The sequence below is a fragment of the Sodiomyces alcalophilus genome (genome assembly GCF_042370955.1).
Source record: "Sodiomyces alcalophilus JCM 7366 unplaced genomic scaffold ACRALscaffold_4, whole genome shotgun sequence".
Taxonomy (NCBI): Eukaryota; Fungi; Ascomycota; class Sordariomycetes; order Glomerellales; family Plectosphaerellaceae; genus Sodiomyces; species Sodiomyces alcalophilus.
In genome coordinates this window covers 2,963,113-3,035,201 of record NW_027263535.1, presented here as the reverse complement: position 1 = coordinate 3,035,201, position 72,089 = coordinate 2,963,113, and the positions used below count along the sequence as shown (strand labels likewise).

General features: G+C 39.0%; 1 protein-coding gene, 3 non-coding genes and 1 pseudogene across 5 annotated transcripts; 3 read left to right on the top strand and 2 right to left on the bottom strand.

The window, feature by feature from the left end:
* Nucleotides 1-16,351: 16,351 nt before the first annotated feature.
* ACRALDRAFT_2123072 (uncharacterized protein) lies at nucleotides 16,352-19,091 on the bottom strand. Its single transcript, XM_071023856.1, has 5 exons — nucleotides 18,833-19,091; nucleotides 18,546-18,756; nucleotides 17,791-18,476; nucleotides 16,744-17,729; nucleotides 16,352-16,675 (listed from the first exon to the last, which is right to left on the bottom strand). Exons 1-5 carry the CDS (start codon nucleotides 18,853-18,855, stop codon nucleotides 16,641-16,643), a joined length of 1,941 nt encoding a protein of 646 aa, XP_070875130.1. The 5' UTR covers nucleotides 18,856-19,091; the 3' UTR covers nucleotides 16,352-16,640.
* Nucleotides 19,092-40,306: 21,215 nt separating this feature from the next.
* ACRALDRAFT_t171 lies at nucleotides 40,307-40,381 on the top strand. Its single transcript has one exon. It is a non-coding gene; the product is annotated as a tRNA-OTHER (tRNA).
* A 7,265-nt stretch (nucleotides 40,382-47,646) lies between these two features.
* ACRALDRAFT_t172 lies at nucleotides 47,647-47,721 on the top strand. The gene has a single exon. It is a non-coding gene; the product is annotated as a tRNA-OTHER (tRNA).
* A 2,777-nt stretch (nucleotides 47,722-50,498) lies between these two features.
* Nucleotides 50,499-50,570, top strand: ACRALDRAFT_t173 (annotated as a pseudogene). The gene has a single exon. The product of its transcript is annotated as a tRNA-OTHER (tRNA).
* Nucleotides 50,571-56,462: 5,892 nt separating this feature from the next.
* ACRALDRAFT_t150 lies at nucleotides 56,463-56,537 on the bottom strand. Its single transcript has one exon. It is a non-coding gene; the product is annotated as a tRNA-Val (tRNA).
* Between the last annotated feature and the right edge of the window lie 15,552 nt (nucleotides 56,538-72,089).

The following is a 72,089-nucleotide window of genomic DNA, read 5'->3' as shown; positions in this document are numbered from 1 at the left end:
TAGGATTATAGCCCTTCTAAACTGCCTAGGTAGAGTACTAGAAAGGGTATAGCTGCTAGACTCGCCTTCCTTATAAATTCACGTAATAACCTTCTATACCCTAGTTAAATACGGGGTAGAAAATAATACTTAGCGATTAATATAGCCCTTCTTTTACTAAATTATATCTAAAAATAACGGAAAAATCAGAAAGACTTAGTTATTTCTACCCTGATTTTGGATATTAAAGGCGCCTTTGATCATATCCTAAGGCTATAGCTCCTCCGTACCCTATAATAGCTTTAACTGCCCCTGAACCTAGTTAGCTAGGTCGCCTCCTTCACAGAAAATAGGCGTATCTAGCTAGTATTCGAGGGGCAGGTCTAGTAGCCTACCCCCCTAAATATAGGGGTCCTATGGGGCTCCCCCGTATCCCCTATACTCTTCCTAATATACATTAGAGGGGTTATAGTGGATAAAGGGATCCAGGGCCTATAGCTCTTCTATATGGATGATTTTTAGCTATTAGTAGCTTCTAAATTAGCTAATAAGAACTATAGGGCCTTAGAGTTAGCAGCTACCGCCCTTTTTAGCGCCGCTAAAAATAACCACGTCCTCTTTAACCCCTAAAAAAACAGGGCTTATCTATTTCTATAATAAACGCTTTATAGTTAACGACTCGACTACTATAGCAGGGCACGAAATCAGGCCTACCAAAGGGGCTATTAGGTGGCTTAGGGTCTAGTTCGACCCTAAGTTATCCTTTAAACCCCGCGTCGAAAAACGGTTAAACTTAGCCACTAGTGCCTTAAATCGACTATATAGGCTTACTAGCTCCTATAAGGGCCTGTCTTTTAGGGCCCTACAGCAGTTATATATAGCCTGTGTATCCACTATACCTGACTTTGGCTTATAGCTTTAGTAGGACCCCGGGTCCTAAAAAACCCACTTAGTAGACCGACTAGAACGCCTATAATACGGCGCTCTAGTTAGGGCCCTAGGTGCCTTTAGGGGTGCCCCCTCCGCCCTCTAGAACTAGAAGCCGCTATTCTGCCGGCCCGGGTTCGGTTAAATAGATCTAATAGGCTCTATGTCTTTAGGGTCTTAAAATTCCTACCGAACTACTTAGTAAAAAAGGAGCTTCTAGATAGTATCCGGGACGAATTAAGTAATAACGATAACGACCTCGCCCTCTTCTAGACCCTATAGCTCTGCATATAGCTTTATAAGCTAGGGGGGAATTACCGGCCTTAGTAGGGTCCTCCTAGGATATAGAGGCCCTGTCTGCTAAGTAGGAGGCCCCTTAGGCCTTAGCGCCTTTAGCGAACCTACGCCCCTATTTTCCCGGCCCTATAGCGCCGTAGCCCTCTATAAAAGACCCTACCGACCCTAAAACAGCCTACCTCGAAGCTCTAACGGAAATCCAGTCCCTCGGCAGCTAGGTATCTATTTTCTATACCGACGGCTCCTAAGGCCACCCTACAAGCCACCCTATAGGCCACCTTATAGCCCCCCCGGGCCCTATAACGCCTAAATAGGCGGAAGCCGCTATTATATAGTAGTTACCCGCTAATAGGCCCTATAGAGCCCTAGGAATTAACCTAGGCCCCTCTGCCGAAGTCGCTAACGCTAAACTATACGCTATAGTTTAGGCCTTGGAGACTGCCTATAATAGTCTTCTAGGCCCCTAGAGTGCTATATTTCTAGCGATTTATAGGCGGCTATTTAGAAGCTTTAGGGCCCCTCGTAGTAGGCTATAACTACTAAAAGCCATATCTCCCGCCTTAAATAATAAGGCACCTCGGTCTTTATCTAGTAGGTCCCGGCTTATATAGGGATAAAAGGCAACAAACTAGTAGATAAGGCAGCTAAACGGGCTCTAGACTCGGGGAAAGCCACTAAATCTATTAAGCTAGTTACCCTTAGTCACCTAAAACGCCGGGCAAACGCAGCTACGATAGCTAACTAGAAATCCCTTTAGGCTGCTAAAGAAGAGGCCGAAAAAAGGGGTAAACCAGTCCGCCTAGGCTGCCTATATAGAAGCCTAGTTCAGAATAACCTACGCTTCTCTCGAAAGCCCCTGTATTTACAGGGCCCACGGTGGCTTTAATCAGCCTATATCCAGTTACAAACTGGATTCGGCTACCTAAGACCCCACCAAAAACGGGCCTAAAACTGCTCTATAGACCGCTATTCCTGCCCGGGCTCTCCGGTACAGGATACAGCGCACTTGATTTTACAATGCCCTATCTATAGGGCAGAAAGAGACGCCCTGCGGGAAGCTCTAGCAGGGCTACTGCTAACTCTACCACTGTTATTTAGTACTAAAAAGGGGTTGTAGGGCTTACAGACCTTCCTTTTAGCTACTAAGATAGCTACGGCAGAGTGGTTTAAGAGGCAAATTACTACTGATTCTGCGGTCTGATTTTTCCTGGTTTAGTTTTCCTGACTTTAGTATAAGAACAGGGTATTAGACAGATTAATACGGAGGATTTCCTTTATTATTTACTGCTGTTACTACTATGTAGTACTATACTTAGCTGTCTTTTAGGACTATAGCGCCTAGCGCTATAGCCTGCCGCGCCATAGCTCTAGGACTGTATGCGCGTAATGAATAAATAAATAAAAAAATCTATAAAGATATCGTGATAGATCCGTAACGTATATATAGGGTCGCCGAGTGGCTAGCGCCCGAGTTGTTCCGTAATATCCAAGTCTTCCTCGGTTTTACTAATTTTTATAAGAGGTTTATTAAGGACTACTCTAGGGTAATAATGCTATTAACTACGCTATTAAAAAGTAGTTAAGCGGGTAAGAAAAAGGGACTTTTAAAGTTCCCGGATAGCGCTAAGAGGGCGTTAAAGTTACTAAAGGTCGCCTTTAGCTTAGCGACTATTCTATAGTATTAGAATCTAGTGCTAGATATAAGGGTTAAGACGGACGCCTCGAATAAGGCTATTTCCGGAATTTTAAGTGAGAAATATAAGACGGGATAGCGATTAGTTGCTTATGTCTCGCGGAAGCTTTCCGAGATAGAGTAACGATAAGACACGGGGTAATAGGAGCTACTAGTAATAGTAAAGAGCCTTAAGTACTAGCGCTATTACCTTAAAGGCACGGGGTAGGTGCTTATAATACTAACTAACTATTAAGCGCTTAAGGGTATACTAAACGCATTAGCGCGTGACCTTTATAGAAGGCTCGCTAAATAGGTATACCGATTATTATTATTAGACTTTAAGGTTTAATACTATCTAGGTAAGACTAACCCGGTAAACGGCCTATTAACATAGCCAGATTATATAATAGATAAAATACTATATAATAATATTACTTCCTACCTTATTATAAAGACTACGATTAGTTAGCGACCTCCTAATAAGCGTTTATTAATAGATTATAAGTATCCACTTTACCCTAATAAGTAACGCGGTAAAGATTATATACGTTTAAGCCGCTCGGGTAATACTACCCGAATATAGGCCTAGGAAGCGTAAGTGGGTATAGACTCTATAGGAGGGGGCCCTGCCTAGCTTAAAAGATAAGGACGGAAAAGGGCTATGACTTCTATATCCTATCGATAATACCCGGCGTATTATTATCGCTGCTACTACCCGCTCCCGAATATAAGACACGGGGCGTAGGGCGACTACCTAGCAAAGGGTCGCTAATAAGATATCGCCGATGCCCGAGGCTAAGGCTAGGGTTACTATAATACCAGCTTAGTATATCTTATTTTCCGTGGCTAAAAAGCCAGCTAGGAATAAAACAATAAGTCGGCGTATTATTACCGATGAACTAAAAGATCTAGTTAAAGGGCTATAAACCACTAACCCGGATTATATATCCTTAATTAAGAATAATCGCTAAAGAACCGGAAAAAGAGCGGGGTACTCTCTTAGAGAAAAGAATATACTACTATCTAAGAGACGGTTAATACTACCTATATAGGGCTCTTTAAGGGCGGAGGTCGTATAATAGCATTATAATAACCTTGGAGCGGGGTATATAGGAGAAAATAAAACGCTTAAGCTTATTTTAAGGAAGCTCTACTAGGTAGACTTAGCGGTGGATATTAATAATTATATCGCCGTATATTCGGCGTGTTAAGGGGTATAAGTGCCGTTATATAAGTCGTACGGTTAGGTATAAACGCTACCGTTACCCACGTATCCGTTCTAAAAGATTGGTATAGATTGTATTACGGGTCTACTGCCTATAAAAGGGGCCGACGGGCAAATATATAACGCTATTTTAGTGGTTATGCACTAGTATATAAAGTATACCCTGTTTATTCCTATAAGAAAGGGCCTAATAGCACTCTAGCTAGCAGCGCTACTATATAAGGAAATTAAGTGCTGCTTTGGTAGCCTCGATGGTATAGTAATAGACTAGGATAAGCTATTTACTAGTTAGTTTTAAATAGAGTTTTACTATAAGCGGGCGAACGCTTAGCGACTATCCACTATATACTACCCGTAAACAGATAAATAAACGGAATAAACGTATTAGTTCCTAACTAAGTACCTATAAATAATCGCTAGCGATACGATAATATAATAGCCTATTTAGTTATTAAAAGCAGGGTTAGCCTATAATAATAGCGAGTATTCCTTACTTAGTATTTCGCTATATAAAGTATTATATAGGTATTATCTATATATAATAAAGTATATTCGCCCTAAGGACGATACCCGGGTATAAGGTATTCGGGAACGTATTAAGAAGCTAATAGAGGTTTAGCGGAAGGTCCACGAATACTAGGCGTATACCACGGAGCACTAGGCTCGGCACTATAATAAGCGCTACTAACCGTAGTAGGATACGGTAGCGACGTTATTAGACTATCTACGAAGAACTTCCGATTCTAGTAAGGCTTAAAGCTAGCACCGTAATATATTCGGGTATAGATAACTAAGATAATCGGCGAGTAGGCGTATAGGGTTCACCTTCTTATATAGTATATAAGGATACACTATATATTCCCGGTATCCTTATTAGAACTGTAGAAAGACCGAGTAGCCGTAAAGCTATTAGCGAAGGATCTCCCGCTTCTAGAGGAGGAGTAAAATAAATAGGAGGTAGAAGATATTGTTAATTATAAGGAAGAATAAAGGAAAGCGTTCTACCTTATAAAAGAGGCGGGTTAGCCGGTAGAATATAATATCTAGGAACTAAAGAACCACCTAGAAAACACTCTAGGGATCCGGAAAAGGTACTAAAAGTATAAAACATATATATATAAAAAGTGGGACAACTATAAGATAGTATAAGACGCCGAAGGGTTATCGGATATAAAAAATAAGAACTTAATTTGTAAGGTATAATAACTTTTTATCCTTATTAGTGACTAAATAAACGGGGTTAAGCCGCGATTAGCCCTAAAGATCCTAAACTATTAGTATAAAGTTTAATGCTATTATCGGCGATTAATACTAGCGAATACTCGGCGGATAAAAAACGAAATTAATCCTTAAAGCTATAGAAGTTAGTCTCTACGCCTAAGGTAGCACCGGATAAATAACGGCGATAGTTAGGACGGAAGGGTCCGGGGACCGTTTTATCCTTATTATTATTATTAGCGGCGGATAAGGCGGCGGATATATATTAATAGGGGGTATAGGGAGGCTCCGGCGTAGGTTCGGCGGCAGGGAGCTAGCTAACAGAAGGACCGGCACGAGGAGTATAACTATAATACGGAGACGACTATAGAGGGCCCGGCGAGGCTTATTAATAGCCACTAATAAAGCGGTAAGACTAAGTAGGGCTAGGAAGGCCTTAATACCTTTCTAATTATCCTTATCAGGATAGGGGCGATAGTGTATAGCACGCAGATTAGCGAGGTAAGGCCGAAGGGACGTAACGTCCCGTAAATTATCTTTACAGGGAGGGCGAATCTAGTCTAAGAGAACCGTAGCGTTATCGTTAATAACACGGCTAAGGCAGTATATAAACTCTAACGTTATAACCGAATACAGGGAGGTAACCTTATCTAGAAGAAGCTACTAATTCTACTAATAATTAGTATACGGCCGCCGAATACTTAGCGAAAGCAAAAACTTATAGCCTTAGCGGGAAGCTTATAGTCGCTACGTAGGATAACCGCTGGGAACCATTTATAAGTATTAAAGATATATATATAAGTATATTAACGCTAGATCAGCGTTAGATTATTATTTTTATCGAGTATACGCTTACTATAGTTCTAGAGTAGCTAAGCCACGTCTATTAAAAACTCCAGAATCTAATAATTCTTTTAGTATAAAAAATAAAAACTCCGAAAGAGCGCCGAATATACAGCGGTATATTATTACTAGTCACGAGCGTAAGTGATATAACGACTAGCGCCTACACGGCTAATAGACTTATCGAGGCACTTAACCTTGATATAGCTGCCTGAACGAGTAATATAACGCTAGTAAGGCGCCTTATCGGCGATAGCGCCGAACTATCTCTAAGCATCGTTAAAAGGCCTCTGACTTATAGCGATAACCACCTATAAAGAAATATCGGATATAACGATAAGACGGCGAATAGACGGCGGGAGCTAATAGTGGTTAATAGAATAGTAAAAAGGAAATTATCGCTATATAATCGGCGATATAATAATAAAAGATAGTTATAAAAGCAAAGTCGAAATACTAGAAGGGGAATTATATAACAGAACTATATACTCGTCGCCGAACGGTTACCTAAGGCTAGGCGTAATATCCGCGAAAGGTTAGATAACTATACGTAATAATAAGTATCGCGGAGTTTCTATAGCAATATTCGGATAAATTACGAGGTATATAGTCGGCGATAGAATGCTAAAGTAAATAAAGGAGCGGCTACTCTTTTTTCCTATAGGTTTTTAACGAGGGCTCGTATAAAACTAAATAAAAACAATTAATCGCGGTAAACGCGCAATTAAAGGCATCACGATAATACGAGTCTACGGGACTAGACTTATTAGGGGGGGCAGTATAATAAGATAATCGCAGACCCATGAGCATATAGTCGGACGGCCGCGTACGGACCACCGGTTCAAACCTATCTGATACGAGCGTTAAGGGATATAGTTTAATCGCTTCAGGTAACGTCTTAGTTTAAAGTCAGCGCTTAGTTAACGAATATACTACGATTACTCTACGATACTAAGCTATCAAGCCTTTTCTATAATATCTTTTCCTTAACTAAAGTCCATGGACTTTACTTTCGTTATATTAGTATATATTTATAAATCCTTATATTATATAACTTACTTTTTTATAAAGTCCTTTTAGTTTCTTTATTATATACGATAGTTAAATGGTATTTTCGATAGTATTTAACGTAGTTCGAGCTTTAAGATCCCTTTATAGTAGTTATAAAGGGTTTTCTATACCTATATTAGTTAGTATTTATATATACGATATATAGGTATAATACTTATGCTTATATCGTACACTTTAAACGTATTAAGCATTCTTTAGTTAAGTCTATAGGCAGAAGATCCCTAGTATATATATCGTTTTTAAAGATATATATCTTCTAATTAGAGTTACTTTCTAAGATATAGTCCTCTTTATTATATAAAGAATTCTTATATAAGGTAGGAGTATTCGATATAGTAGATATAGTCGATACTTAACTACTTTCTGCCTCGGATTCGTAAGGCGTTAGCTCGATAAAGGAATCTGTTAATATTATACTTATAATAAGTAATAATAATATAAATATACTAGGTATCGTAAATACGATATCTTGGTTATTACTTAAGTAAATAACGTGGCGTGATAACCGTCGCGTTGGCTATTAACGTAACAGTCGCCACCCAATCTTTCAGGGTCTTTTGCCAGCCCCGGATCCAGGAAGAAATCCCAGAAGTCAGTTCTTTACACACACGTTTTTACACGTTTTATGAAACAAGCAGTAATCCTACGGATCTACGAATTCAATAGCTATTTGCTTGATTTTCCTCTCTTCCGCGCGTACAGTCTACTACTCGTAGCCTAATTTATTAAAAGGTTATAAGCCCGGGTTAGTAAAGAAGGAAATCTACTCTTTTCTACCCTATTATTCTACTCGAAATACCAAAAAGACTCCCGCCTTTTTAGGCCACGCAGAATACCAAAAAGACTCCTACCTGCCTTTTCAGGCCATCCCTTTATCCTCTCCCGGTCGCAGATCCTTATCTCCGACTATACGAAATCACTTTATCTCCTAAAGACAGCCAATCGATTCGAACCGTTCGTTCCGATACCACGGTTCAAGCTCTTTATTCTTCCTAATACGGTCGCCAAGAGTCGTGCCAAGAGGCCAGCTCTTTGTTCCTATTCCGGAAGAACCACACGATCGGAATAAGACTCTTTGTCACGATCGGATATACTGTTCCTTTGTTTTATAAAGGGCTTTTTAAAAAAGGAAGAAAAATAACGAATACATGGATTAAACACAAGAGCTATTGTGTATCCACGAACAACAGCTATAACAATTGAGCCACTTGACCTACCGTGCTGCCTGTAATAACAGGATATCGTAACGTGGTATATAAGCTTTTAGCAAAAAGTCCGCCCGTGGAAATCCTGTTATTCGCTTTATACCAGTATCGCTTTTCTACCGCGAGATCTGTGAATAGCTTCACTATATGGACCCACTTTTAGACCCACTTTTTAAAGCTAGGCCAATCAGAATTAGACCTTTGGCTTAGTATTCTTTGTTCCTGTCCTTTATCGATAACGCAATAAAGAAAAAGGAATAAAGGAAAACGAATAAAAATAATAAAAACAAATCGTTGAATAACTTAGTTAATTCTGACTTAAATAAATAATTAAAAATATCGTTCTGCTACTTAAAAATAGCTGAACAAAAGACTATTAAAGATGTCTCTGTCTAGAAGCCATAGGGCAGTTCTGGAATTAATAACAAAGATAATAAGAATAATACAAACCTTAATATTAATTAGTTAGTAGAAAAGATTCATAAAATATAAGCAGAAAACAGTATTAAGCTTAATCTGAATTTCTGTGTTAATAGCGGGGCTACGGCGTATATGCTAACTAATAAAAGACTCTTTTCTATTTATAATATAAAAGAAAGAACCGTTCGTTGGGGTTAGGCAAAGGAAATAAAAATATAAGGTGAAGGAGACTATATGATAAAATTCCGGGATACTAGAAAGCTTCTGCTTTTAAAAGAGTGTCTTTATATACCGGAAATAGGAACGAATATTATTAGTCTCTCTCGTCTTAATAGTGAAGCTCGCGGTCTTACTAGAAACAAGAAGCTCTTGTTATTTAATAATAAAGAGCCCCTCTTTCTTTATATAACGGCTCTGCTTTATAACGGGCTATACTAGGCTATAGCACGGGCACTATCTTATAGGGGGGTTAAGTCTTAGAAAATAAATATAATAAGTACTAGAAAAAACACAAAGAAACTGTTGCAAAGAGGTATTTTACCTAAAGAACAGTCTTAAGACTCAACTAGAATAAAGAGGTTTCAGAGGTTCAAAGAACAGGTTTCAAAGAAACTAAATAAACAAAGAAAAGGGTTGGTTGAACCTTAACTAAGTAATAATATAATAAAGAAACCTCAAGAAGAGCTTTATAAACAAAGAGACCGTAATAACCGTCGAAGGACTACCTCTATAACTAAAAACACAACGCTGTGGCATAACAGGATAGGTCATATTAACCCTGTTGCCTTAAAAAGTCTCTATACTAATACTCTTCAAAAGGAATATAATATAACTAACGAAGAGTTAACTGAAATATAGAGCTATGATGCCTGTAAGAGAAGCAAGTCTATTACACTTACGAATAAAGATTCAGTGAATAAATACAAAGACTTTTCCTATTTAGAAAAGGTTTATATAGATCTTTACGGACCGATCGAACCTCTTTCTGATTATAAAAAGCGTTGGATTTTGTTCATACTAGACCGTTCTACCCGGTTCCTATGGGCATAACTGCTCTTAGACAAGTCTGAAACGACGGTAGTTATAGCTATAAAAGAGTGGAAAGCTCAGGTAGAAAATAACAGTAATAATAATAATAATAATAATAATAAATATCACTTCTTTATTAAAGAAGTAGATACTAACGGTGGAAAAGAATTCAATAACGCCTCTTTTTAACGCCTCTTTGCAGGTGTAAAGCATAATATAAAGCCACCGTACACTTATAAAGCTTAAGGCTCTGTTAAACGAGTTATAAGAACTATAATAGAAAAGGTTCAAGCTCTTCTTTTCCACTCAGGGCTACCTAGATACCGTTAGGGTGAAGCTGTGCTTTCAGCTGTTTATATATATAACAGATCACCTAATTCAGCTCTTCAATACAAGAGTCCCTTTGAGCTTTTATAAGGTTAGAAACCTAATATTAATAATATACGGGTTTAGGGTTCTATTATTTATTATAAAAATAACGACCCGAATATAAAGAAACTAGATATAAGGGCACTTCGAGGTGCTTTAATAGGTTTTAACGACTATAACTATAAGGTTTACAACCCAGTAACTAGAAAGACTGGTTGGTTTCGAGACGTTTATGTCTTAGAGAATCAGTTTCTTTACTCTTCTTTAGATAACTATAATAATAACTATACGCCTGAAAATAATAATAACCTCCCTCCTTATATTAATACTTAGGCATATAATCAGGTTTCTAACCGCGGGCCTTATTAACCCGTTAGGTATAATAAAGGAATCACTTTTAGTGAAAATACCGGTTAATTTTCGCAAAATATTCCTTCGCGCGTTTCGAAACGTTCTGTTGAGTCTATTCAACCTGAAGAAGAGAATAATAATAATAGACGTAAGAGTCTTCGTCTGCGGGCAGCGGGCTGTGAAGTTCCAGCTGTTAATAATAAGAATAATAATAATAATATCAACCATAGCCCGGCTAATAATAATAATAGTAGCCAAAGTACCAGGCTAGAAGTCCAAATACCTTCAAACCCTTCAAAACCGGACTATAAGGATTTAATATCCACTGATAATAGTGCACTATACCTTATAAAAGATACTATACTTAGAAACCTATAGTTTTAAGAAAATTCCCTATTTCTTTTAACTATAAATTCGATTAACGAACCAGCTACTTATAAACAGGCTATGAACTGCCTAGATAAAGATAAATGGATAGACGCGATAGTAGCAGAAATATTAGAACTCGAAAAGAGGAAGACCTGGGACTTAATAAATATAAGAAATACGCCTAATAATTATAATAAAATAAAAGAAGACTACCACGTACTGGGAGGTCGTTAGGTCTTCAGAATCAAATATAATAGCTCTGGCGAAGCTATTTAATATAAGGCTCGGTGGGTTATTCAGGGGTTTAATCAGGTTCTAGGTCTTAATTATCTAGAAACCTTTTTAACTACCTGCCGGCTAGAAAGCTATAAACTAGCTTTAATACTAGGCGTATTACGCGGCTGGAAATTTAGGCAGTTCGACGTTAAAAACGCGTTCGTTTATGCTAATATAGATACCCTGATATACGCTATATAACCCATAGGCTTCGAGAGAGAAGATAGCTTAGAAAATAATAAAAATAAAAATAAAAATTATATAACACTCTGCAAGCTTAATAAAGCTTTGTACGGGTTAAAATAAAGTCCTAGACTCTGGTATAATTACCTGGTTAAGATATTAACTAAACTAGGTTGCCGAGTCTCTGAATATAATAACGGACTTTTTACCTTTTATAAATATAATAAAATTAAAAGAATAGAAGAACGAGCTATTCTTTTATGCCACGTTAACGATATAGTGGCTCTAAGCCCTTCTAAGAACACTTTAGACCATTTCTTTAAGGAGATATCTAAAGATATTATACTTAAAGACTTAGGTGAAATAAATACCTTTCTAGGCGATATAGTAAATATAAATAAAGATAATAAGACTCTTTCTATAAGTCAGTTGCCTTATACTAATAAGATACTTAAAAGGTATAATAAACGAAGTCTGAAAAGGGTTGACACCCCTTATATACATAAGAAGGTCCTAGTACTAAATCCTGAATAAGCGTTAACTAATAATATAAATAAATTCTAACAGGAAATCGGGGCTTTATTATATCTAGCCTTGTATTTAAGACCAGATATAACTTACGTAGTTAACTAGTGTTCTTGCTATATAAGTAATCCCTTATAAGACCACTTTACTGCGTTAAATCGAATCTAGGCTTATATAAATATATATTTTAATATCGGTCTTTTATATAACTATAATAAAGAAGACCTTAGTATTTACGGTTATTCTGATACTAGCTTTTTAGATATAATCGAGGATAGAACCTTAACTTGAGGATATATTTACTGCGTGGGAGTAAATAACCCCGTTAGTTAGACCTTAACTAAATAAAAAGTCGTTGCTTTATTAATAACAGAGGCCGAATATATAGCTCTTATAGAAGCTTCTAAAGAAGGAATCTATCTTTATAATCTATATAAAGATATACTATAGAATCTAGGTCTAGATTCTAATATAAGAGGCAATAATAATAATAATAATAATAAAAATAATAATAATAATAATAATACTATCGAGATTCCTATTATCTTAATAGATAGTGAGAGTGTAAAGAAGCTCGCTGAAAACCCTGAATTCTATAAACGGGTAAAGCATATCGACAGGCAGTATCACTACTACAGGCAATAGCTATAAAATAATAAAATAAAGATCGTATATATAAATACGAAATTTAATATAGCTGATATAATAACTAAAGGTTTAGTAAAAGAGACTTATAATACTCTTTATGGTTATATAAACCTAGGTTATAAGGACGATACGTTGCCTAAGTATAATTTGCCGCCTTATAATAATATTAAAGAATTAAAATACTAGGTTTTAATACTTAGTATTCTTAGTTCTTTATAAGGGGAATAACTAGGTTTTTTACCTTCGGGTTTACCTAGATATTAAAGGTTTTTCTGAACTTTCCTTTAAATAATATACTATAATAATAACAAGGGTTTTTGAATTTTCCCTTGAATTAAAAAGAAGAGGTTTTTTCAAATTTTTCCTCTATATATTCTAGTCTTAGATAGACTAGGATTACTGCGCTATAATATAATTATAACTATAATCTGACTAAGCTACACTTATTATATAAGAGTCAGCTTACGGGGGGGTGTTGATATTATACTTATAATAAGTAATAATAATATAAATATACTAGGTATCGTAAATACGATATCTTGGTTATTACTTAAGCAAATAACGTGGCGTGATAACCGTCGCGTGGGCTGTTGACGTAATAGTCGCCACCCAATCTTTCAGGGTCTTTTGCCAGCCCCGGATCCAGGAAGAAATCCCAGAAGTCAGTTCTTTATATACACGTTTTTACACGTTTTGTGAAATAAGCAGTAATCCTACGGATCTACGAATTCAACAGCTGTTTGCTTGATTTTCCTCTCTTCCGCGCGTATAGCCTACTACTCGTAGCCTAATTTATTAAAAGAATCTATTATATATAAGATATAAACTTATAATAAAGTCGTTAGATACTTATAAGAGTTATATAATAAGTAAGCTTCTTAAAGAGTTAGTATATAATATATATATAAAATAAGGAAAAGTAAGTATAGATTTAATAGGGCCCTTATATTTATACTTTTCTATTTAGAGTCTATAGAATCTAATAGAATATAATAGAAATAGATTTAAAGAAATAATTTATAATTATAGAATATAAAAGAATAGTATAAAAGCTAGATCTATAAATACTTATTAATATAGAATACTCTAGAGTTCTATAGAATTTTATAGAATTCTATAGAATTTTATAGAATTTCATAGAATTTCATAGAATTTCATAGAATTTCATAGAATTTCATAGAATTTCATAGAATTTCATAGAATTTCATAGAATTTTATAGAATTTCATAGAATTTTATAGAATTTTATAGACTTTTATAGAATTTCATAGACTTTTATAGAATTTTATAGACTTTTATAGAATTTCATAGAATTTTATAGAATTTTATAGAATTTCATAGAATTTCATAGAATTTCATAGCATTTTATAAAATTCTATAGAATATTCTAGTATTTAATAAGATATTATAATACTCTATTATTATTTATTTATTTTTATTGGTTTTTACTCTGCTATCCTTATCCTACCTTAAGTAGCTAGGAGCTAGAATTCTAACTATATAGTCCTTCTTTAATACCTATAAGGGGGAAAACCATAGTATAAGACTTAGGGAACGAGTATAAGACTTAAATAAAAGCCCTTATACTCTCCTTTTTTAAGGATTAATGCCTTATACGGGTACTATAACGGCCCCGGTACTAACTTATCTACTAATACGAAACTTATAGCTTTAGTACTAGGAAGCCTATAACGTGGCCCGTAACGGCTTTAAAGCCGACTATATACTCGATTTTAATAGCGCGCGCGTAGTTATCTTTATTTATTTTATACGCCTTCTATATACCCTAGGGCTAACCCCTATAGGCCTGCTTATAAGCGACTTATATAGTATATATACGCTTCCTAGGGTTAAAGCTCCTAAGCTTCCCTTACTCTTTCTATAGCTATAAGTAAAGCTAACACGGGCTATATACCTATATAAAACGCTTACGTAATAGTATAAGAGGCTGCCTCCGTATTATAGAAAAGACGCCGCGTATTTTACTTACACGCTTAGGGATAGCGCGATACCGTCTTCTTGTTTTTTTTTATAGTGGGACGACTAACTCCCTCGTGGCACCTATTAACGACTAGCGAAGCCGGGCGGAAGGTGGGTCTAACGGGCCCCCTATTTAACCCTTATTGTATATGCTAAGGCAGATAAGGGCCCCCTAGAATAGGATCCGAGTAGCGTAAAAAAGGAAAAGGGGTTCCTCTTTTGCGTGCGCCTCTAGCCGGATTCGAACCGACCCGGTTATTAACCGTGTACTAGGTATACTACTACTATACTATAAAGGCACTCTATTATATAGTTTAGTATTTTATAGAATATTCTAGAATATTCTAGAATTATAAACTAATATTTTCTTAATTTAACCTCTTTTAGCAAATAATTATATATATTTTCTAATAAATTATATCTTCTTAATATATCTAAATATAGTAGATTTTAAGACTTATTTAGAGTACTTTAGGCTAATTTATTAAATCTATAACTATCTTATTTATAGTATTTATACTTATATTTTATTCTTATTAATAATATTACCTTTAGTATTTTAGTATACTAAATACTAACTAAGACTAAACTAATACTAATCTAGGTAAAGACTAATACTAAAGCTTACTAAGCATAGCAGTATAAATACTAAACTAATACTAAGATACTATTAGTATACTAAACTAATACTAATTACTAAGAGACTAATTCTTAACCCTGCTTATATATTACGCGGCTTCCTACCCTAGAACCGGTTATATACTTAATAAGTCGTTACTCCTTTGTTTTTATTATTTTTAGGGGCCTTCCACTTTAAGGCTTAATTTTAATACTAGACGCGTTGATTGCGTAACGGATCTACCGTATCAAAGCACCTATAATAGCTTATATATCGGTTTTTATATAGTAAGTCTCGTAAAACAGAGTCTGTATTTAAAGTATATCGTTACGCGTTAGGTGCTTTATTCCTCGGGGCATAGTTATATATCTAGGGATTATCTATTTATTATATAAGAAATAATATTTTATATATAAGACCCACTTATTAGCGAGACCATTATAAGAGCGATAAGCTATTAAAGTACTATACTATACTTCGATATAGTATTTCGCGCTTATAATTATATAGCGTTCCTTCCTGCCTGCCCTTGAATCCGTTTAATCGCCTACGTAATTTAAATTATCTAATTCTATTTATTCTATTAGTTCCTAGGTAGCCCGAATACTATAGTTATATACACGATTATCGGCCGCCCTCTAGCCAGTTAGTCTATAACAGGGTCCGCGGCACGAAGTATTCGGGCTACCTACCTTAGGAAGTAATAGAACTAATAGAACTAATAGAACTAATAGAACTAATAGAACTAATAGAACTAATAGAACTAATAGAACTAATAGAACTAATAGAACTAATAGAACTAATAGAACTAATAGAATTAAAGACGAACCTAACTATTATAACTAGAATCTATAGGGATATACAAACTTAGTATAGTACTTAAGAGCCTTATTGCTTTTATTATAGCCCTACCTGTTAGTGGGTCTTATGTATAAAATATTATTTTGTATATAATAAATAGATTATCTCTATATTTATAAATATAAGGAATAGGTTAGTAATATATAAAGAGGTAGGTTAATATAAATAACTAACTTATTTTTTAACTCTTTTTCCTGTATTATTAATATTATAGAAGGGAAAAATCGGGTTATTAATATTATAAAGGGGAAAAATCAGGTTAATATCATAATATAGTTAAATAAAAAGGAAGTATAAAGGTAACGAGTCGTAAAAAGATATACTAAAAAGTGTCTGTTCCTAAATAGGAAATAGGTGGGTCCTAGAGTACTCTCGGACATAATAAAACTTATGCCCTTAACCTTTGTATGGCCCTATAAAATCCCACGCAGAAGTCACGTGTAAGGTCTCTCTATGGAAATGTGAGGTCTCCCTAGAGAGTCCCTATATTAACTACTACCAGCTAAGCTCATCAACGCAATGCAGCAAACAACAAAGTCGCCTCCGTACCGCCACTATCACTAAATGACTTTTAATTCATTCTCTCGGCCGTTGCCATAAGAGACCCTGGTTTGTAATTAGTCAAATTGGCGCCCACAATCTAGACACACCGAGAGAACAAGCAGCAGCCTTACCAATGAAAGTAGTCACCAGTCGGCTCCTAACCTGACATATATCCTCTGGAACAAGCCAGATCGTAGCACCCATCTTTCGCGCGATGCTAATGCTGAGTTTTGCGTTGAGGTAAGCTTCGTCGTCTGTCCTCCCCGGCGTCACTAACTCATAGTCGACATAGCTGCTCTTCATGCCGTTCAAGACATCCAGAAGGAACACTCCCGAACCGATTGCTGGATCCTTCAGAGACCTGATGGTCGAACTTTTGCCACCCTTTCGGGAAGTGTCGTTAGCCCAACGAACCATCTCAGCATCGGTGATTTCTCTCTTTCCGAGACGCTGCGCAAGTGCTGAAAGAGTCAGGGTGATGTTCTTGCGCATAAGTTGCCAAACCAGTCCCAATGTCAATGTTCGCTGGCCGTCAGTGATGTCGGCTCCCTGTATGCCTACCAGTGAAAAGCCATTTTGTTTGCCGAGCTCAATGACATAATTGGTGTTCTCGACGGCTTTGAATCTGAGCATCTCTCCCCCATGAGCTCGTGGCTTGTTGACGTGGCGCCAGTTGACAGACCCTTTGATCACTTTGTCATAGGCCTGCAGAAGAATCGTTCCGTCACGCAGATCATCGAAGAACGATTGGACAGCAGGTTGCACATCCAAGCTGTTTAACCAGAGTGTGAAAACGCGAGCCTCGCGTTCACCTTCAGCATCGAAATCTTCGACCTCGAGCTTCTCTTCGTCGGTAATGGGGTCGAGACAAGGATGGGTGTTAAACAGATTTGCAACGAATGCCAGATTGAGTTTCGGGTTCCCGGCCACCAAAGAAGAGGGCGTCAGAAACTTGCGGCATCCCATCTTGTCTGCGTTCACGAGAACCTCCTCAGCCCGTTGCAAAACGACTTGGGTTTGCAAAGGGGCCCTGGTATTGCCGTATTCTGCGCCAATCTGAGCCAGAAGAACGGTATAGTTCTCGCCATCCTTGATGTCGCCAGAGAAGTTGGTTACCCTTTCAAGCGTCAGTGATTCCCTATCCGGGACCTCTTAAGACACCAAAGATTAGGACCTACCTTCGCGGCCAATTTGCCGTAGTCAAATGGTAGTTGAACCATCTTAACAAGATTTGCTCTGGCGGAAGCCGTAGGAATTGTTCGAGGGTCTCATCTTCCTCAAGCAAACGATACAACTCAGGATGAAGCTTGATATCGATTTTTCCTAACAGACCCCTGCGAATGATTTGCCAGATCAATCCAAGAATCAAATGCTCCCTCCCCTCAATGATATCGCCACTTCCAATATTGACGACAGAACAGCCAATACCTTTTGAGGACTCAATCACAATGTTGTTGTTCTCAGTCATGTGGAAAGCATTGAGGTTCTTGATCTTTTTGCCCGGAATGTTCAGAACACGTTCGTCAATGGTGTCGGGAACACTGTCGTTGATGAGTTTGGCTAGGACGAGCCCATCCTTGCACTCATCGAACATTTCAAAGGTATCTGTAGGAAATGGAAGACGGCTGCCTATATCAGGGTCCCCCGCCAAGACAGCATTGATGTGACGGGTAAATTCGGTTCTCTCGTCTTCATTAATGGTGTGAGTGACGTTGGCGTTTGAGCCCTGGACATGAATCTTGCCGGCGGTCGATGTGGCGCGAGCACGGCCCCCAGTGGCCTGCGCAACAACACCTCCGCCGGTTCCCATACTGGATGAAAATTGCGGCTGTGCGGGTGGCGAGTGACGAAGCCTAGCAATAAGCTGTTTCGAAAGGTTAGCAGGCCTCGAGTCTTCCACAAAATAGGCCAGCTGGAACCCGGCCAAACATACAGCAACATAGTCCTCAACCTCAACCCGACGAGACGAGTCAAGTTCGACCTCTTTCAGTGCCTGTCGCACGACATCGTATGGCTGTCGCTCGCTTGCTTGAGTAGCCTTTATGGCTGTAGCTTCATCGACGTAACCGTTATCATCGATGTCGAGTTTGCGGAAGGCATCAGCAAGACCGAATATCTCGTCCTGTGCGAATTGAGGATACTTCCTACGGGATTCGCAGGACACAGATCAGTTCCTTATACTCCGGCGAGTGATTTCAAGATAATCGGTAGCCTGCATACCTCTGAAGCTTGAGTACGTTCATTGTCTGTCGACTGGCTCGTAGCGAGGAAGCGCGGGTTCCTTTTGGGCCCCGAAACAGGCGGCTATGCTGGGTGGCACGAGGAAGTACTGAGGTGAATGCAACTCAAACCTTACAGAGTTGGCTGAGGCGTCCCCATATGGCGAAGAAGATATTTCCTGGGGAGTGTCGTGCTCTGGCATTCATGGGGGAGATAGAGGGGTAGAAAAAGCATGATTAAGACGAGGCGAGCTCTGACGTGGGCGGGGCACGCGGGTAGGTTTTGTTATAAAGCCAGCGGGTCGAGCCTATAGTAACTACGTCTACTCAACGCCAATTAGGAAGGTGACACGGCCGCGTGAATAAGTAACATCTTATTTTAAGTTATTTTAATCCTCTATGTCTAGGTTAAGGGCCAGGAAGGCCGGGGCTTTATAGCTTCTAACTAGCAGATTTATCTATTACTTTAGGATAGACTTATTCGGAGTATATATAGCAACCTCTTAATCGGACTATAGTCTAATTAATAACGGGTCGAAATAGATACTATTATTATTTTTTACGTTATTCTTTTCCCCTAGATATAATTCTATCTATATATAAAGTAAGCCACTATAATAACTATAATAAAAAAGTATAATAAAAGAGTTATCGCCTCTGCTATTATAGAGTATCTTTATAGCTCTTAATCTATATATCCGACTATAAATCTAAGTAGGGTTTCTCTAGCGAGACCTTATATTTCTATAAAGAGATCTTATATATAACTTCTTTATGGGATTTTATAGGGTTATAATACAGCCGTGAAGCTTCCTAAGTATCCCATATAATTTAGGGAAACACTACAGAGCCCGGATATTTTGATATCGAGCCCGTAAAAGTGGAGTTATAACTCTATATATTCTCTTACTTATATAAAACCCAATTTTCTATAATAAAGCGAGGTCTTAGCGGGCCCAGGTATATATAGTTATATCGTATTAATTCATTATCTTAATTAAGTAAATTACTACCAGTGTATTCGTAGATAGGTTATATAGCTAGTATATCTATTTTATCCAGGTCTCGATTATCTCGAGCAGCTTCCCTCGCCTCTACCTTAAGCCGCCTTAATCGCTTATTAATCGGACCCTTAAAACGAGCAGATATAGCTATATCTGGATACTCTAGTAGGGCCCTAATAGGCTCCTCTACTTCTTATTCCTTAATATATTCGTAAACCCGATAACTTCTAAGCGGAGCCGCGGTTCTAGGCTTATATATATCCACTATAGGCAGGGCGGGCGCTACTATAGATAGGGGAGCAGTAATTAGTTCGTTCCGTTCTTTATTCTAGGTAATCTCGAAGCCTAAAGGAAGTCTCGGTGTACTATTCCGCCTATGGCCCCTGGCGTGACTCGAACTTGATGTCTATATAGCGCCTCTGGGGCGGCCTTTTCCACGAATAAGCATAGGATCTAAGGGCACCTAGGGAGACGGGGTAGGAGGAGTACCTTCGCTTATAATACCAGCCTTATAGCGATCCAGCCTATTAAGGTTATCACGATCCTACGCGTTAAGTTAGTCTTGATCCTGTCGCTAATAGGTATTAAAAGACCGTAACTTAAGATGCTTATTATCGCGTATATAGCGGGTAAGTACGTGGTAATAAGGTAGACCGTGGGTCCGTAGAATAGGGTATAGTGGGTAATCGCCTATAGCCGGCTACTAACACTAAGGCTATTAACGTTAGGACTATTAATAACCCTAATACTCTTTAGGTAGAAGAGGGATTTTGCTAGTCTATAGAATCTAGAGTGCCTATAGGATAAGTTAATAACGAATAAGGCTAAAGAGAAAGCCTTATATAGTAAACGCCACTCTAGTACTTCGCCTATTCCTCTTAAGTATAATCTCCTCCTTTTAATTTCTTTAGTATAGCTTTAGTTTACGAGATATTATCGCTAAATCGCTAGTTAAAGAGTATAGGAAGGTCTTAAGACTCGCGTAGGAGGACTCTATAATAGATATAGTTAAATTACTAAAGTAGGGGACCTTATTTAGCTAGTAAAGAATAAACCTCTCTTTCTATAGCGTGATCCAGGTATTTATAGCGTATCTAATAGCGTTTACTAGGTATACGCTATCCTCCTAAAACTCCTTAAGTTACTAATTAAACACGTCCTCTATAGCGCTATTAATTAAGGTATTCTAGGCCTTAAGGAAGGCACGGAACTAAGGGTATCGCTTAACGCGACTATCGGCTATTCGCGTTACTATTAGAAAAAAGCTCTTTATTTTAGCGGGGATATTAGTGTTAATATGCTAGCGGTATAAAATAAAGTCGATTAACCTTAATTTTAGATTACTGTTAAGCGCTCTGATTAAGGTAAGTTCACGATCTATAATAATATAGCGTGGTAGAGGGCAGGGCGTGCCTAGGAACTAGAATAGGCAGTTTAATGCCTAGCTATATTAACCTATTTTCTCCCTATTTAGGAAGGCGTAGGTAACTTAGAACGCCTTATAGAAGGGCGTGATACTATAGATACTAAGTAATAGTATATTAAAGCGGTTAGTTTTATAGGTGTAGTAAAAAAAAAAAAGGGAGGTGGTTAGGCGCTTAACGTAGTAGCCGGATAAAAGATTACGGCGTAATAAAGAGACACTTAATACGGCCTAGGTTATCTTAAAGGTCTTAATAGAAGTAATTGGCTTTATTATTAAGTTACTACTAAATTACTAGGCGTTAGCTAAGTTTTATATACGTGGGGGAGTAAAGAGTATCTTATAAAGCCACTATAATAGGGATCGGCTAGTAAGCTCGGTCTTATAATATTTAGTAAGTAAGTTTATAATATCCGTATATATAACCTAGGGAGCCACTTATTCCGGATCTTTAGGGTTTTGGAGCCTTATTATAATCTATTAAGGCCGAATACCAGTATTCTATATATTAACGACCTTATCCTTGAATATAGATAGCTAGGAGATTCTAAAGGCTAGAAAAGAGGAAGCCTTAGCCTATTCGTGGTTATAGGAAAAGGCTATATCGTTACCGCTACCACGAACCAAATCCACGATCTATTTCTTATCGTGTTATTCCTTAATATTAATCCGAAAAGGGTAGTTCGTTATCTGCGTTAACGTTTTCCTATGCTTAGATTTATAGGCTTAGGAGACTCGAGCTGCTTTAGAATATCCCTTCCTATAGCGAAACGTGATACGAGTCGCTTTCCTACTTATAAAGGCGGCTAGATACTACTCTTTAATAATAAAAGAGTAGTCGTTTAAGAAGGCGTGTTCCTGGATAGCCCTTTAAGCCTTATCTGCCGAATCGTAGGTCGGGCTAATCGGCGGCGGCGGGCTATAGGGGCGTTCTATCGCGATAGTGGTGATAATCGATAGTAAGAAGTAGGATACTTAGCCAGGTGGTTAAAGATTAAAGTGAAGAAGAGTAATAAAGGCTACCTACGTAGATGGGTAGTAAGTTAGGTATATACAAAGTAGGCGGAATTAATACGATATAACTGTATATACCTGAGCCCGCTAAGACCTCGCTTTATTATAGAAAAATGGGTCTTATATAAGTAAGAGAATATATGGAGTTATGACTCCACTTTTACGGGCTCGATATTAAAATGTACGGGCTCCGCAGTGCTTCCTATAATTTATATGTATAGCTTAAGTAGATACCTATACTTAACATTTCCATTTAAGTTCTTCCATTTACGTGGCTTTTTTTAAGATTATTCCCGCGGTGCGCGGCTATAATACCTAGGAACTTTAGTGGCTACGATTTCGAATCTACTAGTAAGTATTATTATTCCTATGTCCCTTTTCTTCCCTATACCAGATAACTTAAGGGCCAGTTTTAGGCTGCTTATACCTTAAAAACCACTGACTTTAGGGAATATCGAGTAGTGGTGTAAGACTAGTACAGTATAACGTATAGTTAGGCGTGTATATAAAACGAGAACTTCTCTCCTCCCCCAAGATCTCACCCTTTGACCGCGGCTGCGTCTTTTAGCTGGCTCCCTACACGTTAATTTTAAGTGGGCTCCTAATGCGATACATTATTAAGCGACCGTATAGCCGTAATTAGTTATTCTTATAATTAATTAGATTATTTTAATATATAGTGAGTATTTTTAGCTTATGAAAATAAAGGTTATATACTAATAATTAAGCCTACTCTTTTATTATAAAACTAAATAGTATTTTCTCCTTTGTATTTCTTTAAGTTATTAGACTTAATACATGAATTACTTATTATTATTCTTAATATCAACTAATAATAATTAACTGCTTAGTAATAACTTAAAGAATAATACTATTATAGTAGGAAATAAGTATAAGAATAAGTTAATTAGCTATAAAGAAGTCTTAATACTAACTGCTATTATAGAATAGCTACTTTAAACCTTATATAGTCCGATTCTCTTAAGCACTTATAAGTAGGGTTTTAATATAATAAATTATTATTTGAATATATCATTACAATTAGTTTTCCCAAATAATTAATTAGAGTATCTCTAATATATAGTATATATTATATTAAAATAAAGGTCGTATACTAATAAGCTTAATTTTTAATTATAAAGCTATTTACTGTATATATATATAGATAGATTTATATACTTGATTTTATTATTTTAGATTATAAGACTTTATTAATTAATTAATGTTCTTTATCTTTAATATTAGTTCAAAATCATTAATCTCTTATTAATACCTGAAAAGATAATACTATTATTATAAGCAAATAAGTATAGGAAGAAGTTAAATGGTTATAATATAGTCTTAATACTACTAAATCACTACTATAGAATAACTATGCTAAAGTCTATATATACTCCCTATCTACTTACTATATTATATTAATATTAATTAAACTAAATACTAATAGATCTATACTTATTCGATTCTATTATTTATTTATATAAATCTTTAATAATTACTTTACTAGTTTTCTATTCCGTTATTATACTATATTTATATATACTTTAATACTATAAGTATCCTTCTCTATTTTAATATATACACTTTTTCTATAATACTGACTCTAAGACCTATAAAACTTATATCTACACTATTATAAAACTAATATATATCTATCTCTATCACTAATCCTATATCTATTTCTAATCCTAAATACTTATATTCTTAGTAAGAAATTAACCTCTTACTAATAACTTAAGTATTAGTCTTATTATATATATAAGTAAATTTAATAATCACTCTAATAGTTTTAAAGAAGTTTTAATACTATTTACTATTATAAAGTAGCGACTTTAGATTCCGAGTAAGGTATAGACTCTAGCCCTGCTATTTATACTATTACTCGTTATATAACTTATTATATACTATCTACCCCCTCCCCCGTTTACTATCTTTTTTATATAATAAATATATATATACTATATTTATATACCCTGTATTTATCTACTATATTATAGTCCTTAGTTTAATTATATACTATAGATAATTATTATTCGTATTATAATTCTTTTACGCCTCTATAGTATAATAGTAGTATACCTGGTATATAGTCGAGGTGACCGGGTCGGTTTAAATCCGGCTAAAGGCGCACGCAAAATAGAAACCCCTTTTCCTTTTTTACGCTACTCGGATCCTGTTCTGGGGGGGCCCTTATCTGCCTTAGTATATACGATAAGGGTGAAACAGGGGGCCCGTTAAACCCACCTTCCGCCCGGCTTCGCTAGTCGTTAATAGGTGCCACGGGGGAGTTAGTCGCCCTACCGTGGAAATAAGAAGACGGTACCGCGCTATCCCTAAGCGCGTAAGTAAAATACGCGGCGTCCCTTCCACGATATAGAGGCAGCCTCTTACGCTATTATATAAGCGTTCTGCGTAGGTATATAGCGTGCATTAGCTTTACCTATAGCCATTAAAAGAGTAAGGGAAGCTTAGGAGCTTTAAACCCTAGGAAGCGTATATATAAGTCGCCTATAGTAGGCCTATAGGGGTTAGCCCTAGGGTATATAGGAGGCGTATAAAACTAACTAAGATAACTACGCGCGCGCTGTTATTTAAGCTTATAGTCGGCTTTAAAGCCGCTACTAGTAAAAACGTTATAGGCTTCCTAGTATAGAAGCTACGAGTTTCGTACTAGTAGCGAGTTAGTAACGGCGCCGCCACGGTACCTGTATAAGGCAGTAATCCTAAAGGAGGAGAGTATAGGGGTTTTTATCTTAGTTATATACTAGTTCCCTAAGCCTTATACTACGCTTTTCCCCCCTATAGTTATCAGAGAAGGACCGTATATTCATATTTCTGACTCCTAGCTACTTAGGTAGGAAAGGGATAGCAGAGTAAGAATAATAAATAAATAAATAAATAATTAATCTTATATTCCTATCTTACTATAAGTTTAAGTATTTAATTAAAATTATATAGTTATTTATAACAATTATATAGGAGAATTAAGTAAAGAAATTTATCTTATAATATTTATAGATAATTTTCTTTCTTAATATATATTCTTTTATTATATAAGAAGTCTTATATTAGCGAATTCTAAAGTATTATATAACTAATATATATAAATTCCTTTATTACTAATCTACCTATACTCCTTATAGTAAAGATACTTATATATATTATTAAGATTTACTTTATATACTTTACTATATAAATATTATTTTACTTTTTTTCTATTGAAAATATAAAATTAATAGATAATTATTAATATTAATCTATTATTTTATTATATTTCCTTAAGACCCTTTACTTACTTTAATAGAAATTCTTCCCGGCGACGAACGCTATAGACCCTGGACCCCTAGGCATCGCGGCGTACCCGCGAATTATACGTATCAAAGACTTAGTAACGGAAGAGGATATTAAGCACGCTATACTATACACCGCTAAGTAGAAGGTACCCGGGGAGGATAGCCTGCTTAACGGATTTCTGTAGGCCTATGGCCCTCCGCTCTAGAAGCGCCTTGCCTAAATTTATACCGCCCGCCTTAGGGCCTTATACTTCCCGCGGCGGTTCCGTAACGCGGACGTCGTGGTCCTTAAGAAACCTAAGAAGCTATAAGAGGCGTACTATACGGTGTCCGGATAGCGATTAATCTCGCTCCTTAGCTCCGCGGGGAAAATACTTAAGAAGATCCTAGCTAAACGCGTTATAGCTATAGCGGAAGAGTATAGGTTACTCCCGCCTAGCTAGATAGGGAACCGTAAATATAGGAACACGATAATTACTATAAGAGTAGCGGTAAAAGGAATCCGGACGGTATAGGACCGTAGCGGTATAGTAGCGATACTTAAGCTTAATATCTAAGGAGCCTTTAATACGGTCCTATACCCCCGCCTAGTAGAAGTGATAGATAACCTGGGCTTCCTGATACAGTTTATGGTATAGCTCCGAACCTACCTAAGCAAAAGGGGAGCGCGGCTATAATTCGATAGCGTAATAGGGCTATATACCGAAATAGGGGCCGGGGTCCTTTAAGGATTACCCTTATTACTTATCCTCTTTATCCTATATATCGGAACACTTTACTAGGAACTTTATAGAGTAGCTAGAATAGCTATAGTAGGCTTTATAGACGATATAAATATTTTCGTGTTCGGATATAACACTATAGCTATAATAGCGTGGTTATAACGCGCCTAGGAAATATATAGAGACTGGTTAGAGAGGAGTAGGCTATGCTTTAAGGCTATAAAGTATAAGCTTATACACTTTATACGAGCCAGGAGACCGGAGGCGCTTAACTTCCGTATCGAAGGCGTCTAGGTACTATAAAGAAAAAAGGCCGCCCTATTCGGGGTAATCCTTAACTATAAACTAATATTCCGAGCCTACCTAACCTACCTTAAGGCGAAGATCCAGGTATAGAAATACGCTTTTACCCGCTTTACTATATTAATATAGGGTTACTGCTATGCGGATTTCCCGTATTTATGTGTTATAAACGTGTATAAAGAGAATTCAGAGAAGTGAAGATGTATTATCTTAAGTGTGTGAGCTTATAGAGCTCTATAGAGCTGCAGATTGATATCGGTAGCTCGGCTAACTAAAAGAGTATATATGTGTGATTAAGCTAAAGATATCCCCTATTAAGTGCCCTCCCCGCAGAAGTAATCGTCCCGATTACTATACTATACTCGTTATCTTTCTTAGCAAAATCAAAGCGAAAAGAGTGTTTATTCGATAAAGTCTACGCGAAAAGAGTGTTCGTTCCGGAGTAAGTAAAAGAAAAGAAAGGAAAGTTCGGTCTTATATATTCCTTAACTAAGGATATATAATTCTATATTCCTCGTGTTGCTTATATCTATTCGTAACGCTGAGATTAATCCGAATCCTCTAGCTATTCCGTAGACTAAGAGTTTTATCGCGATATCGCCGGAGCCTGTGGTTACGAGGATAAAGGCTGCTATTACTATAAAGGCTTTAGCTATATTAGCTTTGGTCGTGGCGCCTGTATTTGCGGTTACGAGGAGGTCGGCTAAGCCGACTTTAGGTGCGCGGATTTCTGCTTCGGCGTTTTTATATTCTTTTTTAGTTAGGCGACTTCTTTTTATAAAGCTCTGACTTATGCCTCTAAGGCGTTAATACTTATATTAGTTATCGCTTAATTATTATCGGCCTTTTTATTAGCCTATTATAGTTCCGTTTACTGCTTTTTATTATTCGTTTTTAACTTATTAATCCGGAGGTGGTTTTTCTCCTATCCTTTTAATATAATATCGGCCCTCTAGTCCAGTTTCTTCTGGAAATCGTCTATCTATTACGTGATTCTATTATCAAAGGCTTTATCTCTATCGTCTATTATCCTTTCGAGTTACTTAATATAATTATTTAGTTTTACGTTTATAGTATTTAGTTCGTTCCTTATCGCGAAGTTTATTATCGGCTATATAGTCTAAGTTAGCTATATCGGCTAGGTGACTATTAGAGCGGTGTTTATTGTTTATATAAAGGGCGCTGCTATGGCGCTAGGATTATTGGCCGTCTTTTTTTTCTTTCTAGGGTTTACGTTTATAAAATCTTATAAATCGCTTAGGGATGCTAACCGCTTTCTCTATCTATTATTCTCCCCCTTCTACCGTTATTACGTGATCTAGCTAATAATAATATCTCGGTTCGCTATATCTGGCTAGTCCGGCCTAATACTCCCCTTATCCCTAAGTGCTAGTATAATAATATAATCTTTGATAGAAGACTTTCCGGCTATTAACTTATTTCTAAGCCTGACTATTAGGTCGGTATAGTCGAAGAATATAGATCCTAATAGATAATCCACTTTAGCCGTGGTATGCTAGTCGATAGCTCCCTCCGCCCCTATAATAGCGAATCGCTAGTCTATAAATATTTATTTTATTTAATTATTATTACCGGTTAGCTATACCGGAGTTAGGTTAGCTATCGGTTACTATACGGTTATATTAGCGAGGGGCTATAGAGCTAAAATAGCGGCTGGCTATAGGGTTAGGCTGCTGGTTATTTATGGTGCTGCGCTTAGCTATAGAGTGGTGGTTTATTACTAATAAGAGTCTGTTTACTAGCTAGCCGTTATAACTATGTTATCTGGATTATTAGCGTTATTATTATTATATAGGCTGAAGTCGTTATCGCCGTATACGTAGATATCACTATTAGATATAGTAAAGTTTATATAATCTATATCCTATTGTCTATTATTTCTAATAAAGCTATCGTCCTAGGCGTCTATAATAAAACTCGGGTCCTCCTAGTATCTAAACGTCTTGGTATCGATTAAGGCTTTTTCGAATAATTATAAGGTATTTTCGTTATCGGGTAAGTAATTATTATCCTGTATTTATCTATTTACTGCCTCCTACTTATCCTGCTAGTCGTTAATTTATCGTTTTGCACCGTTTATCTAGATATAGTATACGGTATACTATGCCTCCGGCAGGTAGGGGCTTAGGTTATTCTTAAGGACGAAGTCGTCGAAATTATCGGCTTTCTTTCTGTTACTGCCGCTTGCTATAATGTAGCTAGTGCAGAAAGTTATAGTAGCTTTTTTTTCCTAGTTATTACGTCGCTATTCTATAGATAGAAACAGTAGCATATCGTGGTACTACTTATATAAGCGGTAGTATTTATATAGATATTTAGAAATCTTTCTAAGTAACTTAATACTCTTTTCTGCCTTATTACGAATAAAGCGATATTCCTATAGGTTAGGAACTACTTCTTTACCTTTCTTCGTTATAATAGAGGGTTATTTGATTATTAAAAGTTAAGTATGTTCGCGTGTCCGTCTATATAGGAGCGGGATCTTAACTATTATTATTATAGGAGGAGATAGATTAAGACTGGTTTCTATAGGCGCTAAGAGAGTAGGAGAAGAGGTGTAGGTATACTATTCGAAGAATCGCTAGGCTAGACGGTTATATCTCTACGCTGCCTGGTATACTAATAGTTTAAGTAGGAATAGAGGGTAATATAAAAGATATCTGATTACGCCTCCCTTTTTCCGGAAACGGCTAGTCGTCTCGCGCTCTTTCTTTATTTAAAAGAGCCTTTTTATAAGTGGTGTGGCTACGTTTATATTCGTGTAAATCGTTCTTTTAATATTCGTTTATATAAGGGAGTAGGGCTAAGGATAGAAAATAGGAATAAGAAAGGATAATAGAAACGGGTAAGCGGAAATAGGAAAAAGGGGGTTAAACGAGAATAGGAAAAAGGGGGTAAGTAAAAGTAGGTAGAGGTGGCTTTTTCTTTATTAATTATCGTCTTCGGCGCTTATCTTATGATACTCTTTATTATCCCTACGCTAGCCGTATAAGAGTACTAGTTCGATATGCCTCTGATTTCTTTATCTACTAACGCTAACTATTCTTTTTTCTGCCTCGTCGTTATTTATCGTCTAACCGGTTAGCTCCGCTATGGTAATCGGGTTCCGTCTCTCGAAATCATAAACTATATCGCTCGCGTTCTTTATTAATAGCTATTATAGATACTACTCGTTATACTATACCGGCTAGCCCTTTTATTTAACTAGGTATTCTGTTTATAGTTATCCCCTGATTTTTATTACTCGCCGTCTTTATAGCTTTTCGATTTCGTAGGACCTTTATTCGCCGTCGTCTCCGTCTACTATTATAGGTCCCGGCTTTATTTATTCTCTACTAAACGGATCCCCTATTAGTGCTGGTATAAGCTACGCGATCGATACCACTTTATAGACTCGCTATAACCGAGGGAAATCTAACTCGTATACGAGTAGATTAATTACCCTAACTACCCGGAAAGGTCCGACCCTCTGCTATAACCACTTCCTCGAATCGCGAGCTTATCCCGGAAGCTTATATCCTTGGTGTAGACGAAGATAGACGGAATCACTTATATCGAAGGTATATAGGCGTCGTGTTATATCGTATCGTTGTTTTATATCGGCTATAGTAATCGTTGCTAGGTATTCCGCCTCTTAGTGATATAGCTACCGGGATATACTCGGTCTATTCCCTGTTATAGGCTTGCGGAGCGCCTGTGCCGACTATTAGGTCTGCTACCGTCTATGGACGGAATCTAAGCAGGAATTTGTTTAGTAAGGTGTTAAGCGTTTCGGTATACGCTTAATTTAGGGCGTATTATACTGCCGGAATAATATCTAGCTATGGAATATCGCTTATGGAAGTGTGATACCGTAGAATAATTTCCACGGACTGGTTCTTTTGCTTAGATAATCCGTTGGTTTATATATACTATACTATCGAGATTACTAGTAGCACTCCTAGTGCCTTAAATAGCTCGCGCTAGAATTCGGACACGAATTTAGGGTCTTTATCGGATATAATCCTTATTAATAAACCCTAATCTATTAGCTAGAGTATTCGAAGTAAAAGTTCCGCCTAATCCTTTGCCGTGTATATCGAATATCCGGGAATAAGAATCGTCTTTTTACTAGTCTTATAGGTGACTATAAGTAAGGTGTCGAGTCTATTTACTAGTCTATCTTTGATCCTCTAAAAAGGTTATTAGTATTCGGTAGAAGGTAAACCGATTATAAAATCGATTATGATTATAAAGAAAGGTATTATCGGCGGCGGGATTAGTTATAGTTCTCCGAGCGGCTTCTATTAATCTATGATATTCTCTAGGCATACTAGGTAGTGTTTTATCTAGTCTGCCACGGCGCGTACTTTACCTTTAAAGCTAAAATTATCTAGGGCGTGTATTATTCGTTTTTCGCCGAAGTGGTAATTATTATCGTATACTATCTATAAAACCTTTTTAATAAGTTTACGGGGCACCACTAACCTTAGTTTATTTACTTCTCCGAGTATATATAATAGTCCGTTCTCGAGCTAGGTTAGCAGAGGCCTTATCGGTCTGCTACTAGAAGTTTATTTATTAGTCTATCTCGCGTTAACTTCGTCGATTATAGCTTTATATTTCGGATCCTCCTGATATGCCTGTTAAAACTCCCTCTTTAAATCGTCTAGTATCGCGTAATCCACCGCTATGTATATTAAAGAGCGTTCGTCTATATCTATAAGCAGCCTTAGGTCCGAAATAGCTATATATGCTACTAATACTTCGTCGTGTTCGGTCTATATATCGTCTAACTCGTTATTATAAGCTTATTTCTTCTTATCCATTCTCTTAGCTTTTTAGGTTCCTATTAGTGCTTTAGAGTCCTTATCGTTTACTATCGGTAGTTAGGATAATACGTCTAACACCACGTTTTATTATCCTAGAATATAACGGATATATAGGCGAAATTAACTAAGAAAAGTAGACGCCGCTATTAGGCGCGGGTTTAGTTTATTAATATCTATTATCTTAAGGGATATTTGTCCGACTATTCCCTTAGTTGCTTAATAATTAGTAAGGACTATTATAGGCTTATAGTAGGATTATAAACGTATTCGAAGTATCTTATAAGCCTAGACCAGGGCGTAGATCTCTAGCTTTATCGCTTTATATCGCGATTCCGCTATTATTAGCTTTCTTAAGAGGAAAAGTATCGGCTAAATAATATTAACTAGGATTTTACTACTATCCCACGGCTTCGCTAGATAAAAGAGGAATACTCCTAGACTATTCGTATTAGCGTTTAGGTTTAGGAAAGTAGTTTTATCGGGGATATAGTGATATAACCTTAGTTCCTCTATAACTTACTTTTATATAATTTTAAAAGCCTGCTATTCGATATCTATAGGTTTATAAGTTAACTTACCTATCTATTTCTGCCTTAGGTGCTTAGGTACGTATATAGTAATCTATCCGGCCTTTTTTATATTATTACGCATAGTCGTCTTCCGTCGCTATAAAGGTTCGACCTTAACTCGGAACCACGGGATAAATCACCGTAGAAATCCCACTTTACCGACGTATATCTCTAGGTCGCTAAGCTTTTTGGGTATTTTAATTTATCGTAGAGCCTTAATTCGGTCGGATATAGTATATAGACCTAAGCCGTCCACCTTAAAACCGAGTAATCGCACCGAATTATACGCGTAGAAGGATTTTGCTAGGGATAATACTAGCCGAATATCCTCGAATAGCTTTAGTACGGTCCGGAGGTGTTCTATATAATCTTCGAAAGTGTCTAAGAAGATAATAATATCGTTAATATACGCCCTGCAGAAATAGCGATACTTAAATAGTCTCTGGTCTATAAATCGTTACGTAAACGGTAATAAGTTTCGAAACCCTATTAATACTACCTCTAGGCGTTCTAATCCTTTAGGGGATATAATCGTTATCCTCTTTTTATGCTCTTCCTTTATAGGTAGCTAATAGAAGAAAGAGCTAGCGTCGAAGGCGCTAAACTATTTCTTCCCTTATAGGCACTAGATAATCTTATCTTATAATAGAATCGGGTATATATCCCGGTAAAACGGCCGCGTTAAGCTTTCGTAGATCCACGACTACTCTACCTTTCTTTAGCTTCTATACTATACGCTATACTATAAATACTAGGAAAGCGAAAGGGGTCGGTAATTTCTGCTATATTATACGTCCGACTTTATATATACTATCAAACTTATTATTAAGCAGGTCACGATCTTCTCCGCTAAGTTAAAAAGGCCTTAAGTATAAATTTATTTTCTGCTAACCATCGACTAGGTTAACTTATATTCGTTTATTAGGGGGTAGAGGTATAATTCCTTTATTACGCTACACGTCGAAGGATTCTAATAACTTAATAATTTCCCGAGCCTTTAGTAAGTTTATCGCATATATATATACGCCGTCCTTTATCGTGATTTCGGGTATATCGTCCGGCTATTCGGTCTTTATATCACTATGCTTCTCTCTATCTACTCTAGGTTTATCGTCTTTACCGGTCCTTATCGTATCGTCTACTATAATCTTCTTAAGTTCCTCGGGGGTGGCTCTTAGTAATCGGTATACTAATTTAGAGTCCTCGAACTCTCTATGCTTTTCCGCTACTATTAGAGTATAAGCGTTTACCTAGTTAACTTCTTCGACTTCCTCGTTATCCTATAAGTCTATTAGTCGGCCTATTCTTTTATTTCTGCGTAAGACTTTTAGTTTATCCGAATCGTTTATATAATATACCACCTTAGGGGTATCTATATTATAGATATACCGTATTATATCGTGTTTCGGATCCGGATTAAAGTAAAATTCGTGGTTCCTAGGCAGGTTTATATACCGTATAGGCACGAACGTGGCTATATATAGCGGTACTATAATAGTCTACGCTATTATAACTCGGCGTTAGTATCTGCCTATAGGCTTCCTATAATACCCGATAATTAGGATCCGTATACTATAATATCCTGCTATCCTTAGGGTACCGGAGGAATACAGGATATCGACGCTAAAGGTCTTTAGGAAGGTTCCTCTAAGCAGTATATTTAGTTCTAGGTCGTCGATTACCTAGGCTATAATTATAAAGTAACCTATAACTAGGGTATCTTAGATATAGCCGCCGACATAGAAGTCGAAAGTAGCGACCTCCTATACCTGAATTATCCTTATAAGTCCCTTTATCGGTTTCGGGTTTATAGCTTTCCTATATTAGACGTTCTTCCTGTATTCTATTAGCTAGTTTCTATTAACTAGAATTAAGGTATATCCGGAGTCTATATAGACTTTTATAGTCTTACCGTCGGGTATAAACTTAATCGCTATTTTATAGTATATATATTACTTAAATCCGGGTCTAACTAACGCCTATATATCGATAATCTTATATAGCTTAAATACGAAGTGGTAGCTGAGTTTATCGGGCTTTAGTAGTCTTAGTGGCTTTATATCGGCTATCGTCGGCTTTATCTCCTTATCTATAGACTATATATACGTGGCTTCGGATCCGTACTATATATAGGTAGATTATATTTATATAGGGTCTTCCGTATAGATATCTAGTTCGGTTAGCTATTCTATAGACTCGGATAGCGTCCCCGGATCTTCTAGCGTGATTAGCCTAGTTGCCGCTAGGATAATATAGGCTTTATAAGGCCCCTATCCCTTTAGCTTCGGCTCTATATAGGTGTTTAAAAACACGTGTTAAAAGAGTTATGTGTTACTAGGGAAGTAGGCGTCGTATTTTCTATACTAGTATATCAGCGGCTTCGGTGATTATAGTAAAGCGGGAGTCTATAAGGTCTATCGTAGGCGTGCTAGGGTTCATCCTTCTAACTTATATTTATACGTTTATCGGTTACTTATATAGGATCGGCCGGCTTAGCCTATAAAATAAGAATAATAAACGTTAATTTCGCTATTAGCTAAATCCTCCTCGCCGATCTCGTAAACGTATATCTCCTCGCTTTCGCTAAGTATTTTATTAATAAGAATATAGCCCTTTTTATATAAATCCTCTTCGTCGGTATCTTTACCGGGGTCGTCCTCCGCTATATACACCACTCAGTGGTCACGGTTACCGTTACTCTTTACCTATTACCGTATACGCCGCTAATACGGACGGTGCTCCTCGCGGAACTAGCGTCCGCCTCTACGAAACTAGCGACCTCTACGACCGCGGTTACCGCGGTTATCGTTACCTTTACGACCCTGGAATAATTTATCGCGGTTACTAAAATCGTTTCCCTACGATCGGCCTTTTCCGAAGCCGCTATAATTACTAAAACGATTCCCGCCGCTATTAAATCGGCTCTTATCGAAGTTTCCGCCCTAGCGTCCCTAGTTTACGTATTCACTTGTTTTGTTTACGTTATCTACGGGGGTCGTGTCCGCTGTGTATATAATTAAACGATTTTCCAGGACTATCTATATAGGCACGTTAGTATAGGGTGCGGTCTATTAAGCAGATAAAGGTCCTAATTAGTCTACGCGAAACATACCGTGTTATAACTAGTATCTTAGGGAGAGCTATCGGTTAGCGATCTAGTCCTTAATCAATCGGATAAATTCGTCTAGGTGCTTATTTATATCAGGTCAGGGGCAGATCTCCTAGAGGGACGGGTTAATCCTATTCTAGATTTCCTGTTACACGTCAAGGTTAGTACGAGGGCTAATTCCTAAGGCTTTATATAGATAGGTAAGGTGATTTACCTATTCGGCGAAGGCTTTTCCGTTAATAATATCTCTGGCTATGAACCGTAAGTCTATTATTTTTACTGCTATAGTCTCCGGGTTAATTTACTAGTATCGGCGAAGGGCAGCGTACTATCCGTTTAGGGACTAGCGTACCTCGCTACGCTACGTGGCTATAAGGCTAGTTAACCACCACAAAGCAGCTTTACTTATAAATAGCGCGTATAGATTAATACAAGCCTTTTCTACTATATTAGGGGTAGTCGCCTATTCCTTAACGTTTTTAATAAAGAGCTCGATATCGTGCTAAAGGACTTTATCTCCGGAGACTAACTATAGGATAAAGGTTAGTGATATATACTTAGGAGGACTAAAGAATCTAATTATAGTTAGTTTATAACGGAAAACCTACGGGCCGCCGCTATACTATATATCGCTATTATTAGCGTCGTTTATTCCGGTACCTCTATTACTAGTAGCCAGAGCTTTATTAGCGAAGAAACTTATTATATATTAGAATTAATTAGGGGTAAATATAACGGTAGGTGGCTATAGGCTTAACTAGGGGGCCGCCTGCTATTACTAATCCCGATATTATTATTAGCCACCCTGGCTCTGGGTGCCGGAGCTAGAGGCTAGTATCTATCTATTAGCATCTATCCTAACTACTTAGCGTAGCGACGGCTTAGGGGTTATTAAGGGTTCTCGAGATATATAAGGCGGTGGTTAACTATCCTCTAACGTTTATAGAGTTTATACTAAAGGCGCTTAGTTTATCGGCTACTATATATAGGATTCCTCGAATAAAGGTCTACGGGGAGCGTTAAGGTTAAGAGACGTTAATTAACTGTTAACGGTCTATAGTCTGTTCTTAACTGATAGCTGCTAACTATGCCGTTTAACTGCTTATCTGCCTACCTGTATGCCCTGTAAAGGGTTCTGATTATTATTACGGGAGTAAGTTCTGCTATTATTCTGGCTTTTACTAATATTTAAGTGCCTTAGTACTATCACGAGGGTTGCCTTTACCGCCTAATTATCGGTCTCCTACTAGGATAGGAAGGTTAGTCCGTTATCTATACTCGGGGCTCTATTATTATATCTGGCTATACGGTTTATGTCTCGATATTCTCTCGCGGCTCTATTATATAATGCTATTCCTTTTTATCTGATAATAGTAATAGCTCTATCGGGCAAATTTTACTATACTACCTATTCCGGGTATACTTAAATAAATTTATAGATATAGAATAATTCTCTTTTAATAGTTATTAGTGGTTCTATTTATAGCAGAGATACTAATAATACAGAGTTATAACGGGGTAGGGAAAAAGAGTTTATAGCTTAATGATTTATGGCTTATATAGGTAAATAGGGTAGGTGTTAGTGGGTATAAAATAATAGGAAGGTGTAATTATATATAGATAACATAATCGACTAAAAATAAGATTATAAAGGGACTAGGAACGAAAAACAGGGGAAAAATAGGGAAAATAGGCGAAAATCGTTAAATACGTCGAGGCGAACCGTTTTATAACGGCTATAGACGTCCTTATCGGTTACTTAAAGGCGAGCTTTAGTATCGGTGTGGAGGTAAAACGTTTATAGCTATCTACTATAAGCGGGTGATTAACTACTAGTAGAAATCTTTACGGGGTAGCTATAGAAAATATCTTTAAACGGCGAGTTACTGATTTATATCGCGTAAACAAGGAAAAGAAGAGAAAAGGAGTCGGGGTATAGTATAAAGCGAACGATTTATAATAATTCAGTTACTACTATTTGCTATACGGATTTCCCGTATTTATATGTTATAAACGTGTATAAAGAGAATTCAGAGAAGTGAAGATATATTATCTTAAGTGTATAAGCTCATAGAGCTCTATGGAGCTGCAGATTAATATCGGCAGCTCGGCTAACTAAAAGAGTATATGTGTGTGACTAAGCTAAAGATATCCCCTATCAGTTACCGTATTAAAGATATATATAAGCTATACTTAAGTGTTATTAGGAGCGTAGCTATATACGCTATACCGGTTTTCTATACCCTTAGAAAGAAGGGTAAAACACCTAAAGGTATTATAAAATAACTTACCGCCGAATAGGCGTGGTGCCTATATATTATTACCGGCGCCTATAAGACTATTATAACTAAGATCCTAGAGATAAAAGCGAGCGTTCCCCCCTTTAACCTTTATAGTAACCTTTTAGTCGCGAAAATAGTAAAACGTATAGAGGGAACCCCCGTAAAGTAATTCCTAATAATAGTTAGAATTATAGCCGACACGGCTACGCGTATTAGGCGTAGAGGCCCTAGGAGGTATACGCTAGGGGGCTAGGAGTATTTAAAGAACTAAGTATAAACGTGGCACCTAGAACGCGGCCTAAGATATAGACTATAAGACGAGTAGCGGTATGGATAGGAGAATATAAGCCCGCGATAATATAATAGCGTGGCTCTAGCATAGACGCCCCGCTTCTCGACGATAGTATTTAGGAAATATAAGGGACTCTCTAACCCCTAGAGCTTAATCCTTATATAGATACGGATAGAGAAGCTTAGCCTCCGTAAATTCCTCTTTTAATACGGCGTCCCTAATACGGTAATACCGCGCTGCCCTTATATAGATAGGGGAATACAAATAGCCTAGTATATCGTACTATAGTGTATAGATATAGACGACTAAACACGGGAGAGACTATAAAGCGTAGCGAGAGCGGAGCTAAGGAGTAAGGCGGACTAGCTCTATACCCTTAGAGACGATAAAAGGGCGGGAGCGGTAGCGAAATAGTTTCTATAGGTAAGTAGGCTCTAGGATTTCCGCCTAGTAAGGGCCCTGGACCCTAAGAAGGCGATAACGGTATAAGGACTATCACGGAAATATAGCGAAGGGTAAGAGTTATATAGGCGTTAAGAGGTTTTTAGGGGGCGCCGCGCTTATACACGGCTAACCCCCTGCTATCTCGGCTATCCTCTAGGTAGCCTTATTACTAGTATCTTATATATTCTCGGCCTTATCGGCCTTACTCTTATTATCTTTAGTATTATTCTCCTCCTCGCCGGAGGTAATAGGATCGGCGGCGGCGGGGACCTCGACGTTCTAGGTAGGTTAATAGCGGGAACATAGCGGGAATAAAGCTAACTTACTATTTAACGGCTAATATTCTTAACTATTCGCTCGACTCTAGCGAATTATACCTAAGTTATAGGACGATTATTTATAGCCATAGCTCTAGCGGCGGCGCTAGCCCGATACTAGGAGCTATAGCTAGCACGCAGAGCCCGTAACTAACGCTTACCGGCGGTCTTATAAACACGGCGAGTCTAAAATAATTAGTAAAAGCCTATATAGCGACCCCGCGCTTAATACTTATAATAGCGGTATCGTTACCCTAGACACAATAGACGGCCTGTATTAGGCGGTTTAGAGCCGTGCGGTAAGTTATTAGCACCGACTTATAGCCACCTTTTTTTCCCTTAGTATAACGGTAGCAACGCGCTCCTATACTAGTAACGTTATAGTATTTATCGACTAATAGATTAATAGCGATAGCGGAGATATAGCGAGTATAAGGTAAGGCCCGAATAGTTATAGGAATTAGTTCCTACCTAAGTTAGACGCGCTAGATACGTAGAGATAATACACGGAGAACGCACGTTTTTCTTACCGGCAGGGCTAGCGGGGGCGGGGGTATCCTTAGCGCTAGCGGCGCTATTAGCGGCGGGTTAGTTAATAATAGAGGTTATCTATATTAATAAGCGTTAGCCTAAATAAAACAGACTCGAACTAGGTATATAGGCAACGCAGGCTGCCCGCGAGGATAGCGCCGGACTTACTTTAATAGGATAGCTTAAAGAAGAAAGAGAGAGGAAGGAAAAGAGAAAAGGATTAGAAAAGGGTTTTCTATTAAAAAAAGCTCTAGTAGCCCGCGGCTATAAAGGAAGGTAGGCGTGATCGCTACTCCGGCGCCTATAATAAGGCAGTCGCGGATAGGCGGAGCGGCAGCGTAGGGGAGCCGCACCCTACCTAGGGATATATCGAATAAAGGAGACTATATAAAGGAGGAACGTAATAAAGACGACTATATAATATAGAACGGATTAGGCTAAAGGGCCGTAGGGCCACTATAGCGGTAACGCACCGCCCTAACACGGGCGAATTACGAACCCGATAGCAGATACCCTATTAGCCACTATACCGGAGGTAAGATCCGGAACACGCACCGAGTTAATATACGGCCGTATAACGCTATTATAGCGGCCGCCCTAGGGCTACCCACACTATACTATACGAGGGGAGGGGTTTTCGTCCTAATCGGTTTTCCCCCCTCCTAAATCAGAGAAGGACTATCGCCTAAAAGGCTAGCCTATATAATTAGGTAAAATCAGAGTAATATATAATAATAATAATAATAATACTTTAATAGTAAAAAAGGTACTAATCTACTAATATAATTAAGTATTATATATATATTTAGATTATTATTAAAGTATAATATCTAATTATAATTAAAAATAGGATCTTATAAAAATAAAGTATAATTCCAATAATAGTTATAAATAGAATTAGTTACGAATAGTTTTAGTTATAAATAGAATTAATTACTAATAGGCTTAATTACTAATAGAATTAGGTACGAATAGGATTGTCACGAATAGGATTAGTACGAACAGGACAGTATAGTAGCGAGCGTTACGCACGTTCAGGTCGTTGTCAGGGAGTGATATCCGATTAGGCGTATGTTCTTATATAAATAGAAGTACCTATCCGATAAATAAAGACAATTAAAGACTATTTATTAAGGCAGCAGATCACTATCGCATAGGCTAGTCCAAAGCAGGCTCGGAACAGGTTATTCCGGGCCCGAAAGTAGGAGTGGACCGGCTATAGGAATAAGGACAGGATTTTAGCACTATAATCAAAGATTTCTATAGAGTTAATTAAATTAATAGATTAATCGCTTATTTTATATAATTAACTTATACGCTATTTATAATAATTAAGAGAAGCCTTTATAGTATAGTGGTGGTATACCTGGTATATAGTCGAGGTGACCGGGTCGGTTCGAATCCGGCTAGAGGCGTATATAAAAGAGGAACCCCTTTTCCTTTTCTACGCTACTCGGATCCTATTTTAGGGGGCCCTTATCTGCCTTAGTATATATAATAAGAGTTAAATAGGGGGCTTATTAGACCCACTTTCCGCCCGGCTTCGCTAGTCGTTAACAGGTACCACGGGGGAGTTAGTCGCCCTACTATAGAAAACAAGAAGATAGTATCGCGCTATCCCTAAGCGTGTAAGTAAAATACACGGCGTTTTTTCCACGATACGGAGGCAGTCCCTTACGCTATTATATAAGCGTTCTGCGTGGGCATATAGCCTGCGTTAGCTCCACCTATAGCCATAGAATAGGGAAGCTTAGGAACTTTAAACCCTAGGAAGCGCATATATAAGTCGCCTATAGTAGGCCCGTAGGGGTTAGCCCTAGGGCTTATAGGAAGGCGTATAAAAGTAAACAGAGATAACCACGCGCGCGCCGTTAATCGAGCACGTAATCGGCTTTAAAACCGCTACGGGCAAAACATTATAGGCTTCCTAGAATAGAAGCCACGAGTTTCGGATATATAGTGAGTTAGGAACGGGGCCGCCACGGCACCCGTATAAGGCAGTAATCCTAAAAAGGAGGAGGGTATAGGGGTTTTTATCTAAGTTATATACTAGTTCCCTAAGTCTTATACTACGGTTTTCCCCCCTATAGGCATTAAAGAAGGACCGTATAGTTAGAATTCTAACTCCTAGCTACTTAAGGTAGGATAAGGATAGCGGAGTAAGAGACAATAAATAAATAAAATAATAATTTAGAGTCTTATTCTGCTTAATAACCTATTAAAGCTATTTACGCTAAGCTGCCTATAGCTATAACGATAACCTCTAATACGACTATCTATATAAGCTATAAAGACTAGGAGCTATAGTAACGCCTCTACGAAGTCAGGGCCCGTAGTAATAGAGTCTAGGACTTCCCACGCCCTAATAATCTAGTCCCTAGGCCGTAGCGAGCTACCCGTCCCGAATTTACCTCCTACGCTTCTATCGCTAATACTAAGGGGTAACCTACTAATATCTCCGAGCTAACGGCTATAGGCAAGGCCGCCTATACCGAAGACTACCGCCGATATAAAGAGGATAGTAAGGATTACGAGACCTATTAGAAGGGTATTAACGGTATACTTAAGTGGGTAGAAAAGTCTATTATAGCGAAGAGACGGAAGGCCCTAATAAAGGGCATAACTCTAGAAAAGATCTCTATAGTAGTATAAGCCGACGCCGTACCCTATATCGCGACCTATATAAAAAACTCCTAGAAGAACTACGACCTTTATAAAAATAAGCCGCTTATGAATCTAAGGAAGGTGGCCGCCTAGCTAGACGATTAGCAGGACCTGCTTTAGAACTATTATAACGTTAGTATATATAATAACCCTAAAGAGATCTAGATTAACGACTTCTTCAACGCTATATAACCTGCCCTAGGTAACTAGGTGGATATTAAGGAAGTAGTGCTGGACCTTAAAATAGTAATAGCGATAACCCTTATCGCGGAAAGGAAGAAGGGGGCGGAATAGCTTAACGCGGTGCCTACTCGAAGCTATAGAACTATAGCCTTCCCGGCCCTAAACCTCAAAGGTAACGATAATAACGGGCTATAACGGGCCGGGAGGGCCAACTAGAGCGGAGCCTAGCGGGGTCGTATCGCCTACCCTAAAGGAAAGTTAACTAACCGAATAAGCTCTAAGCGCAGATAATCCCTCTTGAATAAGGATAAGTGCCCCGCGTATTACCAGCGCGGCTATAATCTATAGGGCTATTAGATACTATTCCTAGAGTTAGCGCTAGAGGGCTTTTAAGCTAACGACTTAGTTAGGAGGCTCGTGGAGAAGTCCCTTAGGATAGACCGGGATCTATAAGGCGCTATCGAGAAGATTAGATCCCGAAATAAAAAGAAGAGGACCGCCGCCACGGATAATAATAACGAATTCCGTGGCGGCGGTAAAGCCACGGATAATAATAACGAAGTCCGTGGCGGCGGTAAAGCCACGGATAATAATAACGAAGTCTGTGGCGGTAATAATAACAAAGTCTTTAAGGAGGCGTGACTATATACGGATAAGAGGACTGCCGTTACTAATAATAATAACAAAGTCGGTGGTAATAGTAAAGCCACCGATAATAATAACGAAGTCGGTGGCGGCGGCAGTAACGGCGTAGAGCCATGCCGGCTAGAAGCCCTGGCGGCAGCCCTCTTAGCTGCCGTGTATCCTTTATAGTAGTCCGCTATATTAGACTTAGGTACCACCTCCCACGTTTTTTATAATACAAGCAGATTTACGAATTATAAACTAGACCGCCCTAGTAACGTTATAATCACCGGTACTATAATAGTGCTAATTTAAGGATATAAAGACGTTATTATTATAATAAAAGAAACGACTGGCCCGATAAAGTTCCGGTTAAAAGACGTAGCCTACTATGAAGATTTTATCTATAACCCAGTCTCTAATAAGAAGATACGTTAGAACGGCCACTAGTAGGACTAGGAGCCGCTAAACGATTATATACGCCGCTATAATCGATTAATCCTTTATAAGCTAAGTGTCCACTATAACTAAACCGTTATAGAGTTCCAGTTACTAACGCCCTAGCCACTACTCTTCTAGGTTAATAGTGTTCTATCTTACTAGTCTATTCGCGGACTAATAAGAAGCCTTTTTAAAAGCCGATTAAGAGAATAGCCAGCTAAGCTAATAGTAACTCATAATATCTCTGTTTAGGGCACGCTGGCCCTAATATAATAAAGTAACCAGAAGAGTAGTTATAGAGCGTTAAACTAAAGAGGCTAGGAATAGTAAAGTGTAACGCCTATGCCTAATCGAAGATAAGTTATTAGATTAGCCGGCGGACCTATATAGCCCTAAGCTATGCCAGTAAGAGGTAGGCGATCGATTTCACGGAGTTCTAACTAACCGCTAAGGGTTATATACGGATTATATTCTTCACGGATCGATATAGCGGATTCGTTACCTGCTCTATTATAACGTTAAAGAGGGCCTCTGATGTCTATATAGTTATAAACTAATATATCCGATAGGTTTAACGTTAATTTCACTACTAAGTACGGGTTCTTAGGTATAATAATAAACTAATATAATCGCTCGAAATACAGGGCTTATATTATAGGATTTAAGTAAGGAGTAAAGGAAGCTATTATAAGATAACCAAGGAGGTCTACTAGTAGACCAAGAGAGGGGGTATTATATTAAGATTATTCGTTAAGTTCTTTTAAGAAGATATAGGCATAGAGGTCCATACGTATAGACCTCTGGGTGCCACCTAATAGGAAGGTATTAGTTATATAATCTCCTCTCGGAGTAACTAAGGGACCTTCGTAAACGAGGTAGCCTTACTATAAAGGCTACCACCCCCTCTATATACTCTAAGCTAGCTTTTATATTCTGAATACACGATAAGCCTTCTCTAAACACGAAGCCACCTAGTAGTTAGCATATAAGCCTCTAGAACCTCTTCACGAGAGGCCTCTATAGCTTACGCGATAAGCTCGTACTAAGCACTAGTAGGAAGCCCAGAACCTGATAACACGAATTAATAAGACCTCTTAATGCCTCTTATAGCTTAGCTAAGGGATTTAGTATCTAACTAGAGTCTTCTTTAGCAGAGACCCCCGCTTAGAACGGTAGTGCCGAAAGATCTAGGGCCGTTATTATACTAAAGGCACGAGCTATACGAATTCACTCTCGATTACCTGACTTCTTATACATTAAAGTCGTTTTATATACCGCTTATATATAAAACAGAACACTAAAATAGCGCCTTAGCTACAAGACCCCGTTTAAGGTCCTCTATTAAAGCAAGCCATAGCTAGGCCACCTTCGGGCCTTTGGTTATAAGGCTTTTCCTATAACCAGAGCTGCCCTAATAAGGTTTAGAAAGCTATAAAATCAACTAGCGCTACAGGCCTATATCGGCTACCTTATAGGATACGATTTAACTAATATTTACTGTATCTAGGTCCCTGGCCTTAAGAGGAACCATATCTTCCGTACCTATAATATTTATTTTAATAAATAAGAGTTTTTTAATAGTAGTCTCGAAGCCTTAAAGGACTATTTACGTTAATTAACGGAAGAAGAGCTAGTGGATATTATTAATTAGACCCGCCTACTAGATATATATATAATTAAGTAAGGCAAGCCGTTATTACCCGAAATATATATAATAGTATACTTCGAGCCTATTCTCTAGGCGGGTAGCGAGGTTAACGAACCTCTCCTAAGGGCTACGCCTGCCGGCCTCGAGGCTTAGGGGGTGGAACTGTTTATAAAGCCCGAGAGGCTGGAACGGTAGGAGGAGCTTATAGAGCCCGCGAGGCCGGAGCTAGAAAAAGACTCTTCTATGGCCGCGATTAATTACTAACGCCTAGGCAGTCACCTTCTAACTCTACCAGAAACCCCTCCTTAGGCAGGGCTCACGGCGGCTGCTTTTACGGGCTATATGCCTATAGAGCAAGGGGGAGCTAAATTTTGAAGCTATAATAGTACCCCCGTCTGGATCCCTGCGTTTAACGCAGGAAGATATGCCCTATTAGTCCGTAATTTAAATAGTAAGCCGCTAACGAAGTTAAAAATTAGAAGGGCACTTAAGAGACCCCGTAAAATACACCGTAAATAACTACCGGCCGCTCCGAGAAATCAATAAGACCTTAAAAAGCACCTATACGAAATCCTGTTCCGATAAGCCTAAAGGGATTACCTAAAGAGTTATAAAGAGATAGGCTCGTGGATTATAGTGCCGAAGGATAGGGCGAAGGGGTATTAGGTGCTTAGCTATATATAGGTAATAACCTATAAGTTTAATAAGGACGGCTCTCTGTAGAAGTATAAGGCTGGACTAGTAGTCCGTGGAGATTAATAATATTATGATTCGTTAAAGGATATATATATATAGCCACTCTCGCCGGCCGCTCCTTTAGATTACTAATAGCGATCGCCGCCCGCTTTAATATACCTAATATAATATAACGTTGTTAACGTGTTTATATATGCCCCCCTACTACACGATATACATATACGGTTCCCGCCTAGGACCGCGGTGCCGGGTTAATTATTATTATTAAAGAAGGCACTATACGGGCTACGGGAGTCTTTATTACCATAGTAAAAATATATTATAGAAGTACTAAAAAGAGACGGGTTTAAGATAGTGCCGTAAGAGCCCTACTGCTTTATACGCCTTGGGCTAATCTTATTCTTCTATATAGACGATATCGTGATCGGTTTTAAGGAAAACTTTAAGGAAGAGATAGAATAAGAGACCCGTTATTCCGACTGTACCACTTGGTTATTCCGACTGTAGTTCCAATCAGACCCAATCTTCCTACTACCTTATCGATCAACATCTTCAATCTACATCTTCAATCTACGTCGTCAATCTACGTCGTCAATCTACATCATTAATCTACATCGTTAATCTACGTCGTTAATCTACGTCGTTAATCTACGTCGTTAATCTACGTCGTTAATCTACGGAATAGGAGGCGGCGCGTTCGTTATCTCGTTATAGGAATAAGATAGCCGTGGGCGTGGGCGTGGGCGGCGTGGATAAGGAAGGGAAGAGGCGCTATTATTACTACTACTATTAGCTTCGAACTGATGAGCTTGTCTATTAATACAACGCAATTGATCCGCGCGATCAAATTAATTAACTTGTTAAAAGACGTTGGTGTGGTTTGCGACCGTACGTTACGATATTGGTATTCCGAAGTCTCTATCTATGTGCGTTGTATATATAAACTATAGTCGGAATAACTAAGTGGTATAGTCGGAATAACGGGCCTCTAGAATAAGCTATCCCGAGCCTCCGAGAGCACTACGCACTATAAGGCGGGCAACCACTATAGTGGTTCCTTAGGATTAAGGTTATTCGGGACCGTCCCTTAAGGAATATATAGCTATTATAACGCGAGTATATTATAAGGGTGCCTTTATAGTATAGTGGTGGTATACCTAGCACACGGTTAATAACCGGGTCGGTTTAAATCAGGCTAGAGGCGTATATAAAAGAGGAACTCCTTTTCCTTTTTTACGCTACTCGGATCCTATTCTAGGGGGCCCTTATCTGCCTTAGTATATACGATAAGGGTTAAATAGGGGGCCCGTTAGACCCACCTTCCGCCCGGCTTCGCTAGTCGTTAATAGGTGCTACGGGGGAGTTAGTCGCCCTACTATAGAAAAACGAGAAGACGGTATCGCGCTATCCCTAAGCGTATAAGTAAAATACGCGGCGTCTTTTCCACGATACGGAGGCAGCCTCTTACGCTATTACGTAAGCGTTCTGCGCAGGCATATAGCCTGCGTTAGCTCTACCTATAGCTATAAAAGAGTAAAGGAAGCTTAGGAGCTTTAAACCCTAGGAAGCGTATATATAAGTCGCCCGTAGTGGGCCCGTAGGGTTAGCCCTATAGGGCACACAGGAGGCGTATAAAAAAAGACTAACCGAGATAATCACGCGCGCGCCGTTAATCGAGTATATAGTCGGCTTTAAAGCCGCTATAGGCAAAAACGTTATAGGCTTCCTAGAATACAAGCTATAAGTTTCGGATATATATCGAGTTACTACCAGGGTTATTAAGGTCCCGACACGGCACTAAGCCTTAAAAGAGGGGAGTATAGGGGTTTTTATCTAAGTCTTATACTAGTTCCCTAAGTCTGATACTACGGTTTTCCCCCCTATAGGCATCAGAGAAGGACCGTATAGTCAGAATTCTGGCTCCTAGTATATATATAGGATAGCGGAGTAAGAACTAATAAATAAATAAATAAATAAATAAATAAATATTATAAGGGTAGGATATCTATTATTAACGGTATCTAACTATAAACCTATAAGTCCTATAAAGCCGGCGGAGCTATTAATATACGCAGGGAAGTCTACTACTATTAAAAGCTATTAATATAAGATAGGATCCGTGCTATACGCTATAATATTATTATATCCCGATATCGTGTTTATAGTACCTCGACTCTATAGATTTAATATAAACCCTAGCTATTAGTATTATAAAGTAGCCGACTATTTAATTTAATATATACTAGCTACGTAAACCTATGCCTTAGAATTAGGTAAAGGCGACTCTATTAAGGTATTTACTAACGCGTCTTTTACAGATAACTTAATTAATCGAAAGAGTAGTTAGGTATTTATAATACGCCTATTTAGAGGCATAGTAGCCTAGCGAGTAAATAAATAAGTAACGGTTATAACGTTAATAATGCCTTTATAGTATAGTGGTAGTATACCTGGCATATAGTTAAGGTGACCGGGTCGGTTTAAATCCGGCTAAAGGCGCACGTAAAAGAGGAACCCCTTTTCCTTTTTTACGCTACTCGGATCCTATTCTAGGGGGCCCTTATCTGCCATAGCATGTATAATAAGGGTTAAATAGGGGGCCCGTTAGACCTACCTTCCGCCCGGCTTCGCTAATCGTTAATAGGTGCCACGGGGGAGTTAGTCGCCCTATTATAGAAAATAAAAAGATAGTATCGCGCTATCCCTAAGCGCGTAAGTAAAATACGCGGCGTCTCTTCCACGATACGGAGGCAGCCTCTTATGTTATTACGTAAGCGTTCTGCGTGGGCACGTAGCCCCCGTTAGCTCTACCTATAGCCATAGAATAGGGAAGCTTAGGAGCTTTAAACCCTAGGAAGCGTATAGATAAGTCGCCTATAGTGGGCCTGTAGGGGTTAGCCCTAGGGCTTATAGGAAGGCGTATAAAAAACAAACAGAGATAATCACGCGCGCGCCGTTAATCGAGCATATAGTCGGCTTTAAAGCCGCTACGGGCAAAAACGTTATAGGCTTCCTAGAATAGAAGCCATGAGTTTCGGATATATATTAAGTCAGTAACAGGGCCCCCGCGGTACCCGTATAAGGCAGTAATCCTAGAGGAGGAGGGTATAAGGGTTTTTATCTAAATCTTATACTAGTTCCCGAAGTCTTATACTACGGTTTTCCCCCCTATAGATATAAGAGAAGGACTGTATAGTTAGAATTCTGACTCCTAGCTACTGAAAGTAGGATAAGGATAACGGAGTAAGAGATAATAAATAAAATAAAATAAACGTTAATAATAAAGGCGGAGCTACTCTTACTTATATAAGGTTCGAAGGAAGGGATATTCACGAAAGGGTTATTAGAGGCGATAAGTATAATATTCGACGATCCACGACTAAAGATACGATACGATAATAGCTAAACGATACGCCTATTAATAGCGGAGATCGCTGAATTAAATACACGATTATAGTATATAGATATATATAACTATTAGTTATAGGAGGCGTAGCAGTATAGAAGGATTAAAGTCAGCTACGTTATAAGTGCTAATATAATCGCTAATAGGCTAATAAAGGTCCTGTCTAAAGAAAGGTTTATAAGCTTTAGGAAATAGGTAGGAGTAATAGATATATAGGGACGTCTCTATATAAATACGCTAGAGGAGATCTTATTAGAATATTCAGAAGAGCTGGAAGAGAAGTTCGATAGAAGCTATATGGACGTTATAGAAGGTGATATATCGATAGAAGGAGCCTGTGATTAACTTTAACTAAATAACTGCCGAATAGTTATTTAGTTAGGGGGGGGTGTTGTATAGGCTAGTCCAAAGCAGGCTCGGAACAGATTATTCCGGGCCCGAAAGTGGGAGTAGACCTGCCGCAGGAATAAGGGCAGGATTTTAGCACTATAATCAGAGATTTCCATAGAGTTAATTCAATTAACAGATCGATCGCTTATTTAACGTAATTAAGTTATACGCTGTTTGCAACAGTCACTTCTATACTGTGGACTACTGTCTTTGCGGACGAAAAGCAATAAAAAGGGACGTGCGTATAGTGAAGGTACCTCTTAGGGCAACTGCCTTTTGCGGGTCTAGGCTTAGTGAATATAAGATCGTTATATTTTATCCAGTGTTGCCTTAGGAACACGTTATAATCTAATCCTGGTATTATATAGGCGAATAGTTATTATATATATCCACCGATCTCGAGATCGTATACGGCGATACCGGAGCTCTTAGTAGACCTTATAGTATCAGAGAACCCCGCAAAGGGTCTTCTGGTTTTATCGACCAATAGGAGGTGGAGGGACTTTATAAGATATTCGTTTATAGCCATATAATAGTTATATCTAGTATTTATAAAAGCGGTAATTAACTTTAATTTATCCGCGCTTATATAAAAGCTAAATAACTATTATGCGACTAAAATATAAACTCTTTCTAATCCCTTTATTCCTTTATAGTAGGCTCTAGTACCTGTTTTCGTACTAAAGCTATTCTTTGTCCGACTCTTTATTATTATCTATGACTCTTATGTAGGTTATTTTATTATCCGAGGTCGCCGAGACCTTAGCTACACGGCTCTCCTTTTAATCTTCGGCGTCCTTTTTCTTTAAGCGGTATTTCCTAGTAATATATCCTTTCTTTCCGTAGTTATAGCACTCTCTTATCTTTTTTCTCTTAGTCTATACTCGATTAACGCCTCCTATCTTTATATAGCCGTTAGAGTCGCGGGCGTGGTTATTATTATTACTATTACAAGGTGCTTAATTAAACTATAGTTTTATAGAGAGTGCTTTAAGTCTCTTAGTAATACTCTACACCTTTATCACCTAAGCGTAGTAATTATTCGGGAGTTTCGTGGTAATAAGCATAGTATAGAGACGATTACTAAGAGCTCTGTCTAGGAATATAATCTTTATAGTATTATCCTATTAACCTCCGCCTATAATAACTACTTATTATTCGAAGCCAGGTATAAAGCGTCTAAACGCTTAGTCTTCGCGCGATTATAATATTTATAGGGCGTTAGCGGTATAAAGTTATTCGTTAATATCCTTATATATACGGTTAAGGTAATTAAAGAAGTCTTTAAGATCGTATTAGCTATCGGTTCCGCTTATAGCCTAAAAGGAGGTAATAACACGGCAAGGAGCTTTATTTAGGTAGGCGTTAATAAAGTATTACTTCTTATAAGGGCTCTAGAAGAGGTATTAATCTAAAAGGAGCTTCTTACGAATCTTAGACGACTAGCTTATATGCTCTAAGCGTTTACTATTAAACCTTAGGGGGGATAGCGTAGTGGTAGTACGCCTGGTGACTTATCGTAAAGTCGTAGGTTCGAATCCTACTCCCCCCACTTCGCGCGCGATTTTTTTTTTCGCGTATAAACTACCCGGAGCCCTTGAACCGAAACAGGGGACCCGAACAGGGACATATTAGTTAGTCTACGACCTGACTAATAGAAGATACACGCCTTACGTAATCCTTGCCTTAGGGGAGGTAGGGCTCTTACATAATATACGCGTATTAAGCGCACACATATACACGCCTTTATAACCGTGCCCTAGAGCCTAGGGAACTCTACGGCGCGCGTAACACACTTAATAATTCCCGGACTAAATATAAACAGGCTAGCCACTTCTTTACTTCGATAAATAGTTTATATAAATAGACTAGATACTCGTTATAGGAATAGTCTCCTTAATAGACTCGTGCTATAGCTTTAGGGCTATATATATATATTAAAAAAAAAAAAAAAAAAACTATTAAACCTTTATAGTAATAGGAGTGCCTTAGTCCTTAGCTTTAAGGCGGGCGTCGGTTCGGGTATAGGCGTCCGGGCAGGCGGTTAGGGGCCTTATATAGTCTTTTCCGATAAGGTGGCTAGGCGTAGCGTAGCTATAGATTATTAGTTTTATATTACTTATAGTAACTAATTAATAGCGTTCTATTATTCTTAGATCTAGGTAATTAAGATTATAGTCTAAGTCTATAAAGGGTTAATAGTCTCCCTCCTCTACTCCGTAGCCTTAGGCGACTCGCCCGCTAGGCGTGACAGAGCGCTAGGAGGTGGATTAAAGTGGTAATCTATCTTTATTAGCCTAGCATATAGGTTTCGCTAAGCTTTAAATATATAAGCGGCTAGTCACGAGTCATTTATAAAGTAAGGCCGAATAATTAAATTATCTAAAGCTAAGGATAAAAAAAGGAAAATAAGAAACCTCTATAGGTGCTTATAACCTAAATATAATATCGCGGGGACCTATTAGAAACGTGATATAATTAGTCGGAAAATCTAGTGCTTTACCGGATTATCTCCACGGGGTTAACCTGTAATAGTAGTTATAAGAGCCTTTATATTTAATCTACGTATTCGTTATTTTTCTTTTTAAAAACAAAATCCTTCGTAAAATGAAGGAATAGTATATCCGATTATAATAAAGAGTCTTATTCCGATCGTATAGTTCTTTCTGATCTAGAACAAAGAGCTAGGCTCTTAGCGCGGCTCTTGGTAACTATATTAGGAAGAATAAAGAGCTTTAAACCGTGGTATTAGTACGAACAGTTCGAATCGATTAGCTATCTTCGCAAAATAAAGGGATTTTATATAGTCGGCGATACGAATCTATAACCGGGGGAGGATAAAGGGATAACCCAAAAAGGCAGGTAGGCGTCTTTTTAGTATTTTGAGTAGGATAAAAAGGGTGAAAAAGAGTTGATTTCCTTCTTTACTAACCTGGGCTTATAACCTTTTAACAAATTAGGCTACGAATAGTAGGCTATATGCGCGGAAGAGAGGAAAATCAAGCAAAAAGCGGTTGAATTCGTAGATCCATAGGATTAGTGCTTATTTCGCGAGTGTGTAAAGAGCCGATTTCTTGGATTTTTTCCTGAATCCGGGGCTAGCAAAAGACCATGAAAGATTGGGTGGCGACTGTTACGTAAACAGCCTACACGACGGTTATCAGGCCATATTGGTAGCTTAAGTAATAACCAAGATATCGTATTTACGATACCTAGTGTAATTATATAATATATATTATGATCTAAGTATATATATATATATATATATATATAATATAGTATTATAATATAGGTTAAGCTGGTTATAAAGTAGACATCTAGGTATATAGCTATAACTATATACTGTTTATTTTGACTTAGTTATTATATTTATAATTATTATGGTTATTACTTATTATAAGTATAATATCAATAAGAATAAATAGGTTAGTAAAAACAGCTGCTTTAATAACTAGCGAATAGCCTTACAAGCCCCTAAACCTTAGACCGACCCTCTCCTAGCCTCGCGCTACCCTTAGAAAGAGCCCCTATATATATACCCGGAGAGTAGATAGAAGGCCCTCTTAGCCCAGCGGCTCTTACTCCCCCTTAACCGAACTGCTAGAGGAATCGCGCCCCCTACACACTAAGCTCTTAATATATCCCGCGAAGCTTTGCGGAAAATAAATAAAGTATACTATATAGTGGTAATAGATACGCTATAAGCCTAGCCTAGATACAAAGTTATTTAATAACCGAGTCAAGATATAGTATTATATTACCTTACACTTAGATAGAAGTGCTTAATAGGTAGTATCTACCTATTATGCTACTAGGAGCCTAGGAGTTACCCGCGACCACGAAGAGTTCCTGGCCTATCTAGACTATACGTATAACAATTGACATAAATACCCTCGTGCGGTATGTACGGTATGCTCTTTTTAATAATATAAGGAACAAAGCTTTGTATAATTCTTACCGAAATTCAAAAAGCAGATTATATAAGTAAGCGGCGGCGAATTGACTAACGCAGCGAAGATTATATTCCTTTAAGGAGTGCTAAACCAGAATATAAGAAGTATAAAGAGGGTTCGTTAATTCGTGTTATAAGGCTCTGGACTTTCTACTAGTGCTAAGTATAAGACTAAAAAGTCTTATTATTATAAGCCATAGAGACCTTCTGTAAAGAGGTTCTGGAGACTTACGTGCTGACTACTAGGTGGTTATTCGTAATAGAATAGGCTTATTATGTATTCAGAATACGAAGGCTAGCTTAGAGTATATAAAGGGAGTGGTAGCCTTTATAGTAAGGCTAGCTAGTTAACGAAGGTCCCTTAGTTACTTAGAGATAAGATTATATAACTAATCCCCTCCCATTAAGTAGCTACCAGAAGTCTACAAGTAAGGACCTCTATGCCTATATCTTCTTAAAAGAACTTAACGAATAATCTTACTATAATACCCCCTCCCTAAGTCTATATATAGGCCTTCTTCATAGTCTTATAATTGCTTCCTTTACTCCTTATTTAAATCCTATAATATTTTATTCGTCCCCCCTCCCCTTCTATATAGGTATAATAACCGTCGGAAGCTATTAGCAGACTTCGATTAAGTATCTTAACCTTTTATCGCTTATCTCCCTAGTAGAGTCCTTCCTTTAACCTTATTATAAGCCTAAGGCGCTGTCCTCTCCTTAGTCCTAAGCCAGAACCAGAGAGCTCTACGCTTAGCGACTCTCCCTCTAACTCTATAGAATCTAATAACGACGCTATTATAGTAGTCTCTTACCCTTTAGCTGCTTATTCTTTATTACTCGATAATCAACCGCTAGTCACTCCTAGCCCGCTATTATTATAACTATTCCGCTATCGTACCGTTTTATAGAATGGTTTTATCTAGTACCTATTCCTTAGGTTTAGGGAGAGTTATTAAGAGCGGCTCGCCCTCCTTAAGTTAAGTGCTCTGATCTAATATTAAGAAGTTCTAAAGGGGAAGGAAGAGAGCCTTCCCTAACCCAGTATAACCTTAGGCCCAGGCTATAGCTTCCGCTTAACTACCTAGTTAGTTATTATAACCCTCGGTCAGAGGATACTCCCCCTAGAGAACTTACTGATAGCTAATTACAAGCTATCCTATTATATATATTCGATCAAAGGCCTAGGAACGGCGGGAAAGAAGACTGCGTTATTCATAGTATAGTGAAGGCCTAGATAAAGACTATCTATTACCTGACTAATATAGATGCTACTATTATCGAGACTATTCTTTATTGCTACGCTAAGGCTGTTTATTATCGCCGTAGTGCTAGCGTAACGATTAGGCTAGAGTAAATTACCCCTAGTTAAAATAGAATAGTAAGTCCTATTATCAGTTCTAGTCCTTTATAAAGAGACTATAAGAAATGTTTACATTAGATTATTATTATTTTATTACTAAAAGACAGAAAGTATATTATATTAGCGGGTACCTGCTACTTATAATATAATCTAGGTAGCGCGCCTATTAACGACGAGTCTAATACGATATTATAGTGGCCTATTAGGTTATTAGAAGCAGGGTTCGCCTATGATGTGTGTGTGTGTGTGTGTGTGTTTCTATTTAACGCCGTGGCGGCGGCTAGTAAAGACTGGCGCAGCGTCCTGTTATCGGGATATCGGGCGGTAAGATATCTATATATCTATGCCTACGCTGTATAGTGCTAATCGCTTAACTCTATGCCTCCTGAACTATAATAACTGACGATATCTATACTATGTTATTAAAGAAAGTATATAAGATAAAAGAAAGTCCCTATGTCTCGCCGTATACCCTTAGGAGTCTGTGTGCCTATAGTTATCTTACTATCCACTAGTTACCGTCCACCTTCTAGCTAATACTCCTTCTATTCGAAGGGATCGGGCAGATCCTATTAAGAAAGCCAGTTATATCCGCTAGCGCGGCGAAGGCCGCGCTGTTTATTAGGATCTTTATAAGGGTCTCCTAGGGGTTAAAGCGGCGAGTTTTCCTCCTATCTTTATAGTACTAGAGTTTATCTAGCTATCTACGGGAGTTTCTGACCTTATAGTAGTAGGCGAAGTGCTCCGGAGTCTTCGTATCGCCGTAGCCGTAATAGGCCACGTAGCTATTATAACAAAACCTTTAATAGTATTCTTTAAAGTCCCTGTGGTCTATCCTTACTTAGATAAGGCGTATTAGGGTCTTTCGGGAGAGGGTTAGTTCTTATAGTTCTTTTTAACTAAACCCTAGCTTCTTCTAAACGGCCGCTTAATACTAGCGTGGCCGGGACTTAGCGTGCTATTTCTAAAGCCTAGTCTTATAGCGGGCTATTATAATAGCTTTTACCCTAGCCCCTTGGCCTCTTATTTTCTAATAGGATCCCCTAGGCGTCTTCGCTTAAGTAGAGTTTATCCGCCTATTTATTGCCCGGGATTTCTATATATCCCGGTAATTACTATAGGTGGGTCGGGTAAATCATTACTAGGCGTTACTATTATAGGAATTCTTACTATAATAATCTAGGCACTATACTTATTAGGCATTTATGCCTAAATGCCCCGATAAGCCTATTAGGTATATTCGTAGAGCCACGTTATATACTGCTCCGAATATAGCGGTACTTCTATTAGATATATTATAATGCTTTCCCCTCTCTTTTACCTATATATTTAACATTATAAACTAGTACTCTTTTTTATTTATTTATTTATTATCTTTTACTCCGCTATCCTTATCCTACCTTAAGTAGCTAGGAGTTAGAATTCTGATTATACGGTCCTTCTCTAATGTCTATAGGGGAGAAAACCGTAGTATAAGACTTAGGGAACTAGTATATAACTTAGATAAAAACCCCTATACCCTCCTCCTTTTTAGGATTACTGCCTTATACGGGTGCCGTGGCGGCCCCGTTACTAACTTAATATATATCCGAAACTCGTGGCTTCTATTCTAGGAAGCCTATAACGTTTATGCCCGTAGCGGCTTTAAAGCCGACTATATACTTAGTTAACGGCGCGCGTATAGTTATCTCTGTTTATTTTTTATACGCCTTTCTGTAAGCCCTAGGGCTAACCCCTACGGGCCTACTACGGGCGACTTATATATACGCTTCCTAGGGCTTAAAGCTCCTAAGCTTCTCTGTTCTATGGCTATAGGTGGAGCTAACGCGGGCTACGTGCCTACGCAGAACGCTTATATAATAACGTAAGAGGCTGCTTCCATATTATAGAACAGACGCCGCGTATTTTACTTACACGCTTAGGGATAGCGCGATACTATCTTCCTATTTTTTCTATAGTAGGGCGACTAACTCCCCCGTGGCACCTATTAACGACTAGCGAAGCCGGGCGGAAGGTGGGTCTAACGGGCCCCCTATTTAACCCTTATCGTATATGCTAAGGTAAATAAGGGCCCCCTAGAATAGGATCCGAGTAGCGTAAAAAAGGAAAAGGGGTTCCTCTTTTGCGTGCGCCTCTAGCCGGATTCGAACCGACCCGGTCACCTTAACCGTGTGCTAGGTATACCACCACTATACTATAGAGGCTATACTCTTTTATAGTCTATAATAAATATAAGTTATACTTCGTATCTTATTTATATTCTAATAGTTATAAGCCCGGCGCTTTAGTAAACGACTCTATTCCGATTAATCTAATAGTTCTAGGCTCTACGCCTCTCGTTTAAAGCCCTCTTTTCTGCCTCTATTCTATTACGGTTAGAGTCGTTCTACCGATATATCCGCCTGCTCGTTAAATAACCTCCTCCGCCTCCTCCTCTAATTAATTACCTATCCTCGAAGTCGCGATAGCTTTAACCGAAGTTATACTTGCCGCCCCCGGCGATTAGCATAACTAGCTCCGAGGCGTTCTAGGCTATGCCGCCGCGAAAAAGGTTAAGGACCTCGTTAATCCTAGTATTAACGATAGTAATAGACGCGAACCACTAGAAGATGACCCTCCTCTAGAAGTTAACGCAGATAATAATAGCTAGGATCAGAAATATAAGATCTGGCTATATCACTATAATAAGTATACCAGGGAGCAGGGGGGGCTCGCCTCTATTTTCCTTTATATCTAATAGACCGTCGCGAGGAACGTTATAGAGTGGTATGGTTAAACTACCGATCCGAAAGAAATCCTAAAGATCCTAAAGGATAAGATAAAGCCTACGAACGCCGCCTAGAAGTCCCTTATTAAGAAACGGTAGGACGAATATATATAATCTATTAGGAAGATGCCCTATTAACGCAGGCTAAATAACTTTATGGCGTTATATACCCGCGCGAAGATATACGAAGTCAGGGTAATCGATTCTAGTATAGATTAAATTAACGGCTTTTTTACCGTGATCGGATCGGTAGCCCCGGAATAGTCTAAAGCTTGTTTTTCCTTTATCCTGGTTACTAACGAAGAGAATATTCTAGACGTTAAAGATATCGTCGCCGAATACACTACCTGGTTATATTATAGGCACCCTTATCGCCTTAATCGGAGGCCGGGATCGTTATCGTTTTATACGGCCACGTTCCGAGGAAAAGACGAAGAAAGTTAGTAATAGGATCGTTAGCAGGATCGCTAAAATGATCGTTAATAGAGCCAGGATCGGCCAGAGTTTATCTACGATTACCGTATAGTTAAGAAGGCTAAGTTCTAGTGCCGCCCGGATTAAAAGTGCCCGAACGTTAATAAGTCCCGTAGGACTAAGTTCTTTAAGATAACGAAAGAGGCTAAAAAACGTAATAACCGGGTAATTGCTAGCTAGGGTAAAGAACGCCGGAAAGCATTCCAAAGTAACCTTAAAAAGGACCTTAATAATAGGGCGAATAAGGGTTAAAAGGAGTTATAACTAAAAGACTCTTCTAAGAACGTATCTAATTTTATTAACGGCGGGGCCCTGGATTCGGATAAGGACGATACGTCTTTATACGGTATATACAGCTTTTTATGAATAGTAGCCGTAGCAGGACCCTTTAAAAACAAGCTATTAGTTAATTCCGGCACTACGAGGCATATCACTAATTAACAGCACCTGCTCTAGGATTATCGGCTAGCGGAAGAGCTTATAATGTTTAATACCGGCGGAGGACTATCGGATCCGGTTACCGGATTCGGGATTATTAGGCTAGAAGTTAAAGATCGTGATCGTTAGCCGTATACGCTGATTCTAAAGGATATAACGTATATTAAGGGATATCCTATAACCCTTATATTAGCCCTCCGCTTACTTCTAATAGGATCGCTTATGACCGGTAGATAGGTATTAGAAATTAAGGAAAAAGGTAGGACCGTTACCCTACATTTAAAGAACGTAGGAGGTTAGTTTACCCTTTAGCCTATAGTATAATAACAGAGCCTTTTAAAAGCTCCAGGACTCTTATTATAAGCGTCGCCGACGCTTACTTATAGTATAAGCGGCTAGGCTATGCTAGCGCTAAAGCCTTTAAAAAGATCGTGACTGCCTGCTCCGGCGGGGTAGTATCCGGTAAAGAGTTCCCCTTAAAGATTAAGTGCTAGGACTGCTCCACTAATAACGGCCGAAGGCAGGTATCACGACGGCCTCTAAACCACGACCTAATAAGACCCTGGCAGCGTATAGATATAGATTTTTTCTCTAATAATAAGTCCTATAATAGACTAAAGGTGACCGTCCTATTCTATAACCCCTGCACTAAGATAAATAAAGGGGAATTCCTGCCCGATTATGAGTCCGCCCTTAAGTCGGTCGCTAAGTATAAGGTGTAAACGTGAAGGTAGTATGGCTACCCGATCCGGGTTATATGCCTAGATAGCGAGCGGGCCCTATAACGGGAATTTAATAACTAGGGTATCTACCGGGGTATCCTAGTTAAGAGGTCGGCTCCGAATATAGCCGCCTAAAACCCCCGGGCCGAATAGTATAGTGGTATTATATACGCTATCGCCTAGGCCCTTGTAATAGCTTCCGGGTTCTAATAGGATATATAGCCAGAGATCGTGGCCGCCGCGATATATCTATATAATTTAACTCTACGCCGGGACCTTAGGTGGAAGTCGCTGAAGGGTTATATAGATAAGTAGGTTAATAAGATAGGTATCGAGTATATCACGATAACCCCTTTAATCGGTTACCTAAAAAGGTATAGCTACCGTGCCTATCCCTTAACTACTAACTACTAGCATGGCCGCCGGAAGAATAAAAAGCTCGCGGAGAGGGCTTATATCGGTTATCTAATCGGCTACGAAAGCACTAATATTTATTGAATTTAGGTGCCGAAGCTCGGGAGGATCCTGCGTATAAGAGACGTTAGATTTAATAAAAAGCTCTTATATAAAGATCGTGATATTAACCCACCTATTTTAATAGAGCTATATAAAGAGTTTAACCTGCCGGAGCTAGAAAGAGAGGATCTGTTATATATATCACCGGCTATACCGTAATTCGATTACTTCGCTATAATATAGCAGAACTCGGCGTTAGAGTCACTCTAAGATATCTAATCGATAGGAGGGATTAAAGTAATTAAAAGAAGAGCTGCTACTGCTATTAAAGTAGTTAAATAGGTGGAAGAAGAAGAGGTCAAAGCAGTAGCTGTTAAGGTAGCGGAAAATTCGACTCCCTTGCCTAATTCTAGGGGGGTGGATAAGTTATTATAGCGATTATAGCCGCCGAAAACGGTAGCTATAGTGGCCACTGAGGTTACTCCTTCCACTATAGCCGCCTAAGCTCAGGGCTCTACTATAACGCAGGCTATAATTACTGCTATAATTACCTCTAAAACCTCTCTTATAATAACGTCTTCCTCTTCTTTTTCCCCTCCTATATTAACGCCACCGGCTTCACGTTAATTAACGCCCTCCGCTATAGCTACAGGCCAATTACCACCTCCAACTTTAATAACGTTAGCCGTAGTAATCGCCACTGCCTTTAACGATAACGACTCGGATAAAGATACTTCCGATTCTAATAACTCGGATAATACTATTACTCTAGCCGCCGCCGGCACTACTATAGGTTTATTATCCCCCGATCAGTTAGTTCTAGAGGATAAGATAACGGCTGCCACCACGGCTACCGTAACGGCAGCCCCGGGCCTATTAACCACTCCTGCGGCAGCTGCTTAATAGCTGCCCCTAACGGCTACCTCTCTCTCCTCGCCCACGGAGGAAGCCCTATCTATAGCCTTTACTTGGCTGTAACGTAACCGCCGGCTACTATAACGATACACCGACTCTGCCTTCCACTATTTAAACCGTTTTAGGATCCTGAAAAAGCCACTGCTATGCCGCGATATACCTAAAAAGCCTGCTAATTAGACGCAGATAATAAAGTCGCCGTATAGAATATAGTGGATTATAGCCGCCTCTAAAGAGGTAAAGACCCTGGATTAGATAGGGACGTTTAAAGCTATTAAGGGCCTCCTAGATAGCATACTACTACCAAGCCGGCCCCTCGATCTTATATAGGTATTTAAATATAATGTCGATCTATTTAGCTACGTTACTAAATTCAAGGCACGGCTCTGCAGTTATAGTGATTAACAGCCTTAAAACTACCTTGACGCCTACGCCTCTATACTAGCAAGCAGGACCTTTAAGACGCTTATAGCTATCACTGCCCACTTCGATTTACAGACCTGCTAACTTAATACCGTTAACGCGTTCACGAACGCCCGCCTTAACGAAGAGGTCTATATAAGGGACTCCCCGGGATAGAATATCTTATAGGCCGCCGTAAACGTTACTAATAAGGCCGGATTAGAACCGTTAACGAAGCTCCCACGATATATAAAGAGAGGAATCCACCGCCTACGCAGGGCGTTATATGGCCTACCAAGATCGCCTAAGTTATAGTATTAGGAGCTCTCCTTTATTTTAGGTAAATGCGGGCTAATATAACTAAAGGAGGACGACTACGTCTTTAAGAACGATAAACTGCTCGTCTTTTTCTATATAGATAATATCGTTCTGCTATATCGTAAATAGCACGCCGCCGCTACCAAAGAATTAATTAAGCAGCTATAATAACGGTTCGAGGTTCGGGATCTAGGACCGCTCAAGTGGTTCCTTAGTATCAGGGTTATGCGGGATCGTTAACGTCGGAGGCTATAGTTATCGCTTAATAACTATAGTAACGAAAGAATAAAGACGTTAAAGATTAAGATAAGCGGTCGTAGAGTATCTACGCCTCTTCCTTTTCCTAACGTTATAGAACTAAATAAATAGTAGGCGTTAGAAGAGTCTATCCACCTATATCTTTAAAAGGTCGGATTAATTAACTACGCGGCTTATTAAATAAGGCCGGATATAGCTCGGACTGCCTCTAGACTAGCTGAATTCGCCACTAACCTATGCAGTCAGTGTTATAAGGCTACTAATAGGTACCTTAAGTACCTCGGCTCGATAAGAGCCCTCTGCCTATCCTTTAGAGCAGAGGATCTATTAGAAAACGCAGCTAAATTCGCTTTTTTCTGTATAAGCGACGCCGCCTTCGCCGACGACTATAAGACTCGGTATAGCTTACAGGGATATATAACCATCCTCTTTAGAGGTCCTATCGACTAGAAGGCGAATAAGTAAATAAGCGTTATTATATCTAGCATAAATGCAGAGCTCGTGGCTCTAAGTGCTACCGCCCGGCAGTATATCGCGACGCTACGGTTAATAAAGGACTTAACGCTAGCCTTTAAAAAGGATCCTATCACTATCTTCTATAATAACAATTAAACACGTTAGCTATTAGAAAGCCCCCGCCCGTAGGTGATATTAAAGTTAAAGTATCTTAATATTCACGCCCTATGGATCCGGCAGATTATATAACGCCGGGAGGTCGTGGTTAATTAGATCGCGACGAATAAGATAGTCAGCGACGGGATAACGAAGGCGTTATCTACGCAAAAACACGTTACCTTCGTTAAGATACTTAGAATAGAAAAGAGCCCTGCCGGCTTAGTTTAAGCGGATCGATTACCATCGCCTTAACAGTGGTTTAGATAGGATTACGATAGCGATTAACGCGATCGTTAGATTAACTATAATTATATAACAATTATCACGTTATTTTTAGGTTAATTTAACCACTGTTTTAGGATCATAACAAGGCACGAGCTGTTTAACAAGCCGTTAACCTTTAGATTAATATCTAGGCTCAAAAACCCTAGATTTTTACGCTATTCTTAAGCTTCAATTCGATTAGAACCGTCAGGATCAATCCTGCGGCTCTAGGGTGGTATATTAGGCATTTATACCTAAATACCCCAATAAGCCTATTAGGTATATTCGCAGAGCCACGTCACACACAAACTCCGAATACGGCGGCACTTCTATTAGATATATCATAGTGCTTTTCCCCCTCTTTTGTCTATATATTTGACATCGTAGACTAGTACTCTTTCAAAGTCTGTAATGAACACAAGTCACACTTCGTATCTTATTCGTGTTCTGATAATACTAGTAAGCCCCTAGAGTACTACTTAGTTATCGATATAGTAGGTAATCTCTTTTATTCCGGGGAGGCGGACCGCTACGGCTAGTCCTCTGGCTACCCCGGTTACCTCCCCGTTAAAAACCATTATATTACGGATATATCCGCGACTAAAGGTGATTTCTCTTCCGCCACGCTATATTAAGAAGGCCTAGGTTATATTTTAGCCTCTTCATAACCCGTCTAAGAATACTAGGGTATACTCCGAGTCTAGCTTATTAACTTACCTATTAAAGGTCTCGGTAGCTTCTTCCTTAGTCCTATTATTAAATAGGATCTTATCCTAGTAGCTCCGTCCCGTGAATCGGGGTCTTATGAGTCGGTGTTATAGCGGTTTTATATATACTAGTTCCTTTATCCGTAGTACCCTTAAGCGCCGCGTTAGGGCCTTAGTCTGTCTCGTGTCTCCTTAAGTAATCGGGGAGATAGCTTATACTATAGGGTGGTCCTTCTTAAGTCCCGTGATCCGGGTTATATACCTTTACTATAGGTACTCTATATAGTCTTCTGCTATAGGGATTCCTGATTCCTGGTATAGGGCTAATATCGGGGCCATCTTCTAGGCTAGGGGTACAGTTCTGATTATAGTTATCTATACTCGGGTTATTATCTTGGTTTTAGGTAGGTGTCCAGATAATAACCGGCACTAGTTCCTATAAATAACGTCGTGGCGGCCCTAGGCTAGGGCCTAGGGTCCCTTCTACTAGATCTCCGCTATATAGTAGGTAATAGTTAGGATATATGCTAGTATAGCTTAACGTAGTAGAGCTGGGTTCGGGCCGTGGGTGGCTCCGGCAAGGCCCTATATATAGTTAGTAACCTTAACTCCCTTTTTCGCCTATATCTCTACGTGGTCTTAGAAATCAAGGCGTCTATCTATATATATACCGAGCCACCTAATCGGGGCTAGTAGCTTCTATCCTTATAGGTTAACGGTATAGGCGACTATAACCTTATAGTCGAATAGGGGTAGTTCTATTATAGGCAACTAGGGGATCCTCCGGCGGGAGAAGAGTTAGGCTTCGGCTTTACTATAGTCTAGCTTAACTCTATTATCTCTATATTATTAGAGTTACTATTATAGTATCTCCTCGATTATCTTTACCGCTATATCGGTATTAGTATATACTATAACGACGTATATATTATTAGCGTATCCGAATCGGTTCTCCTTATTAGGTAGATAGTGTATTTCTGCGATACTAAGTGCGTATCCGATTAGTAAGGCCAGGGAGCCATACAGGAGGCCTACTAGGTCTAGTAGGGTATATTCTTTAGGGTAGGAGGTTCCGAAGATTACTCTAGCGCTCTATACTAAGGCGAAGCTTTTATATTATTATATAGTCGGTGTATCCTAGCCTTATTTACGTAGCCTATAAATAAACTATCCGTGTAGTATGGTATTGAATACCCCTTTTATATTATTAGTTACTATAATAACCTGCTTACCCTATATAAGCTATAACTTAACCTTATATATTAGGATCGCTACTAGGTCGATCATAGAACGCCCTAGTAATACTCCGATATATTAAGGGTTTAGGATTCTAGTGTTTGTTACCCTATAGACTATCCCTTTTACTATAATACGTTCTAAGCCTTTACCTAGTACGCTAAGCAGCTAGATCGGTTTATAGCCGGCGATAAAGCTAGTATCCTTTTCTAGTTTATCGATTATCACTATATCTCCTTTTTAGAAGGGTCGGGGGTAATAGCCGGTTAGCCTATATGCTTCGAAGAGTTCCGTGATTTCCTCCTTAATTTCGGGCTAGATGAGTTAGAGTAGGGGGATACTAGCGTTATTACTACCTAGGGCCGTGGTATTAACCTTTACCGTATATCGTCTTACCTTATCTCTAAGGATAGGGTCGTCCTCCGGAATAGCCCTGTCCGGTCCCTTTAATAGGTGGTTCTATAGGTCCTATAGATCCGAGATATCTAGCCGCCTAGCTAGTTTTATTTTACGGAGGAGTTCCCCCTTTTTAGCGTCTTCGAAGTAGCCTAGAGCGTTATAAAAGATTAGAGGGGCGGCTATACCGTCCCTTATTTTATACTAGCCGATAATCTTATATAATTCGTTAGCATTCTTAACACCCCTAATCCTCTTATTCTAGTATTCCCTACTAACCCGTTTTACGGTTTTCCAGAAGGTATTCTATACTTCGGTATTATCGGGGTCATAATATCTATAGTTAATCGCTGCCCTATAGACTACTCTATATTTATCGTTTTACCACGGTTTCCTATTACTAGCTAGCCCGCGGTATTTTTTACTAAGCCGTTATAGCGGGCTTATAATAATATCGACTAGGTGTTTAGCCTACATATTAATCCAATCTAGGGTCTTTACCTAAAGGCGGTTGACTAGCTATAGGCTATTTATAGCCTCCCTCCGGATCGCGGCCCGCTTATCTGCTTCCTCGGGTAGTTTAAAGCGGTCCGGTCTAGTAGTAGCGTTCTCCGAGGTAATATACGCGGTGCTAATCTATCCTATTAGTGGGTGGTGGTATACCGGGGGGCCTGCCTCTACCTTTACTCTAATATCCGTGAATAGTGCCGTCGAAAAGACTAGGTCTATAACGGTATATATGCCCCCCCGGCTATAGGCTACCTCTCCGGGGGTATTATATAGGCTTAGCCTATACTATTCTATTCTCTTAGTAATCTTATTACCTTTACCGGTAACCTAGGAGACTCTTAGTTCCTAGTTATAGTATTTTATATTAGAGTCCCCCCTGATCGTTATATTAGTAGGCGGCGTTTATCCGGAGGCTTTAAAGTCTTTTTATATATCGGCACTACCTATTATACCGTGGTAGATATTTAAGAAGCTTATGCTATTTACCTTAACTAGGAGTAGGTCCCTAGATCTGGGTAGGGGCGACTCTAGTTATTATAAGTATAGACTTATTTTTATATACGTGTTAACCCTAGGTTCCTCCCCGGGGTTAGGCTATATACGTATTAGTAAATATTTCTTATAGCTAGGAAGGTTAGGTAGCGTTTTATTCCTAGTATCTCCTTTTAGGGGTTCCTAATATATTATTATATTAAGGTGGGCCTTTTATTTATTTTATTTATTTATTCTTACTCTGTTATCGCTTAGCTAATGCTAGGCTAGCCTTTCTAGGTAATAGTCCCTCTTAGATTTTAGAAGGGGGGAAAACCTCTTCGGATAAAAACCCCTTCCCCCTATAGTAGTAATAAATTCGTTTTATATACGCGGCCGCCGCGAAGACACTGTGCGGCCGCTGTATTTAATACTGTTCGTATTATAAAGCCACTGATATATAAGCTCCACGTTCCTTTGTCTTAGTCCCTGTTATCCTCTTATTTATTAATTACTAAGATAGACCCTTAGTAATTAATTTAATTCTATCCTAAGCCAGTAACCCTATCTTTAGGATTTAACGTATCCTGGACCTATATTTAAGCTTTTTATGTTATCTATAGACGGCCTTATACGTAGTATAACGTATAGTTCGTAGCACCCACGTTTTATATAGGTCCCGCCGGGATATTTGTATATGCTCCGGAGCGCGGTATCGTCTCTATGTGCGTAACGGGCGACTAATCCGCTACGGTCCTGTTTACGGTAGGGCCTATCTGCCCTAGTTAACGACACGGGCGTGTCGGCCTTAGCGGCAGAGCTGCCGGCGCCTATTATCGACTAGCTACGAGCCGGGCAGTGGGGCTATCGGGCCCCCCCTATTTAACCCTTATCGTGCTTGCTAAGGCAGATAAGGGTTACCAGAGAATAGGGCCGGGTAACGTAAAAAGAAAAACTTTTTGCGCGCGCCCCTAGCCAGATTCGAACCGATCTATCTGCCTTATAGTTATATACCAGGGCACTACCAGTGCACTATAGGGGCGCGGGCCTTTTATACTATCGCTAATACTATCCTAAGCAGCGCTCGGTTCTTATCTATATTCTATTAAACGTATATTAAAGCCTACTAGGTTATTCTGGCCCCCCGGTAGGTATATTAGTATCTAGGCCGACGATTTATCCTCCGGGGTTTCGGTTATTACGGCTCTAGTAGTAGGGTCTCCGGTCTTTTTAGCTAGGGCCTTCCATAGCCACGCCTATATTAGCGTTAGTTTCTTATTCTACGCTAGAGTCGGGGTCTTATCGTCCCTCTTTACGGACCTCCTCTTAGGAGTCTATAAAGGGTGCTAGACCGGGTCCCCTTCGGGCGTCTTAGGGTTATTAATATCTATCTTAATACCGTTCTAGGTTTCCCTGTTATTGCTGGCGTTAGCGTTATTATCCCCTTCGCTATTACTAACGTTAGCTTTACTAGCGTTGGAGACGGCTTCCCCCTAGGTAGTATCGCTATCTTTAGGGGTATCGGCCTCGTTTATAGAGGTCTAGGGCAGTACGCTAAGCTTTGCTTAGAGGTTATTACGCTTTACGCGAGTCTTACTAAGCTCCGCCTTAAAGGGGGAGGTGATTTCCCTATTTACTATCCTTAGTCGGGCCGGGTAATTTAGATTATTTACTAGGTAGGGTCCGAAGTAGTTAATATATCGGATCTTATAGGTATAGTCTTTAGTAGTAGAGCCGCACCCCCTATATCGGGTCTTCCTGTTATAGGCGTGCTAAGGGTAAAAACCCTAGTGTTTATTATATTATATAATAGGGCGCTTATTTTCCCGGGGCTTCGCGGTTATAGATATTTTAAATAAGCGGAACCGATACTTTAGTTATATCTAGAATAAGATAAGCTAGCTTACGAGTCTATTATTATTTAGTCGGCTTTATCTCTAAACCCGTACCAGCTTAAGCCTAGTCCTCTATGGGGCTTTATCTTCTACTATATCCTCTATAACCTTAAGGTTACCGATCTAGTGGATTACCTTATAGATTACGTAGGTATACTAGACTTCCGCCCCTTATATATCTAAGGCGTTAGTCACGGTGATAATATCGTCCCTTGCCTTTAGAATCTTCTATTAAGCTTAGGAGTTCCTTAGGTATAGAGCGACTCCGGTACGGGTATAGTCGATCCTGATAATATCCTAGTTATCTACCTTCCGGGTCTTTATAATAGTCCGCCTAATAATCATAAGTGCTTTATAGTATTCTAGTTCCGGGATAATCTAGGATAGGAATCGGAGGAAGACCCTAAGGTCTATCTTCTGCCTTCCTCCTTATAGCTACTTCTCCGAGGGCTTCGTGGTGCCCTTCGGGGTTACGTTCTTTTTACCTTTTTTAACGACGATAGTCGATATTTAGGGGTTATCTTACTAGCTTAGTTCTATTAGGGTACTAGAGGGTGTATTAGCGGACGTTAAGCTAGGGTTAGTCTAGCTAGCCGGCGTTATACTAGTCGGTGGTTTAGTAAGGGGGGCCGGGGCACCCTCTTTTATCCTTATATCGGCCGGGGTTCTTATAAGCAGGGTCGGGCCTTTAGTCCTAATCAGATTAATAAATTCGTTACTAAGTCGGGCTATTAGTATTATATCGGCTTCCTCGGATACCTTCGCTTTTTTAAATCCTTTTTCAACCACCGAGATAAGGATATTAATGGTATATCCTTAACGCTATAGTATCTTTAGGGCTTTATTTATAGTCTATTAGTATTATTTTCGGACTTTATTTATAAAATTCTTATCTTATATCGTCGTACCTTATAAGGAGGGTCTAATAGTTATAGTAGTTAGCTATATCCCGTTATTAGTTAGCGGCTTAGGCGCTTAGGCCGTCTTCCGTCTAGCTATTATACCGTGGGAGCATTTTTCGGTTTTTTCCTAGGGGAGGTAGCACCGTAGTGTCCTTCTAAGGCGTTTATAGTGCGGTATAGGTGCCGTGGAGTGGTGCGCGTGGTACCACTAAGAAGCGTGAGTTAAGGGCTCTTAGTAAATACCCTTTTTCCCCTGTTTCTAGCGACTTCCCTGAACTTGAAGTCCAGGGTGATGCCTAGGAGTAGGGTGACTATTAAGGATTTAGCTAGGGAATCACCCCCCGCACTAATAAAAGTGGGGGTGGTGGGTAGTAGATATAGAAAGGATGGTTTGCTATAATAATAGCGAGTATTCCTCGCTTAGTACCTTATTATATAACGCGTTATACGGGTATTATCTATATATAGTAGAATATCTTCGCCCTAGGGTTAATACCTAGGTATAAGTCGCTTAGAAACAGATTAAAAAGCTAGCGAAGGTTTAGTAGAAAGTCCGCGAATATTAGGCGTATACTATGGAGTATTAGGCTCGGCACTATAATACACGCCACTAACTATAGTAATATAAGGTGGGCGATACTATTAGACTATCTATACAGAAGTTCCGATGCCGATAAGGGTTAAGGCTAGCACCGTAATATATTCGGGTAGAGGTAACCGAGAGGATCAGTAAGTAGGCGTATAGGGCTCGCCTTTCTATATAGTATATAAGAAACACGATATACTCCTAGTATCCTTATTAAAACCATGGAAAGACCGAGTAGCTACGGAGGTATCGGCGGAGGATGTCCTACTCCTAGAGCAGGAGTAAGACGAATAGAAGGTAGAATATATCGTTAGTTATAAAGAAGAATAAGGTAAGATATTTTATCTTATAAAGTGGGCGGGTTAGCTAGTAGAGTATAATATATAGGAACTAGAAGACTACCTAAAAACGCCCTAGAGATCTAGAAAAGGTACTAAAAGTATAAAAACTATATATATAAAAGGCAAGACGACTACGAGGTAGCGTAAGATTGCCGAAGAGTTATTAGATATAAAATAAGAACTCGATTCGTAGGTTATAATAACCGTAGGTAATAATAATAAGTATTGCGGATGTTTTCATAGTAATATTTAGATATATTATAAGATATAGAGTCGGCGATAGAACGCTAATAAGCAGATTATTATTATTATTATTATTCCCTTACTCCGCTATTCTATCTAATCTAGTTTAGGAGCCCTACTTAGGCTATACGGTCCTTCTCTGATGGTTATAGGGGGGAAAACCCCTCTTAGGTGGAAAAACCCCTATACTCTCCTTATTAGGGTCGGTACCGCGTCGGGGCCATAATAGCCTTAGTAGTGGCTTAATACGTATCTGGATCTTACCTTTAGTCTAGTGGCTGACGGGAAGGTAGCAGGCTAGGGGTTCCCAGTTACCCTAGGGGGGCGGCACCCTATACAGGGGGCCGAAAGAGGACCGCGGCGGTTCCGCGCTCCCGGATTCCTCCTTATATCGGGGTGGCCGGCTTTATTTACGCCTTCCCTTAGGCAGGGGTTTGGTAGGAGCACCTGCCTCTATTATATATATCTACCGTATTCGGTAGCCTTCTATAGCTATAGCTAGGTTAATCAAAAATCTTTAAGGGCCTCCGCCCTTCTGCTTGTTTTTCCGCTTATAACACTTAATTCACGTTTTTATAATCTTTTCGGCTATACCGCCCCTTTAATCCTACCCTCTCTACCGACTCTATGCTATAATTACTAATAATAGGCGTTTAGTCGCGCTTCTAGATAGAGTCCTTTTTATTCCGTTACGGTTTATTTATAAGTGGTATCGCGGGTGGGAGGATAGTGGCTTTAGGGCGGGCTAACGAGATAGGTTATAGTTAGCTAAAAGAAGTAATTAAGTATAACTAATAAACCTTATTCCGTTAGTATAAGTGGAGGGGGCGCCGTAAAGGGCGAGTATCGGGTCCGTGCTTAGTGCTAACTGCTTTTTAAGATACCGCCTAAAAGGAATTCTAAGAAGAAGAAGAATGCTTATTATTATAAGCCGGGGGCCGTCCGAGTCTTACCGTGGGTGTTCCTAGGGGGTGCCCTTAGGGTGCCGGGGTGGTAACGTCGGGCTGCTATTACTAACTTTAATTAGTTATCTTAGATATACTAAACGCCGCGGGGGCGATAAGCCCGAAGATATAGAACTTTACGCTAATATTACTATAAAGGGTGCGGCGTGCTATTAGTATACTAATAGCCGTCGGCCTTACGAGGATATAAGTCGGTCTTATAGTAGTGTCCTAGGGATGCCGGGGCGGGGTAGCGGTGTTTTAATAATTTAAAGCAGGTTCCGGCTATAGCCTTAAAGCAGTAGTAGCATATATTAGAGTGCCACTAAGAGTTTATAGAGGTGGTTAATAAAGGTAATAAGGGAGTAGTTATAAGTCGTGGCCCTTAGGGCGCCGAAGCTATACTATGCTAACTTAGGGCAGGCCCGAGGTCGACTTATAGCGGCGGTGGCTTCGTTTAAGCGCGCCCCTAGGTATACTCGCCCTGCCGGCCGCCGCCGCGGTAGTGCTACCTTAGCTAGTCTAGAATATTAACTGAACCGGCTAGAGGGTATAATCGCTATCCTATTGAAAGTGGCTATAAGTATCCCTATAGTCCCCTGGTAGTTTAGCGGAGCTAATATAGTAGGATAGAGTTATAAATATAATACCGATAACGATAGCGTTTTTAAGAGCGGTAATAGGGCGGAGGGTAACGAAACGGAGGCTAAGGAGGCGGGCTAATACTACTATAGTTATACCCTACCGGTGCTACCAGGGCCCTAGCTTATGGGGTTCTATAGTAAAATACGAAATTAAGGTTAGGTGCTATCTTTATTCTATAGCTTGTATATCTAAGCGGTCCCGCTACGGGGCCCCCCGGTATATAGTTTCTTATTATTTCTAGGGCAAGGCGGAAGTTATTTAGGCGACTAAGGCATAGGAACTATTTCGTAATCGCTTTAGCTTCTTTTAGGTATTCTAGGGCGTCGAAAAGGTCTCCTCGGGTTAAGAGCGGTCTTCTTATAGAGTTATAGAGGTCCCTCCGTGTCGCTAGGGTAATATCTTAGCACTATAAAGTGATATATTCTACTATTTTAGTCCCCCCGTCCTTATAGGGGCACTATAGCGTGGTAAGGCCTAGGACCCTTACTTTAAAAAGAAGGCCCTAAGACCAAGCTCCTTAGTACGGATCTAGGTAAGGATAGAACTTTATAGCTTTAGGAGACCTTTATATCTTTATACGTCCTTTTTTCGGGGGCCTTAGTCCGGTACCGCTATAGTATAAATCGGATCTCCTATAGACCCGCTACCTCTCTACCTGTTTTTTTATTCTTCGTGGAGGGTAGTATCTAGGTTCCGATAATTTACCTAGTCTTAGGCTATAGAAGATTAAACAGGCTAGGCGAGTGCCCGCTAGGTAAGGTGGTAGCGTCTCGGTGCCGTAAGTGCTCTTATTATAGCTTAGCCGCCGGCTAGGATAAGACCCTCGGTTCCCTAGTAGTCTAAGGCTCTCTTAGCCGTAACGCGGGTAAGATAAAGATTAAGGGGGGGGATATACGTCTTTTTTTCTAGGACCCGAATCGGAGTGGCTTTATAGGCGCCAGTAATTATTCTAAGACACTTATTCTAGGCCGTATAAAAAACCGCGGTAAGACCGTAGTAGGGTTTATCGGCGATTCTATAGAAGGTGGAGGCATAGTAGGAGATAGCTAGGCGGATCACTACGATATAAAGGTATTAGGCGTTAGCGAAGCAATAGCCCTAGGGTATTATAACGAGTCGGGTTAGGGTATAGTTCTAAATCGCTAATTTATTTTAAACCTTGTTGATATTATACTTATAATAAGTAATAATTATAATAATAATAAGTATAATATCTAAGTTAAAATAAACAGTATATAGTTATAGCTATAT

Coding starts and splice junctions, on each gene's coding strand:
- ACRALDRAFT_2123072 (XM_071023856.1), bottom strand. CDS start 18,855: ATGAACGTACTCAAGCTTCAGAG. Junction 18,477..18,545: donor AGGTTGAGGACTATGTTGCT/GTATGTTTGGCC, acceptor CTTTCGAAACAG/CTTATTGCTAGGCTTCGTCA. Junction 17,730..17,790: donor ACGGCAAATTGGCCGCGAAG/GTAGGTCCTAAT, acceptor GACGCTTGAAAG/GGTAACCAACTTCTCTGGCG.